The sequence below is a fragment of the Cucurbita pepo genome, chromosome 10, assembly GCF_057944985.1.
Source record: "Cucurbita pepo subsp. pepo isolate OVF chromosome 10, ASM5794498v1, whole genome shotgun sequence".
Taxonomy (NCBI): domain Eukaryota; kingdom Viridiplantae; phylum Streptophyta; class Magnoliopsida; order Cucurbitales; family Cucurbitaceae; genus Cucurbita; species Cucurbita pepo.
Genome location: NC_141807.1, coordinates 17,992,495 through 18,060,364, shown reverse-complemented (window position 1 = coordinate 18,060,364; position 67,870 = coordinate 17,992,495). Strand labels below are relative to the sequence as shown.

Below are 67,870 nucleotides of genomic sequence, written 5' to 3'. Positions count from 1 at the left end.
AGTGTTGTTGCAGAGCTACAATCCAAAACTCATCATTTTTGGCATCCTTACGATTTTTTTGCTTGAAACAAAGGTAAGATTATTAAAAAAAAATTAATAGAATAATGAGTTTTCACATCTTGTTCGAGACCACCAATAATTTAGTCCTTAAAATGAGATAAGACATACTTCTGTTCTTTTGACATTGATGAACAACCTTTTTCGTTCTTTTCATCTAAGTTCACTTCTTCCCTACTTGAGACAGTTTCTTTCAATTTCTCACTTGCATGTAAAACTAACAAGATTTTTCTAAATCATCACTATAAATAGACTCATTATAAATATTATTACAAGATTCATCAAATACACCGTCATTCGTCGATAAAGTTCTCTTATTCAAAACTCTGTAAACTTTACATGAATAACCAAGAAAAATACCAATATCCGTGTTAGAATCAAAATTTTCCAATTTTTCTTCACTGTTAAAAAAAAAAAATAAAAAAATAAATAAATAAATATCCAATATTTGGGATTTGATTATGCCAAATTCACAAGGAGTTTTATCTAAGGAGTGTTTAATTAAAACTCTATTTGAAAGCGGTATTAACGGATTCCGTCCAAAAAATATTTAGGTAAATCATACTCATTTAACGTTGATATAACAAATTCGTATAAAATACGATTTTTCTTTTCAGCCACACCATTTTTTTGAGTCACAAGTCATGATAAACACCATTATGATCACAAATTTTTTCAAACACTACCCTATCAAATTCTCCTCCATAGTAACTCCTACTAATTAAAAAAACCTTTTTCATTTTCAACTCTTCTTACAAAACTAGCAAATCTTTTTAAGACATCATTATTATGTTTTATTATCAAAACCGAAGTAAATCTCGAAAAATCATAGTAATTCCTCTCTAACTAACTATTTTAGAAGGCCAAATAAATTCATATGTAATAGTTAAAAGACGTAGAAATCACATTTTCAGATTTGAAGGAGGAATTGGTTTGTTAAGCATTTAACAATCCTCACCAATTTTATGTTTTTCAAATTTAAATTTATAAAGACCCTAAGGAATTTTGCTGAGATATTTGAAATAAGTGCATACTAGTATGTCCTAATCTTCTATGTCATAGTCACTAATGCAAAGTCACATTTATGATTGTTATCTATTTCCAACAAACAAAACTTCTATTTTCAGTTATGCAATTATTTTTATCAAATATAACTCTAAAGTCTTTATCAAATTGAACAATGCTCCGTAAGTCATGATTTAAACCATCAACTAAAAGTACATTTTCAATAAGAGTACAAATGCCATTACCTACAATACTCTCACCAATTATTTTACCCTTTATCATCAACGGTTACTAAGCCACCATCCTTCTTGAAAAATTCACAAACTTTGATTGATTTCCAGCCATGTGTATTGAGCGACCACTATGCAACAAGTACGACTTTCTTTAGAGGCTTTCAAACAAACCTAAAAAAAATATTCAAAATTGACTTTTTGATACCATACATGTTTTTGTCCTAAACTATTATTTTCACAAATTTAGGGATCCATTTCATGTTTGCATTCATACTAAAGACATTGTCTTTGTATAGGTAACAAGAATAATTTTTAATGTAATTAAAGTATTTCCGGACTTCAATAATAATTCAACTAAACAATTTCATAAATATATTCGCAGGGGACAAAAACTACAAAAAGAATGAACCATAACATATTCAATTCCAATTTTAAATTTAATTTTGAATTACAAACTTAAAATTGCTAAAATCATTTTTTGTTTTTTTCTTTTTGTTTTTTTGTTGAAACAGCTCCAAGATGAGAGGACCAGACTTTAAGCCACAAAAAGAATGAAAGAGTTAATTCCCATTGTTCTGTTCTTTATCCCATAATATATATATATATATTATATGAAGAAAGAAGAAATACAAACACAAAAGACAACAACCCATGTTTTTTTTTTTTTTTTTTTTTTTTATTAAATATGGATTCTAAAACTTTCTACCCTCCTCTTCTTCCTTTTCTTGTTTTTTCCCTTCTTGTCGTTTCATCCATTTGTCGTCCCGACAAAAACATCCATCCCAATAACCATACAGCGGTGTTCTGGTCGGAGAATCAGTTGAAGAAATTGAAGCTTATTCAAGCTGATCTTAACCAAATCAACAAGTTCCCTGTCAAAACCATTCAGGTCTGTAACTCTTGTTTAATCTCCTCTGTGTTGGAGCTTGACGGTTATGCTTTTATTTGGTTGCAGAGTCCGGATGGTGACTTTATAGATTGTGTTGAAACTCATCTGCAGCTAGCTTTTGATCATCCATTGCTCAAAGGAAAGAAGCCATTGGTAAGTTCAAGGGATCAGTGGCTAAATTTTCGAAATGGGTTTTGTTTTTAATTGTGGAAATGTTGTTTCAGGATCTGCCGGAGAGACCGTCTAACCAGAGCCATTCCGGTGGGGTGGAGACAGAAATGTTCCAATTATGGAGCATGTCTGGAGAATTCTGCCCAGAGGGGACAGTTCCGATTAGAAGAACGACGGAAAAGGATATGTTGAGAGCGAGTTCAGTTCAGAGATTTGGAAGAAAAGTAAGAAGAGACTCTCTCGGCAAAGGCCATGAGGTTAGTCTTTAACCAAATTCAACTCAGCTAGCTAGTCGATATCGTTCTCTTTCGGCTTTTCCTTTTCCGGGAAGAAGTTTAACACTCTTATAAAAAGGGTGTTTCGTTCTTCTCTCAACCAATGTGGGGATCTCACAATCCACCCTCTCGGGGCCTGTTCTCTTTTGGCTTTTCCCTTTCGGGTGCAAGTCTATTAGTGAGAGGCTTAAACACCTTGATAAAGAGTGTTTCGTTTTCATCCCAACGAATGAGGGATCTCACAATCCACACTCTTGCAATCATTTCCTTCTCCAATCAAAGTGGGGCCTCCCAATCTAGCCCCTTCGGGGCCCCGCGTCCTACCGCCTTTGTCCACCCACTTTGGCTCTCAATCTCCTTGCTGGCACATCGCCCGGTGTCTGGCTCTGATACCAAACAGCCCAAGCCCACTGCTAGCCGATATTATCCTCTTTGGGCTTTAACCTTTCGGGCTTCTCTCAAGATTTTAAAAAAGTCTCAGCTTGTAACAGGTTTCCACAATCTTGTAAAAGGTGTTTCGTTCTACCCGTAAAGGTGTTTCGTTCTTCTCCCTAACCGATGTTCTCCTTCCTAGCAGATGTGGGATCTCACGTCTTTTTTCTCCAAAATCTGTGTCATCCCTTATGAATGTTAAGATTTTGGAGAAACCAAGATTGAAATGAATGTAAATTTTGTTGGTGCCAGTATGCAGTGGGGTTGGTAAGTGGAGGACAGTACTACGGAGCCCAGGCAAGCATGAACGTATGGAAGCCGCGGGTCAGCTATCGGAATGAGTTCAGCCTCTCACAAATGTGGCTCGTCTCCGGTTCATTCCCACGTGATCTCAATACCATTGAAGCTGGGTGGCAGGCAACTTTTTAAACCGAATCAATCTTCTAGTCCATACAAATTTCAATTATATGCCTAACTTTTCTCTACAGGTTGACCCAGAGCTGTATGGAGACAACAATCCAAGATTGTTCACTTATTGGACAGTAAGAATATTAAAACATAAAAATTAGCAACAAAATCAGATTGAAAATGAAATGACCGTAACTTTTTGGATGAACAGGCCGACGCATATCAAGCAACAGGCTGCTACAATTTACTCTGTCCAGGCTTCGTTCAAACCAACCGTAGAATCGCCATTGGAGCTGCAATTGCTCCAACTTCCTCCTACAATGGCGCCCAATTCGATATTAGTTTACTGGTTCGGAAGGTAACCCATTTCAATTTCATGCCTTTTCTTGAAGATTGTGAGTCCAATTTTAATTGGGGGTTGTTGTCTGTGGTTGTTCAAAGGATCCGAAGAATGGGAATTGGTGGTTGGAATTCGGGTCGGGTGAGATGGTCGGGTACTGGCCGGCGTTTTTGTTCACTCACCTTCAAAGCCACGCAACGACGATACAGTTTGGCGGAGAGGTGGTGAATTCGAGGGCGTGGGGATTTCACACGGCGACAGAAATGGGGAGCGGGCATTTCGCAGGCGAAGGATTCCAAAAAGCTTCTTATTTTCGAAATCTGAAGGTTATGAATTGGGATAATAGTTTGATTCCATTGTCCAATTTGAAGGTTGTGGCAGATCATCCAAATTGCTATAATATTCAACCTCGGATTAATAGAGTTTGGGGAAATTATTTTTACTACGGAGGGCCGGGAAGAAATGTGAAGTGCCCTTAATTAATTTAATTTTCTTGAGGGGTCAATTTGGGGTTTTTATTTTTATTTTTATTTTTATTTTTATTTTTGGTCCTTTCAAATTTAGATCACTAAAATGTGAGAAGAAGTGAGACCATTGTATTGTAAATTTTTTATGAAAGAAATACAGATTGGACTATGGCTCTCGTATTTATTAAAACTCAACATTTAACTTGTGGAGACGTCTTCCAAATGAGCACAATAAAAGTGTGAAAATAGGTTGATGGGGGAGAGAGTGAAAATAAGCTGAAGATGGGAGAGAGTGTGAAGACCTTAATAGCTAACAAGTTCGAGATAAAATCCCATTTAAATACAGAATAAAAGAGAAAATTGTTAGGATCACAAACAACCCACACACCCATCTAGATGAACAAAAAGAAATAGGAGAGAGAGAATGGGAGGAGAACTCTGGCTAATGGATTTAAATTTTTTAGTATGTACAATAAAGAAGACTACATTTTCAAAGACGGAGAAGAGTACATTTTCAAAGCTAGGATATATACATGCTTCAGTTTATTATATGTGTTTTACCACATTTAACCATCTATTATATATATATATATATAGCTATTACCATATATTGGTGTACCGGATATAGTTTTACTATGTATAACCGTTGACTAGGCTATAAATAAGTAGCAGGCTCCATAACCTGAAGACTTTAAATTTTAATAGCACGGTGTTATCACAAAATATTGGCACACTATCAGATTTGAATCCAAAATCACAAAGAGTTTGTTTCATCCAAAGAATTTGAGAACAACCACTAGCAACTGTAATATATTTTGCTTGGCAATTTCCACGGGTAATTTTACGATCAGGTAAACTTGTAGTGAAATCTGTATCAGAATATCTTACCAATTTAAATTCAACTCGGATACTACCATCCTAAATTAATAGTCTCAAGCAAATATTTAAATATTATTTTAATTGCAGGTAAATGAGATTCCTTGGGATAAGATTGAAACCTAGCACAAAAACATACACTAAACATAATATCGGTCTACTAGCGGTCAAGTAAAGGAAAGATTCAATCATACCTCTATAAGATTTAATGTCCACCCATTTACCTTTTTCATCCTTGTCAAGCTCAGTGGATGTGCTCATTGGAGTTTTTGAATCTTACCTTCATTGAACTTGAACCTTTTTAGTAAATCCTTAATGTATTTCTCTTGATTTATGAAGATACCATTTTGAGTTGTTTGATTTGAAGTCCAAGAAAGAAACTAAGATCCCCGTCGTACTCATCTCAAACTTTCTCCATATAAAGAAGGATTAGTAGAGCCAAATATAATATCATCTACGTGTATTTGCACTAATAGCATATCATTTTCTTTAATTTTAATAGAAAGACTATGTCCAGTTTACCAATTTTTAATCATTCCCAATTAGAATATTAGTAAGTCTATCATACCAAGTCGGAGCTTGTTTTAAGCCATCAAGAGTCTTTTAAAACTTACATACATCAGGTGGAAAATCAAAAATTTCAAATCCGGGAGGTTGTTCTACGTAAACTTCCTCCGTAATATAACCATTTAAGAATGCACTTCTCAAATCCATTTGAAACAATATAAAATTTTCGTAAGAATTAAAAGCAAGTAACATTCTAATAGCTTCTAATCTAGTAACCGGTGCAAAAGTTTCTTCATAGTCTATAACTTCTTCGTGACATTAACCTTGAGCTACAAACCCTAGCTTTATTTCTAATGATATTCTCATTTTCATCAATTTTATTTCTAAAAATGGTTCCAATAATGAAAATACTAGAGCGGTCTAGGGACTAATTCCCAAATTATGCTCATTTCAAATTGATTTAGTGTTGTTGCAGAGCTACAATCCAAAACTCATCATTTTTGGCATCCTTACGATTTTTTTGCTTGAAACAAAGGTAAGATTATTAAAAAAAAATTAATAGAATAATGAGTTTTCACATCTTGTTCGAGACCACCAATAATTTAGTCCTTAAAATGAGATAAGACATACTTCTGTTCTTTTGACATTGATGAACAACCTTTTTCGTTCTTTTCATCTAAGTTCACTTCTTCCCTACTTGAGACAGTTTCTTTCAATTTCTCACTTGCATGTAAAACTAACAAGATTTTTCTAAATCATCACTATAAATAGACTCATTATAAATATTATTACAAGATTCATCAAATACACCGTCATTCGTCGATAAAGTTCTCTTATTCAAAACTCTGTAAACTTTACATGAATAACCAAGAAAAATACCAATATCCGTGTTAGAATCAAAATTTTCCAATTTTTCTTCACTGTTAAAAAAAAAAAATAAAAAAATAAATAAATAAATATCCAATATTTGGGATTTGATTATGCCAAATTCACAAGGAGTTTTATCTAAGGAGTGTTTAATTAAAACTCTATTTGAAAGCGGTATTAACGGATTCCGTCCAAAAAATATTTAGGTAAATCATACTCATTTAACGTTGATATAACAAATTCGTATAAAATACGATTTTTCTTTTCAGCCACACCATTTTTTTGAGTCACAAGTCATGATAAACACCATTATGATCACAAATTTTTTCAAACACTACCCTATCAAATTCTCCTCCATAGTAACTCCTACTAATTAAAAAAACCTTTTTCATTTTCAACTCTTCTTACAAAACTAGCAAATCTTTTTAAGACATCATTATTATGTTTTATTATCAAAACCGAAGTAAATCTCGAAAAATCATAGTAATTCCTCTCTAACTAACTATTTTAGAAGGCCAAATAAATTCATATGTAATAGTTAAAAGACGTAGAAATCACATTTTCAGATTTGAAGGAGGAATTGGTTTGTTAAGCATTTAACAATCCTCACCAATTTTATGTTTTTCAAATTTAAATTTATAAAGACCCTAAGGAATTTTGCTGAGATATTTGAAATAAGTGCATACTAGTATGTCCTAATCTTCTATGTCATAGTCACTAATGCAAAGTCACATTTATGATTGTTATCTATTTCCAACAAACAAAACTTCTATTTTCAGTTATGCAATTATTTTTATCAAATATAACTCTAAAGTCTTTATCAAATTGAACAATGCTCCGTAAGTCATGATTTAAACCATCAACTAAAAGTACATTTTCAATAAGAGTACAAATGCCATTACCTACAATACTCTCACCAATTATTTTACCCTTTATCATCAACGGTTACTAAGCCACCATCCTTCTTGAAAAATTCACAAACTTTGATTGATTTCCAGCCATGTGTATTGAGCGACCACTATGCAACAAGTACGACTTTCTTTAGAGGCTTTCAAACAAACCTAAAAAAAATATTCAAAATTGACTTTTTGATACCATACATGTTTTTGTCCTAAACTATTATTTTCACAAATTTAGGGATCCATTTCATGTTTGCATTCATACTAAAGACATTGTCTTTGTATAGGTAACAAGAATAATTTTTAATGTAATTAAAGTATTTCCGGACTTCAATAATAATTCAACTAAACAATTTCATAAATATATTCGCAGGGGACAAAAACTACAAAAAGAATGAACCATAACATATTCAATTCCAATTTTAAATTTAATTTTGAATTACAAACTTAAAATTGCTAAAATCATTTTTTGTTTTTTTTTTTTGTTTTTTTTGTTGAAACAGCTCCAAGATGAGAGGACCAGACTTTAAGCCACAAAAAGAATGAAAGAGTTAATTCCCATTGTTCTGTTCTTTATCCCATAATATATATATATATATTATATGAAGAAAGAAGAAATACAAACACAAAAGACAACAACCCATGTTTTTTTTTTTTTTTTTTTTTTATTAAATATGGATTCTAAAACTTTCTACCCTCCTCTTCTTCCTTTTCTTGTTTTTTCCCTTCTTGTCGTTTCATCCATTTGTCGTCCCGACAAAAACATCCATCCCAATAACCATACAGCGGTGTTCTGGTCGGAGAATCAGTTGAAGAAATTGAAGCTTATTCAAGCTGATCTTAACCAAATCAACAAGTTCCCTGTCAAAACCATTCAGGTCTGTAACTCTTGTTTAATCTCCTCTGTGTTGGAGCTTGACGGTTATGCTTTTATTTGGTTGCAGAGTCCGGATGGTGACTTTATAGATTGTGTTGAAACTCATCTGCAGCTAGCTTTTGATCATCCATTGCTCAAAGGAAAGAAGCCATTGGTAAGTTCAAGGGATCAGTGGCTAAATTTTCGAAATGGGTTTTGTTTTTAATTGTGGAAATGTTGTTTCAGGATCTGCCGGAGAGACCGTCTAACCAGAGCCATTCCGGTGGGGTGGAGACAGAAATGTTCCAATTATGGAGCATGTCTGGAGAATTCTGCCCAGAGGGGACAGTTCCGATTAGAAGAACGACGGAAAAGGATATGTTGAGAGCGAGTTCAGTTCAGAGATTTGGAAGAAAAGTAAGAAGAGACTCTCTCGGCAAAGGCCATGAGGTTAGTCTTTAACCAAATTCAACTCAGCTAGCTAGTCGATATCGTTCTCTTTCGGCTTTTCCTTTTCCGGGAAGAAGTTTAACACTCTTATAAAAAGGGTGTTTCGTTCTTCTCTCAACCAATGTGGGGATCTCACAATCCACCCTCTCGGGGCCTGTTCTCTTTTGGCTTTTCCCTTTCGGGTGCAAGTCTATTAGTGAGAGGCTTAAACACCTTGATAAAGAGTGTTTCGTTTTCATCCCAACGAATGAGGGATCTCACAATCCACACTCTTGCAATCATTTCCTTCTCCAATCAAAGTGGGGCCTCCCAATCTAGCCCCTTCGGGGCCCCGCGTCCTACCGCCTTTGTCCACCCACTTTGGCTCTCAATCTCCTTGCTGGCACATCGCCCGGTGTCTGGCTCTGATACCAAACAGCCCAAGCCCACTGCTAGCCGATATTATCCTCTTTGGGCTTTAACCTTTCGGGCTTCTCTCAAGATTTTAAAAAAGTCTCAGCTTGTAACAGGTTTCCACAATCTTGTAAAAGGTGTTTCGTTCTACCCGTAAAGGTGTTTCGTTCTTCTCCCTAACCGATGTTCTCCTTCCTAGCAGATGTGGGATCTCACGTCTTTTTTCTCCAAAATCTGTGTCATCCCTTATGAATGTTAAGATTTTGGAGAAACCAAGATTGAAATGAATGTAAATTTTGTTGGTGCCAGTATGCAGTGGGGTTGGTAAGTGGAGGACAGTACTACGGAGCCCAGGCAAGCATGAACGTATGGAAGCCGCGGGTCAGCTATCGGAATGAGTTCAGCCTCTCACAAATGTGGCTCGTCTCCGGTTCATTCCCACGTGATCTCAATACCATTGAAGCTGGGTGGCAGGCAACTTTTTAAACCGAATCAATCTTCTAGTCCATACAAATTTCAATTATATGCCTAACTTTTCTCTACAGGTTGACCCACAGCTGTATGGAGACAACAATCCAAGATTGTTCACTTATTGGACAGTAAGAATATTAAAACATAAAAATTAGCAACAAAATCAGATTGAAAATGAAATGACCGTAACTTTTTGGATGAACAGGCCGACGCATATCAAGCAACAGGCTGCTACAATTTACTCTGTCCAGGCTTCGTTCAAACCAACCGTAGAATCGCCATTGGAGCTGCAATTGCTCCAACTTCCTCCTACAATGGCGCCCAATTCGATATTAGTTTACTGGTTCGGAAGGTAACCCATTTCAATTTCATGCCTTTTCTTGAAGATTGTGAGTCCAATTTTAATTGGGGGTTGTTGTCTGTGGTTGTTCAAAGGATCCGAAGAATGGGAATTGGTGGTTGGAATTCGGGTCGGGTGAGATGGTCGGGTACTGGCCGGCGTTTTTGTTCACTCACCTTCAAAGCCACGCAACGACGATACAGTTTGGCGGAGAGGTGGTGAATTCGAGGGCGTGGGGATTTCACACGGCGACAGAAATGGGGAGCGGGCATTTCGCAGGCGAAGGATTCCAAAAAGCTTCTTATTTTCGAAATCTGAAGGTTATGAATTGGGATAATAGTTTGATTCCATTGTCCAATTTGAAGGTTGTGGCAGATCATCCAAATTGCTATAATATTCAACCTCGGATTAATAGAGTTTGGGGAAATTATTTTTACTACGGAGGGCCGGGAAGAAATGTGAAGTGCCCTTAATTAATTTAATTTTCTTGAGGGGTCAATTTGGGGTTTTTATTTTTATTTTTATTTTTATTTTTATTTTTGGTCCTTTCAAATTTAGATCACTAAAATGTGAGAAGAAGTGAGACCATTGTATTGTAAATTTTTTATGAAAGAAATACAGATTGGACTATGGCTCTCGTATTTATTAAAACTCAACATTTAACTTGTGGAGACGTCTTCCAAATGAGCACAATAAAAGTGTGAAAATAGGTTGATGGGGGAGAGAGTGAAAATAAGCTGAAGATGGGAGAGAGTGTGAAGACCTTAATAGCTAACAAGTTCGAGATAAAATCCCATTTAAATACAGAATAAAAGAGAAAATTGTTAGGATCACAAACAACCCACACACCCATCTAGATGAACAAAAAGAAATAGGAGAGAGAGAATGGGAGGAGAACTCTGGCTAATGGATTTAAATTTTTTAGTATGTACAATAAAGAAGACTACATTTTCAAAGACGGAGAAGAGTACATTTTCAAAGCTAGGATATATACATGCTTCAGTTTATTATATGTGTTTTACCACATTTAACCATCTATTATATATATATATATATAGCTATTACCATATATTGGTGTACCGGATATAGTTTTACTGTGTATAACCGTTGACTAGGCTATAAATAAGTAGCAGGCTCCATAACCTGAAGACTTTAAATTTTAATAGCACGGTGTTATCACAAAATATTGGCACACTATCAGATTTGAATCCAAAATCACAAAGAGTTTGTTTCATCCAAAGAATTTGAGAACAACCACTAGCAACTGTAATATATTTTGCTTGGCAATTTCCACGGGTAATTTTACGATCAGGTAAACTTGTAGTGAAATCTGTATCAGAATATCTTACCAATTTAAATTCAACTCGGATACTACCATCCTAAATTAATAGTCTCAAGCAAATATTTAAATATTATTTTAATTGCAGGTAAATGAGATTCCTTGGGATAAGATTGAAACCTAGCACAAAAACATACACTAAACATAATATCGGTCTACTAGCGGTCAAGTAAAGGAAAGATTCAATCATACCTCTATAAGATTTAATGTCCACCCATTTACCTTTTTCATCCTTGTCAAGCTCAGTGGATGTGCTCATTGGAGTTTTTGAATCTTACCTTCATTGAACTTGAACCTTTTTAGTAAATCCTTAATGTATTTCTCTTGATTTATGAAGATACCATTTTGAGTTGTTTGATTTGAAGTCCAAGAAAGAAACTAAGATCCCCGTCGTACTCATCTCAAACTTTCTCCATATAAAGAAGGATTAGTAGAGCCAAATATAATATCATCTACGTGTATTTGCACTAATAGCATATCATTTTCTTTAATTTTAATAGAAAGACTATGTCCAGTTTACCAATTTTTAATCATTCCCAATTAGAATATTAGTAAGTCTATCATACCAAGTCGGAGCTTGTTTTAAGCCATCAAGAGTCTTTTAAAACTTACATACATCAGGTGGAAAATCAAAAATTTCAAATCCGGGAGGTTGTTCTACGTAAACTTCCTCCGTAATATAACCATTTAAGAATGCACTTCTCAAATCCATTTGAAACAATATAAAATTTTCGTAAGAATTAAAAGCAAGTAACATTCTAATAGCTTCTAATCTAGTAACCGGTGCAAAAGTTTCTTCATAGTCTATAACTTCTTCGTGACATTAACCTTGAGCTACAAACCCTAGCTTTATTTCTAATGATATTCTCATTTTCATCAATTTTATTTCTAAAAATGGTTCCAATAATGAAAATACTAGAGCGGTCTAGGGACTAATTCCCAAATTATGCTCATTTCAAATTGATTTAGTGTTGTTGCAGAGCTACAATCCAAAACTCATCATTTTTGGCATCCTTACGATTTTTTTGCTTGAAACAAAGGTAAGATTATTAAAAAAAAATTAATAGAATAATGAGTTTTCACATCTTGTTCGAGACCACCAATAATTTAGTCCTTAAAATGAGATAAGACATACTTCTGTTCTTTTGACATTGATGAACAACCTTTTTCGTTCTTTTCATCTAAGTTCACTTCTTCCCTACTTGAGACAGTTTCTTTCAATTTCTCACTTGCATGTAAAACTAACAAGATTTTTCTAAATCATCACTATAAATAGACTCATTATAAATATTATTACAAGATTCATCAAATACACCGTCATTCGTCGATAAAGTTCTCTTATTCAAAACTCTGTAAACTTTACATGAATAACCAAGAAAAATACCAATATCCGTGTTAGAATCAAAATTTTCCAATTTTTCTTCACTGTTAAAAAAAAAAAATAAAAAAATAAATAAATAAATATCCAATATTTGGGATTTGATTATGCCAAATTCACAAGGAGTTTTATCTAAGGAGTGTTTAATTAAAACTCTATTTGAAAGCGGTATTAACGGATTCCGTCCAAAAAATATTTAGGTAAATCATACTCATTTAACGTTGATATAACAAATTCGTATAAAATACGATTTTTCTTTTCAGCCACACCATTTTTTTGAGTCACAAGTCATGATAAACACCATTATGATCACAAATTTTTTCAAACACTACCCTATCAAATTCTCCTCCATAGTAACTCCTACTAATTAAAAAAACCTTTTTCATTTTCAACTCTTCTTACAAAACTAGCAAATCTTTTTAAGACATCATTATTATGTTTTATTATCAAAACCGAAGTAAATCTCGAAAAATCATAGTAATTCCTCTCTAACTAACTATTTTAGAAGGCCAAATAAATTCATATGTAATAGTTAAAAGACGTAGAAATCACATTTTTAGATTTGAAGGAGGAATTGGTTTGTTAAGCATTTAACAATCCTCACCAATTTTATGTTTTTCAAATTTAAATTTATAAAGACCCTAAGGAATTTTGCTGAGATATTTGAAATAAGTGCATACTAGTATGTCCTAATCTTCTATGTCATAGTCACTAATGCAAAGTCACATTTATGATTGTTATCTATTTCCAACAAACAAAACTTCTATTTTCAGTTATGCAATTATTTTTATCAAATATAACTCTAAAGTCTTTATCAAATTGAACAATGCTCCGTAAGTCATGATTTAAACCATCAACTAAAAGTACATTTTCAATAAGAGTACAAATGCCATTACCTACAATACTCTCACCAATTATTTTACCCTTTATCATCAACGGTTACTAAGCCACCATCCTTCTTGAAAAATTCACAAACTTTGATTGATTTCCAGCCATGTGTATTGAGCGACCACTATGCAACAAGTACGACTTTCTTTAGAGGCTTTCAAACAAACCTAAAAAAAATATTCAAAATTGACTTTTTGATACCATACATGTTTTTGTCCTAAACTATTATTTTCACAAATTTAGGGATCCATTTCATGTTTGCATTCATACTAAAGACATTGTCTTTGTATAGGTAACAAGAATAATTTTTAATGTAATTAAAGTATTTCCGGACTTCAATAATAATTCAACTAAACAATTTCATAAATATATTCGCAGGGGACAAAAACTACAAAAAGAATGAACCATAACATATTCAATTCCAATTTTAAATTTAATTTTGAATTACAAACTTAAAATTGCTAAAATCATTTTTTGTTTTTTTCTTTTTGTTTTTTTGTTGAAACAGCTCCAAGATGAGAGGACCAGACTTTAAGCCACAAAAAGAATGAAAGAGTTAATTCCCATTGTTCTGTTCTTTATCCCATAATATATATATATATATTATATGAAGAAAGAAGAAATACAAACACAAAAGACAACAACCCATGTTTTTTTTTTTTTTTTTTTTTTTTATTAAATATGGATTCTAAAACTTTCTACCCTCCTCTTCTTCCTTTTCTTGTTTTTTCCCTTCTTGTCGTTTCATCCATTTGTCGTCCCGACAAAAACATCCATCCCAATAACCATACAGCGGTGTTCTGGTCGGAGAATCAGTTGAAGAAATTGAAGCTTATTCAAGCTGATCTTAACCAAATCAACAAGTTCCCTGTCAAAACCATTCAGGTCTGTAACTCTTGTTTAATCTCCTCTGTGTTGGAGCTTGACGGTTATGCTTTTATTTGGTTGCAGAGTCCGGATGGTGACTTTATAGATTGTGTTGAAACTCATCTGCAGCTAGCTTTTGATCATCCATTGCTCAAAGGAAAGAAGCCATTGGTAAGTTCAAGGGATCAGTGGCTAAATTTTCGAAATGGGTTTTGTTTTTAATTGTGGAAATGTTGTTTCAGGATCTGCCGGAGAGACCGTCTAACCAGAGCCATTCCGGTGGGGTGGAGACAGAAATGTTCCAATTATGGAGCATGTCTGGAGAATTCTGCCCAGAGGGGACAGTTCCGATTAGAAGAACGACGGAAAAGGATATGTTGAGAGCGAGTTCAGTTCAGAGATTTGGAAGAAAAGTAAGAAGAGACTCTCTCGGCAAAGGCCATGAGGTTAGTCTTTAACCAAATTCAACTCAGCTAGCTAGTCGATATCGTTCTCTTTCGGCTTTTCCTTTTCCGGGAAGAAGTTTAACACTCTTATAAAAAGGGTGTTTCGTTCTTCTCTCAACCAATGTGGGGATCTCACAATCCACCCTCTCGGGGCCTGTTCTCTTTTGGCTTTTCCCTTTCGGGTGCAAGTCTATTAGTGAGAGGCTTAAACACCTTGATAAAGAGTGTTTCGTTTTCATCCCAACGAATGAGGGATCTCACAATCCACACTCTTGCAATCATTTCCTTCTCCAATCAAAGTGGGGCCTCCCAATCTAGCCCCTTCGGGGCCCCGCGTCCTACCGCCTTTGTCCACCCACTTTGGCTCTCAATCTCCTTGCTGGCACATCGCCCGGTGTCTGGCTCTGATACCAAACAGCCCAAGCCCACTGCTAGCCGATATTATCCTCTTTGGGCTTTAACCTTTCGGGCTTCTCTCAAGATTTTAAAAAAGTCTCAGCTTGTAACAGGTTTCCACAATCTTGTAAAAGGTGTTTCGTTCTACCCGTAAAGGTGTTTCGTTCTTCTCCCTAACTGATGTTCTCCTTCCTAGCAGATGTGGGATCTCACGTCTTTTTTCTCCAAAATCTGTGTCATCCCTTATGAATGTTAAGATTTTGGAGAAACCAAGATTGAAATGAATGTAAATTTTGTTGGTGCCAGTATGCAGTGGGGTTGGTAAGTGGAGGACAGTACTACGGAGCCCAGGCAAGCATGAACGTATGGAAGCCGCGGGTCAGCTATCGGAATGAGTTCAGCCTCTCACAAATGTGGCTCGTCTCCGGTTCATTCCCACGTGATCTCAATACCATTGAAGCTGGGTGGCAGGCAACTTTTTAAACCGAATCAATCTTCTAGTCCATACAAATTTCAATTATATGCCTAACTTTTCTCTACAGGTTGACCAAGAGCTGTATGGAGACAACAATCCAAGATTGTTCACTTATTGGACAGTAAGAATATTAAAACATAAAAATTAGCAACAAAATCAGATTGAAAATGAAATGACCGTAACTTTTTGGATGAACAGGCCGACGCATATCAAGCAACAGGCTGCTACAATTTACTCTGTCCAGGCTTCGTTCAAACCAACCGTAGAATCGCCATTGGAGCTGCAATTGCTCCAACTTCCTCCTACAATGGCGCCCAATTCGATATTAGTTTACTGGTTCGGAAGGTAACCCATTTCAATTTCATGCCTTTTCTTGAAGATTGTGAGTCCAATTTTAATTGGGGGTTGTTGTCTGTGGTTGTTCAAAGGATCCGAAGAATGGGAATTGGTGGTTGGAATTCGGGTCGGGTGAGATGGTCGGGTACTGGCCGGCGTTTTTGTTCACTCACCTTCAAAGCCACGCAACGACGATACAGTTTGGCGGAGAGGTGGTGAATTCGAGGGCGTGGGGATTTCACACGGCGACAGAAATGGGGAGCGGGCATTTCGCAGGCGAAGGATTCCAAAAAGCTTCTTATTTTCGAAATCTGAAGGTTATGAATTGGGATAATAGTTTGATTCCATTGTCCAATTTGAAGGTTGTGGCAGATCATCCAAATTGCTATAATATTCAACCTCGGATTAATAGAGTTTGGGGAAATTATTTTTACTACGGAGGGCCGGGAAGAAATGTGAAGTGCCCTTAATTAATTTAATTTTCTTGAGGGGTCAATTTGGGGTTTTTATTTTTATTTTTATTTTTATTTTTATTTTTGGTCCTTTCAAATTTAGATCACTAAAATGTGAGAAGAAGTGAGACCATTGTATTGTAAATTTTTTATGAAAGAAATACAGATTGGACTATGGCTCTCGTATTTATTAAAACTCAACATTTAACTTGTGGAGACGTCTTCCAAATGAGCACAATAAAAGTGTGAAAATAGGTTGATGGGGGAGAGAGTGAAAATAAGCTGAAGATGGGAGAGAGTGTGAAGACCTTAATAGCTAACAAGTTCGAGATAAAATCCCATTTAAATACAGAATAAAAGAGAAAATTGTTAGGATCACAAACAACCCACGCACCCATCTAGATGAACACAAAGAAATAGGAGAGAGAGAATGGGAGGAGAACTCTGGCTAATGGATTTAAATTTTTTAGTATGTACAATAAAGAAGACTACATTTTCAAAGACGGAGAAGAGTACATTTTCAAAGCTAGGATATATACATGCTTCAGTTTATTATATGTGTTTTACCACATTTAACCATCTATTATATATATATATATATAGCTATTACCATATATTGGTGTACCGGATATAGTTTTACTATGTATAACCGTTGACTAGGCTATAAATAAGTAGCAGGCTCCATAACCTGAAGACTTTAAATTTTAATAGCACGGTGTTATCACAAAATATTGGCACACTATCAGATTTGAATCCAAAATCACAAAGAGTTTGTTTCATCCAAAGAATTTGAGAACAACCACTAGCAACTGTAATATATTTTGCTTGGCAATTTCCACGGGTAATTTTACGATCAGGTAAACTTGTAGTGAAATCTGTATCAGAATATCTTACCAATTTAAATTCAACTCGGATACTACCATCCTAAATTAATAGTCTCAAGCAAATATTTAAATATTATTTTAATTGCAGGTAAATGAGATTCCTTGGGATAAGATTGAAACCTAGCACAAAAACATACACTAAACATAATATCGGTCTACTAGCGGTCAAGTAAAGGAAAGATTCAATCATACCTCTATAAGATTTAATGTCCACCCATTTACCTTTTTCATCCTTGTCAAGCTCAGTGGATGTGCTCATTGGAGTTTTTGAATCTTACCTTCATTGAACTTGAACCTTTTTAGTAAATCCTTAATGTATTTCTCTTGATTTATGAAGATACCATTTTGAGTTGTTTGATTTGAAGTCCAAGAAAGAAACTAAGATCCCCGTCGTACTCATCTCAAACTTTCTCCATATAAAGAAGGATTAGTAGAGCCAAATATAATATCATCTACGTGTATTTGCACTAATAGCATATCATTTTCTTTAATTTTAATAGAAAGACTATGTCCAGTTTACCAATTTTTAATCATTCCCAATTAGAATATTAGTAAGTCTATCATACCAAGTCGGAGCTTGTTTTAAGCCATCAAGAGTCTTTTAAAACTTACATACATCAGGTGGAAAATCAAAAATTTCAAATCCGGGAGGTTGTTCTACGTAAACTTCCTCCGTAATATAACCATTTAAGAATGCACCTCTCACATCCATTTGAAACAATATAAAATTTTCGTAAGAATTAAAAGCAAGTAACATTCTAATAGCTTCTAATCTAGTAATCGGTGCAAAAGTTTCTTCATAGTCTATAACTTCTTCGTGACATTAACCTTGAGCTACAAACCCTAGCTTTATTTCTAATGATATTCTCATTTTCATCAATTTTATTTCTAAAAATGGTTCCAATAATGAAAATACTAGAGCGGTCTAGGGACTAATTCCCAAATTATGCTCATTTCAAATTGATTTAGTGTTGTTGCAGAGCTACAATCCAAAACTCATCATTTTTGGCATCCTTACGATTTTTTTGCTTGAAACAAAGGTAAGATTATTAAAAAAAAAATTAATAGAATAATGAGTTTTCACATCTTGTTCGAGACCACCAATAATTTAGTCCTTAAAATGAGATAAGACATACTTCTGTTCTTTTGACATTGATGAACAACCTTTTTCGTTCTTTTCATCTAAGTTCACTTCTTCCCTACTTGAGACAGTTTCTTTCAATTTCTCACTTGCATGTAAAACTAACAAGTTTTTTCTAAATCATCACTATAAATAGACTCATTATAAATATTATTACAAGATTCATCAAATACACCGTCATTCGTCGATAAAGTTCTCTTATTCAAAACTCTGTAAACTTTACATGAATAACCAAGAAAAATACCAATATCCGTGTTAGAATCAAAATTTTCCAATTTTTCTTCACTGTTAAAAAAAAAAAATAAAAAAAAAAATAAATAAATATCCAATATTTGGGATTTGATTATGCCAAATTCACAAGGAGTTTTATCTAAGGAGTGTTTAATTAAAACTCTATTTGAAAGCGGTATTAACGGATTCCGTCCAAAAAATATTTAGGTAAATCATACTCATTTAACGTTGATATAACAAATTCGTATAAAATACGATTTTTCTTTTCAGCCACACCATTTTTTTGAGTCACAAGTCATGATAAACACCATTATGATCACAAATTTTTTCAAACACTACCCTATCAAATTCTCCTCCATAGTAACTCCTACTAATTAAAAAAACCTTTTTCATTTTCAACTCTTCTTACAAAACTAGCAAATCTTTTTAAGACATCATTATTATGTTTTATTATCAAAACCGAAGTAAATCTCGAAAAATCATAGTAATTCCTCTCTAACTAACTATTTTAGAAGGCCAAATAAATTCATATGTAATAGTTAAAAGACGTAGAAATCACATTTTTAGATTTGAAGGAGGAATTGGTTTGTTAAGCATTTAACAATCCTCACCAATTTTATGTTTTTCAAATTTAAATTTATAAAGACCCTAAGGAATTTTGCTGAGATATTTGAAATAAGTGCATACTAGTATGTCCTAATCTTCTATGTCATAGTCACTAATGCAAAGTCACATTTATGATTGTTATCTATTTCCAACAAACAAAACTTCTATTTTCAGTTATGCAATTATTTTTATCAAATATAACTCTAAAGTCTTTATCAAATTGAACAATGCTCCGTAAGTCATGATTTAAACCATCAACTAAAAGTACATTTTCAATAAGAGTACAAATGCCATTACCTACAATACTCTCACCAATTATTTTACCCTTTATCATCAACGGTTACTAAGCCACCATCCTTCTTGAAAAATTCACAAACTTTGATTGATTTCCAGCCATGTGTATTGAGCGACCACTATGCAACAAGTACGACTTTCTTTAGAGGCTTTCAAACAAACCTAAAAAAAATATTCAAAATTGACTTTTTGATACCATACATGTTTTTGTCCTAAACTATTATTTTCACAAATTTAGGGATCCATTTCATGTTTGCATTCATACTAAAGACATTGTCTTTGTATAGGTAACAAGAATAATTTTTAATGTAATTAAAGTATTTCCGGACTTCAATAATAATTCAACTAAACAATTTCATAAATATATTCGCAGGGGACAAAAACTACAAAAAGAATGAACCATAACATATTCAATTCCAATTTTAAATTTAATTTTGAATTACAAACTTAAAATTGCTAAAATCATTTTTTGTTTTTTTCTTTTTGTTTTTTTGTTGAAACAGCTCCAAGATGAGAGGACCAGACTTTAAGCCACAAAAAGAATGAAAGAGTTAATTCCCATTGTTCTGTTCTTTATCCCATAATATATATATATATATTATATGAAGAAAGAAGAAATACAAACACAAAAGACAACAACCCATGTTTTTTTTTTTTTTTTTTTTTTATTAAATATGGATTCTAAAACTTTCTACCCTCCTCTTCTTCCTTTTCTTGTTTTTTCCCTTCTTGTCGTTTCATCCATTTGTCGTCCCGACAAAAACATCCATCCCAATAACCATACAGCGGTGTTCTGGTCGGAGAATCAGTTGAAGAAATTGAAGCTTATTCAAGCTGATCTTAACCAAATCAACAAGTTCCCTGTCAAAACCATTCAGGTCTGTAACTCTTGTTTAATCTCCTCTGTGTTGGAGCTTGACGGTTATGCTTTTATTTGGTTGCAGAGTCCGGATGGTGACTTTATAGATTGTGTTGAAACTCATCTGCAGCTAGCTTTTGATCATCCATTGCTCAAAGGAAAGAAGCCATTGGTAAGTTCAAGGGATCAGTGGCTAAATTTTCGAAATGGGTTTTGTTTTTAATTGTGGAAATGTTGTTTCAGGATCCTGCCGGAGAGACCGTCTAACCAGAGCCATTCCGGTGGGGTGGAGACAGAAATGTTCCAATTATGGAGCATGTCTGGAGAATTCTGCCCAGAGGGGACAGTTCCGATTAGAAGAACGACGGAAAAGGATATGTTGAGAGCGAGTTCAGTTCAGAGATTTGGAAGAAAAGTAAGAAGAGACTCTCTCGGCAAAGGCCATGAGGTTAGTCTTTAACCAAATTCAACTCAGCTAGCTAGTCGATATCGTTCTCTTTCGGCTTTTCCTTTTCCGGGAAGAAGTTTAACACTCTTATAAAAAGGGTGTTTCGTTCTTCTCTCAACCAATGTGGGGATCTCACAATCCACCCTCTCGGGGCCTGTTCTCTTTTGGCTTTTCCCTTTCGGGTGCAAGTCTATTAGTGAGAGGCTTAAACACCTTGATAAAGAGTGTTTCGTTTTCATCCCAACGAATGAGGGATCTCACAATCCACACTCTTGCAATCATTTCCTTCTCCAATCAAAGTGGGGCCTCCCAATCTAGCCCCTTCGGGGCCCCGCGTCCTACCGCCTTTGTCCACCCACTTTGGCTCTCAATCTCCTTGCTGGCACATCGCCCGGTGTCTGGCTCTGATACCAAACAGCCCAAGCCCACTGCTAGCCGATATTATCCTCTTTGGGCTTTAACCTTTCGGGCTTCTCTCAAGATTTTAAAAAAGTCTCAGCTTGTAACAGGTTTCCACAATCTTGTAAAAGGTGTTTCGTTCTACCCGTAAAGGTGTTTCGTTCTTCTCCCTAACCGATGTTCTCCTTCCTAGCAGATGTGGGATCTCACGTCTTTTTTCTCCAAAATCTGTGTCATCCCTTATGAATGTTAAGATTTTGGAGAAACCAAGATTGAAATGAATGTAAATTTTGTTGGTGCCAGTATGCAGTGGGGTTGGTAAGTGGAGGACAGTACTACGGAGCCCAGGCAAGCATGAACGTATGGAAGCCGCGGGTCAGCTATCGGAATGAGTTCAGCCTCTCACAAATGTGGCTCGTCTCCGGTTCATTCCCACGTGATCTCAATACCATTGAAGCTGGGTGGCAGGCAACTTTTTAAACCGAATCAATCTTCTAGTCCATACAAATTTCAATTATATGCCTAACTTTTCTCTACAGGTTGACCCAGAGCTGTATGGAGACAACAATCCAAGATTGTTCACTTATTGGACAGTAAGAATATTAAAACATAAAAATTAGCAACAAAATCAGATTGAAAATGAAATGACCGTAACTTTTTGGATGAACAGGCCGACGCATATCAAGCAACAGGCTGCTACAATTTACTCTGTCCAGGCTTCGTTCAAACCAACCGTAGAATCGCCATTGGAGCTGCAATTGCTCCAACTTCCTCCTACAATGGCGCCCAATTCGATATTAGTTTACTGGTTCGGAAGGTAACCCATTTCAATTTCATGCCTTTTCTTGAAGATTGTGAGTCCAATTTTAATTGGGGGTTGTTGTCTGTGGTTGTTCAAAGGATCCGAAGAATGGGAATTGGTGGTTGGAATTCGGGTCGGGTGAGATGGTCGGGTACTGGCCGGCGTTTTTGTTCACTCACCTTCAAAGCCACGCAACGACGATACAGTTTGGCGGAGAGGTGGTGAATTCGAGGGCGTGGGGATTTCACACGGCGACAGAAATGGGGAGCGGGCATTTCGCAGGCGAAGGATTCCAAAAAGCTTCTTATTTTCGAAATCTGAAGGTTATGAATTGGGATAATAGTTTGATTCCATTGTCCAATTTGAAGGTTGTGGCAGATCATCCAAATTGCTATAATATTCAACCTCGGATTAATAGAGTTTGGGGAAATTATTTTTACTACGGAGGGCCGGGAAGAAATGTGAAGTGCCCTTAATTAATTTAATTTTCTTGAGGGGTCAATTTGGGGTTTTTATTTTTATTTTTATTTTTATTTTTGGTCCTTTCAAATTTAGATCACTAAAATGTGAGAAGAAGTGAGACCATTGTATTGTAAATTTTTTATGAAAGAAATACAGATTGGACTATGGCTCTCGTATTTATTAAAACTCAACATTTAACTTGTGGAGACGTCTTCCAAATGAGCACAATAAAAGTGTGAAAATAGGTTGATGGGGGAGAGAGTGAAAATAAGCTGAAGATGGGAGAGAGTGTGAAGACCTTAATAGCTAACAAGTTCGAGATAAAATCCCATTTAAATACAGAATAAAAGAGAAAATTGTTAGGATCACAAACAACCCACACACCCATCTAGATGAACAAAAAGAAATAGGAGAGAGAGAATGGGAGGAGAACTCTGGCTAATGGATTTAAATTTTTTAGTATGTACAATAAAGAAGACTACATTTTCAAAGACGGAGAAGAGTACATTTTCAAAGCTAGGATATATACATGCTTCAGTTTATTATATGTGTTTTACCACATTTAACCATCTATTATATATATATATATATAGCTATTACCATATATTGGTGTACCGGATATAGTTTTACTATGTATAACCGTTGACTAGGCTATAAATAAGTAGCAGGCTCCATAACCTGAAGACTTTAAATTTTAATAGCACGGTGTTATCACAAAATATTGGCACACTATCAGATTTGAATCCAAAATCACAAAGAGTTTGTTTCATCCAAAGAATTTGAGAACAACCACTAGCAACTGTAATATATTTTGCTTGGCAATTTCCACGGGTAATTTTACGATCAGGTAAACTTGTAGTGAAATCTGTATCAGAATATCTTACCAATTTAAATTCAACTCGGATACTACCATCCTAAATTAATAGTCTCAAGCAAATATTTAAATATTATTTTAATTGCAGGTAAATGAGATTCCTTGGGATAAGATTGAAACCTAGCACAAAAACATACACTAAACATAATATCGGTCTACTAGCGGTCAAGTAAAGGAAAGATTCAATCATACCTCTATAAGATTTAATGTCCACCCATTTACCTTTTTCATCCTTGTCAAGCTCAGTGGATGTGCTCATTGGAGTTTTTGAATCTTACCTTCATTGAACTTGAACCTTTTTAGTAAATCCTTAATGTATTTCTCTTGATTTATGAAGATACCATTTTGAGTTGTTTGATTTGAAGTCCAAGAAAGAAACTAAGATCCCCGTCGTACTCATCTCAAACTTTCTCCATATAAAGAAGGATTAGTAGAGCCAAATATAATATCATCTACGTGTATTTGCACTAATAGCATATCATTTTCTTTAATTTTAATAGAAAGACTATGTCCAGTTTACCAATTTTTAATCATTCCCAATTAGAATATTAGTAAGTCTATCATACCAAGTCGGAGCTTGTTTTAAGCCATCAAGAGTCTTTTAAAACTTACATACATCAGGTGGAAAATCAAAAATTTCAAATCCGGGAGGTTGTTCTACGTAAACTTCCTCCGTAATATAACCATTTAAGAATGCACCTCTCACATCCATTTGAAACAATATAAAATTTTCGTAAGAATTAAAAGCAAGTAACATTCTAATAGCTTCTAATCTAGTAATCGGTGCAAAAGTTTCTTCATAGTCTATAACTTCTTCGTGACATTAACCTTGAGCTACAAACCCTAGCTTTATTTCTAATGATATTCTCATTTTCATCAATTTTATTTCTAAAAATGGTTCCAATAATGAAAATACTAGAGCGGTCTAGGGACTAATTCCCAAATTATGCTCATTTCAAATTGATTTAGTGTTGTTGCAGAGCTACAATCCAAAACTCATCATTTTTGGCATCCTTACGATTTTTTTGCTTGAAACAAAGGTAAGATTATTAAAAAAAAAATTAATAGAATAATGAGTTTTCACATCTTGTTCGAGACCACCAATAATTTAGTCCTTAAAATGAGATAAGACATACTTCTGTTCTTTTGACATTGATGAACAACCTTTTTCGTTCTTTTCATCTAAGTTCACTTCTTCCCTACTTGAGACAGTTTCTTTCAATTTCTCACTTGCATGTAAAACTAACAAGTTTTTTCTAAATCATCACTATAAATAGACTCATTATAAATATTATTACAAGATTCATCAAATACACCGTCATTCGTCGATAAAGTTCTCTTATTCAAAACTCTGTAAACTTTACATGAATAACCAAGAAAAATACCAATATCCGTGTTAGAATCAAAATTTTCCAATTTTTCTTCACTGTTAAAAAAAAAAAATAAAAAAAAAAATAAATAAATATCCAATATTTGGGATTTGATTATGCCAAATTCACAAGGAGTTTTATCTAAGGAGTGTTTAATTAAAACTCTATTTGAAAGCGGTATTAACGGATTCCGTCCAAAAAATATTTAGGTAAATCATACTCATTTAACGTTGATATAACAAATTCGTATAAAATACGATTTTTCTTTTCAGCCACACCATTTTTTTGAGTCACAAGTCATGATAAACACCATTATGATCACAAATTTTTTCAAACACTACCCTATCAAATTCTCCTCCATAGTAACTCCTACTAATTAAAAAAACCTTTTTCATTTTCAACTCTTCTTACAAAACTAGCAAATCTTTTTAAGACATCATTATTATGTTTTATTATCAAAACCGAAGTAAATCTCGAAAAATCATAGTAATTCCTCTCTAACTAACTATTTTAGAAGGCCAAATAAATTCATATGTAATAGTTAAAAGACGTAGAAATCACATTTTTAGATTTGAAGGAGGAATTGGTTTGTTAAGCATTTAACAATCCTCACCAATTTTATGTTTTTCAAATTTAAATTTATAAAGACCCTAAGGAATTTTGCTGAGATATTTGAAATAAGTGCATACTAGTATGTCCTAATCTTCTATGTCATAGTCACTAATGCAAAGTCACATTTATGATTGTTATCTATTTCCAACAAACAAAACTTCTATTTTCAGTTATGCAATTATTTTTATCAAATATAACTCTAAAGTCTTTATCAAATTGAACAATGCTCCGTAAGTCATGATTTAAACCATCAACTAAAAGTACATTTTCAATAAGAGTACAAATGCCATTACCTACAATACTCTCACCAATTATTTTACCCTTTATCATCAACGGTTACTAAGCCACCATCCTTCTTGAAAAATTCACAAACTTTGATTGATTTCCAGCCATGTGTATTGAGCGACCACTATGCAACAAGTACGACTTTCTTTAGAGGCTTTCAAACAAACCTAAAAAAAATATTCAAAATTGACTTTTTGATACCATACATGTTTTTGTCCTAAACTATTATTTTCACAAATTTAGGGATCCATTTCATGTTTGCATTCATACTAAAGACATTGTCTTTGTATAGGTAACAAGAATAATTTTTAATGTAATTAAAGTATTTCCGGACTTCAATAATAATTCAACTAAACAATTTCATAAATATATTCGCAGGGGACAAAAACTACAAAAAGAATGAACCATAACATATTCAATTCCAATTTTAAATTTAATTTTGAATTACAAACTTAAAATTGCTAAAATCATTTTTTGTTTTTTTTTTTTGTTTTTTTTGTTGAAACAGCTCCAAGATGAGAGGACCAGACTTTAAGCCACAAAAAGAATGAAAGAGTTAATTCCCATTGTTCTGTTCTTTATCCCATAATATATATATATATATATTATATGAAGAAAGAAGAAATACAAACACAAAAGACAACAACCCATGTTTTTTTTTTTTTTTTTTTTTTTATTAAATATGGATTCTAAAACTTTCTACCCTCCTCTTCTTCCTTTTCTTGTTTTTTCCCTTCTTGTCGTTTCATCCATTTGTCGTCCCGACAAAAACATCCATCCCAATAACCATACAGCGGTGTTCTGGTCGGAGAATCAGTTGAAGAAATTGAAGCTTATTCAAGCTGATCTTAACCAAATCAACAAGTTCCCTGTCAAAACCATTCAGGTCTGTAACTCTTGTTTAATCTCCTCTGTGTTGGAGCTTGACGGTTATGCTTTTATTTGGTTGCAGAGTCCGGATGGTGACTTTATAGATTGTGTTGAAACTCATCTGCAGCTAGCTTTTGATCATCCATTGCTCAAAGGAAAGAAGCCATTGGTAAGTTCAAGGGATCAGTGGCTAAATTTTCGAAATGGGTTTTGTTTTTAATTGTGGAAATGTTGTTTCAGGATCCTGCCGGAGAGACCGTCTAACCAGAGCCATTCCGGTGGGGTGGAGACAGAAATGTTCCAATTATGGAGCATGTCTGGAGAATTCTGCCCAGAGGGGACAGTTCCGATTAGAAGAACGACGGAAAAGGATATGTTGAGAGCGAGTTCAGTTCAGAGATTTGGAAGAAAAGTAAGAAGAGACTCTCTCGGCAAAGGCCATGAGGTTAGTCTTTAACCAAATTCAACTCAGCTAGCTAGTCGATATCGTTCTCTTTCGGCTTTTCCTTTTCCGGGAAGAAGTTTAACACTCTTATAAAAAGGGTGTTTCGTTCTTCTCTCAACCAATGTGGGGATCTCACAATCCACCCTCTCGGGGCCTGTTCTCTTTTGGCTTTTCCCTTTCGGGTGCAAGTCTATTAGTGAGAGGCTTAAACACCTTGATAAAGAGTGTTTCGTTTTCATCCCAACGAATGAGGGATCTCACAATCCACACTCTTGCAATCATTTCCTTCTCCAATCAAAGTGGGGCCTCCCAATCTAGCCCCTTCGGGGCCCCGCGTCCTACCGCCTTTGTCCACCCACTTTGGCTCTCAATCTCCTTGCTGGCACATCGCCAGGTGTCTGGCTCTGATACCAAACAGCCCAAGCCCACTGCTAGCCGATATTATCCTCTTTGGGCTTTAACCTTTCGGGCTTCTCTCAAGATTTTAAAAAAGTCTCAGCTTGTAACAGGTTTCCACAATCTTGTAAAAGGTGTTTCGTTCTACCCGTAAAGGTGTTTCGTTCTTCTCCCTAACCGATGTTCTCCTTCCTAGCAGATGTGGGATCTCACGTCTTTTTTCTCCAAAATCTGTGTCATCCCTTATGAATGTTAAGATTTTGGAGAAACCAAGATTGAAATGAATGTAAATTTTGTTGGTGCCAGTATGCAGTGGGGTTGGTAAGTGGAGGACAGTACTACGGAGCCCAGGCAAGCATGAACGTATGGAAGCCGCGGGTCAGCTATCGGAATGAGTTCAGCCTCTCACAAATGTGGCTCGTCTCCGGTTCATTCCCACGTGATCTCAATACCATTGAAGCTGGGTGGCAGGCAACTTTTTAAACCGAATCAATCTTCTAGTCCATACAAATTTCAATTATATGCCTAACTTTTCTCTACAGGTTGACCCAGAGCTGTATGGAGACAACAATCCAAGATTGTTCACTTATTGGACAGTAAGAATATTAAAACATAAAAATTAGCAACAAAATCAGATTGAAAATGAAATGACCGTAACTTTTTGGATGAACAGGCCGACGCATATCAAGCAACAGGCTGCTACAATTTACTCTGTCCAGGCTTCGTTCAAACCAACCGTAGAATCGCCATTGGAGCTGCAATTGCTCCAACTTCCTCCTACAATGGCGCCCAATTCGATATTAGTTTACTGGTTCGGAAGGTAACCCATTTCAATTTCATGCCTTTTCTTGAAGATTGTGAGTCCAATTTTAATTGGGGGTTGTTGTCTGTGGTTGTTCAAAGGATCCGAAGAATGGGAATTGGTGGTTGGAATTCGGGTCGGGTGAGATGGTCGGGTACTGGCCGGCGTTTTTGTTCACTCACCTTCAAAGCCACGCAACGACGATACAGTTTGGCGGAGAGGTGGTGAATTCGAGGGCGTGGGGATTTCACACGGCGACAGAAATGGGGAGCGGGCATTTCGCAGGCGAAGGATTCCAAAAAGCTTCTTATTTTCGAAATCTGAAGGTTATGAATTGGGATAATAGTTTGATTCCATTGTCCAATTTGAAGGTTGTGGCAGATCATCCAAATTGCTATAATATTCAACCTCGGATTAATAGAGTTTGGGGAAATTATTTTTACTACGGAGGGCCGGGAAGAAATGTGAAGTGCCCTTAATTAATTTAATTTTCTTGAGGGGTCAATTTGGGGTTTTTATTTTTATTTTTATTTTTATTTTTATTTTTGGTCCTTTCAAATTTAGATCACTAAAATGTGAGAAGAAGTGAGACCATTGTATTGTAAATTTTTTATGAAAGAAATACAGATTGGACTATGGCTCTCGTATTTATTAAAACTCAACATTTAACTTGTGGAGACGTCTTCCAAATGAGCACAATAAAAGTGTGAAAATAGGTTGATGGGGGAGAGAGTGAAAATAAGCTGAAGATGGGAGAGAGTGTGAAGACCTTAATAGCTAACAAGTTCGAGATAAAATCCCATTTAAATACAGAATAAAAGAGAAAATTGTTAGGATCACAAACAACCCACACACCCATCTAGATGAACACAAAGAAATAGGAGAGAGAGAATGGGAGGAGAACTCTGGCTAATGGATTTAAATTTTTTAGTATGTACAATAAAGAAGACTACATTTTCAAAGACGGAGAAGAGTACATTTTCAAAGCTAGGATATATACATGCTTCAGTTTATTATATGTGTTTTACCACATTTAACCATCTATTATATATATATATATATAGCTATTACCATATATTGGTGTACCGGATATAGTTTTACTATGTATAACCGTTGACTAGGCTATAAATAAGTAGCAGGCTCCATAACCTGAAGACTTTAAATTTTAATAGCACGGTGTTATCACAAAATATTGGCACACTATCAGATTTGAATCCAAAATCACAAAGAGTTTGTTTCATCCAAAGAATTTGAGAACAACCACTAGCAACTGTAATATATTTTGCTTGGCAATTTCCACGGGTAATTTTACGATCAGGTAAACTTGTAGTGAAATCTGTATCAGAATATCTTACCAATTTAAATTCAACTCGGATACTACCATCCTAAATTAATAGTCTCAAGCAAATATTTAAATATTATTTTAATTGCAGGTAAATGAGATTCCTTGGGATAAGATTGAAACCTAGCACAAAAACATACACTAAACATAATATCGGTCTACTAGCGGTCAAGTAAAGGAAAGATTCAATCATACCTCTATAAGATTTAATGTCCACCCATTTACCTTTTTCATCCTTGTCAAGCTCAGTGGATGTGCTCATTGGAGTTTTTGAATCTTACCTTCATTGAACTTGAACCTTTTTAGTAAATCCTTAATGTATTTCTCTTGATTTATGAAGATACCATTTTGAGTTGTTTGATTTGAAGTCCAAGAAAGAAACTAAGATCCCCGTCGTACTCATCTCAAACTTTCTCCATATAAAGAAGGATTAGTAGAGCCAAATATAATATCATCTACGTGTATTTGCACTAATAGCATATCATTTTCTTTAATTTTAATAGAAAGACTATGTCCAGTTTACCAATTTTTAATCATTCCCAATTAGAATATTAGTAAGTCTATCATACCAAGTCGGAGCTTGTTTTAAGCCATCAAGAGTCTTTTAAAACTTACATACATCAGGTGGAAAATCAAAAATTTCAAATCCGGGAGGTTGTTCTACGTAAACTTCCTCCGTAATATAACCATTTAAGAATGCACCTCTCACATCCATTTGAAACAATATAAAATTTTCGTAAGAATTAAAAGCAAGTAACATTCTAATAGCTTCTAATCTAGTAATCGGTGCAAAAGTTTCTTCATAGTCTATAACTTCTTCGTGACATTAACCTTGAGCTACAAACCCTAGCTTTATTTCTAATGATATTCTCATTTTCATCAATTTTATTTCTAAAAATGGTTCCAATAATGAAAATACTAGAGCGGTCTAGGGACTAATTCCCAAATTATGCTCATTTCAAATTGATTTAGTGTTGTTGCAGAGCTACAATCCAAAACTCATCATTTTTGGCATCCTTACGATTTTTTTGCTTGAAACAAAGGTAAGATTATTAAAAAAAAATTAATAGAATAATGAGTTTTCACATCTTGTTCGAGACCACCAATAATTTAGTCCTTAAAATGAGATAAGACATACTTCTGTTCTTTTGACATTGATGAACAACCTTTTTCGTTCTTTTCATCTAAGTTCACTTCTTCCCTACTTGAGACAGTTTCTTTCAATTTCTCACTTGCATGTAAAACTAACAAGTTTTTTCTAAATCATCACTATAAATAGACTCATTATAAATATTATTACAAGATTCATCAAATACACCGTCATTCGTCGATAAAGTTCTCTTATTCAAAACTCTGTAAACTTTACATGAATAACCAAGAAAAATACCAATATCCGTGTTAGAATCAAAATTTTCCAATTTTTCTTCACTGTTAAAAAAAAAAAATAAATAAATAAATAAATAAATATCCAATATTTGGGATTTGATTATGCCAAATTCACAAGGAGTTTTATCTAAGGAGTGTTTAATTAAAACTCTATTTGAAAGCGGTATTAACGGATTCCGTCCAAAAAATATTTAGGTAAATCATACTCATTTAACGTTGATATAACAAATTCGTATAAAATACGATTTTTCTTTTCAGCCACACCATTTTTTTGAGTCACAAGTCATGATAAACACCATTATGATCACAAATTTTTTCAAACACTACCCTATCAAATTCTCCTCCATAGTAACTCCTACTAATTAAAAAAACCTTTTTCATTTTCAACTCTTCTTACAAAACTAGCAAATCTTTTTAAGACATCATTATTATGTTTTATTATCAAAACCGAAGTAAATCTCGAAAAATCATAGTAATTCCTCTCTAACTAACTATTTTAGAAGGCCAAATAAATTCATATGTAATAGTTAAAAGACGTAGAAATCACATTTTTAGATTTGAAGGAGGAATTGGTTTGTTAAGCATTTAACAATCCTCACCAATTTTATGTTTTTCAAATTTAAATTTATAAAGACCCTAAGGAATTTTGCTGAGATATTTGAAATAAGTGCATACTAGTATGTCCTAATCTTCTATGTCATAGTCACTAATGCAAAGTCACATTTATGATTGTTATCTATTTCCAACAAACAAAACTTCTATTTTCAGTTATGCAATTATTTTTATCAAATATAACTCTAAAGTCTTTATCAAATTGAACAATGCTCCGTAAGTCATGATTTAAACCATCAACTAAAAGTACATTTTCAATAAGAGTACAAATGCCATTACCTACAATACTCTCACCAATTATTTTACCCTTTATCATCAACGGTTACTAAGCCACCATCCTTCTTGAAAAATTCACAAACTTTGATTGATTTCCAGCCATGTGTATTGAGCGACCACTATGCAACAAGTACGACTTTCTTTAGAGGCTTTCAAACAAACCTAAAAAAAATATTCAAAATTGACTTTTTGATACCATACATGTTTTTGTCCTAAACTATTATTTTCACAAATTTAGGGATCCATTTCATGTTTGCATTCATACTAAAGACATTGTCTTTGTATAGGTAACAAGAATAATTTTTAATGTAATTAAAGTATTTCCGGACTTCAATAATAATTCAACTAAACAATTTCATAAATATATTCGCAGGGGACAAAAACTACAAATAGAATGAACCATAACATATTCAATTCCAATTTTAAATTTAATTTTGAATTACAAACTTAAAATTGCTAAAATCATTTTTTGTTTTTTTTTTTTGTTTTTTTTGTTGAAACAGCTCCAAGATGAGAGGACCAGACTTTAAGCCACAAAAAGAATGAAAGAGTTAATTCCCATTGTTCTGTTCTTTATCCCATAATATATATATATATATATTATATGAAGAAAGAAGAAATACAAACACAAAAGACAACAACCCATGTTTTTTTTTTTTTTTTTTTTTTTATTAAATATGGATTCTAAAACTTTCTACCCTCCTCTTCTTCCTTTTCTTGTTTTTTCCCTTCTTGTCGTTTCATCCATTTGTCGTCCCGACAAAAACATCCATCCCAATAACCATACAGCGGTGTTCTGGTCGGAGAATCAGTTGAAGAAATTGAAGCTTATTCAAGCTGATCTTAACCAAATCAACAAGTTCCCTGTCAAAACCATTCAGGTCTGTAACTCTTGTTTAATCTCCTCTGTGTTGGAGCTTGACGGTTATGCTTTTATTTGGTTGCAGAGTCCGGATGGTGACTTTATAGATTGTGTTGAAACTCATCTGCAGCTAGCTTTTGATCATCCATTGCTCAAAGGAAAGAAGCCATTGGTAAGTTCAAGGGATCAGTGGCTAAATTTTCGAAATGGGTTTTGTTTTTAATTGTGGAAATGTTGTTTCAGGATCCTGCCGGAGAGACCGTCTAACCAGAGCCATTCCGGTGGGGTGGAGACAGAAATGTTCCAATTATGGAGCATGTCTGGAGAATTCTGCCCAGAGGGGACAGTTCCGATTAGAAGAACGACGGAAAAGGATATGTTGAGAGCGAGTTCAGTTCAGAGATTTGGAAGAAAAGTAAGAAGAGACTCTCTCGGCAAAGGCCATGAGGTTAGTCTTTAACCAAATTCAACTCAGCTAGCTAGTCGATATCGTTCTCTTTCGGCTTTTCCTTTTCCGGGAAGAAGTTTAACACTCTTATAAAAAGGGTGTTTCGTTCTTCTCTCAACCAATGTGGGGATCTCACAATCCACCCTCTCGGGGCCTGTTCTCTTTTGGCTTTTCCCTTTCGGGTGCAAGTCTATTAGTGAGAGGCTTAAACACCTTGATAAAGAGTGTTTCGTTTTCATCCCAACGAATGAGGGATCTCACAATCCACACTCTTGCAATCATTTCCTTCTCCAATCAAAGTGGGGCCTCCCAATCTAGCCCCTTCGGGGCCCCGCGTCCTACCGCCTTTGTCCACCCACTTTGGCTCTCAATCTCCTTGCTGGCACATCGCCAGGTGTCTGGCTCTGATACCAAACAGCCCAAGCCCACTGCTAGCCGATATTATCCTCTTTGGGCTTTAACCTTTCGGGCTTCTCTCAAGATTTTAAAAAAGTCTCAGCTTGTAACAGGTTTCCACAATCTTGTAAAAGGTGTTTCGTTCTACCCGTAAAGGTGTTTCGTTCTTCTCCCTAACCGATGTTCTCCTTCCTAGCAGATGTGGGATCTCACGTCTTTTTTCTCCAAAATCTGTGTCATCCCTTATGAATGTTAAGATTTTGGAGAAACCAAGATTGAAATGAATGTAAATTTTGTTGGTGCCAGTATGCAGTGGGGTTGGTAAGTGGAGGACAGTACTACGGAGCCCAGGCAAGCATGAACGTATGGAAGCCGCGGGTCAGCTATCGGAATGAGTTCAGCCTCTCACAAATGTGGCTCGTCTCCGGTTCATTCCCACGTGATCTCAATACCATTGAAGCTGGGTGGCAGGCAACTTTTTAAACCGAATCAATCTTCTAGTCCATACAAATTTCAATTATATGCCTAACTTTTCTCTACAGGTTGACCCAGAGCTGTATGGAGACAACAATCCAAGATTGTTCACTTATTGGACAGTAAGAATATTAAAACATAAAAATTAGCAACAAAATCAGATTGAAAATGAAATGACCGTAACTTTTTGGATGAACAGGCCGACGCATATCAAGCAACAGGCTGCTACAATTTACTCTGTCCAGGCTTCGTTCAAACCAACCGTAGAATCGCCATTGGAGCTGCAATTGCTCCAACTTCCTCCTACAATGGCGCCCAATTCGATATTAGTTTACTGGTTCGGAAGGTAACCCATTTCAATTTCATGCCTTTTCTTGAAGATTGTGAGTCCAATTTTAATTGGGGGTTGTTGTCTGTGGTTGTTCAAAGGATCCGAAGAATGGGAATTGGTGGTTGGAATTCGGGTCGGGTGAGATGGTCGGGTACTGGCCGGCGTTTTTGTTCACTCACCTTCAAAGCCACGCAACGACGATACAGTTTGGCGGAGAGGTGGTGAATTCGAGGGCGTGGGGATTTCACACGGCGACAGAAATGGGGAGCGGGCATTTCGCAGGCGAAGGATTCCAAAAAGCTTCTTATTTTCGAAATCTGAAGGTTATGAATTGGGATAATAGTTTGATTCCATTGTCCAATTTGAAGGTTGTGGCAGATCATCCAAATTGCTATAATATTCAACCTCGGATTAATAGAGTTTGGGGAAATTATTTTTACTACGGAGGGCCGGGAAGAAATGTGAAGTGCCCTTAATTAATTTAATTTTCTTGAGGGGTCAATTTGGGGTTTTTATTTTTATTTTTATTTTTATTTTTATTTTTGGTCCTTTCAAATTTAGATCACTAAAATGTGAGAAGAAGTGAGACCATTGTATTGTAAATTTTTTATGAAAGAAATACAGATTGGACTATGGCTCTCGTATTTATTAAAACTCAACATTTAACTTGTGGAGACGTCTTCCAAATGAGCACAATAAAAGTGTGAAAATAGGTTGATGGGGGAGAGAGTGAAAATAAGCTGAAGATGGGAGAGAGTGTGAAGACCTTAATAGCTAACAAGTTCGAGATAAAATCCCATTTAAATACAGAATAAAAGAGAAAATTGTTAGGATCACAAACAACCCACACACCCATCTAGATGAACACAAAGAAATAGGAGAGAGAGAATGGGAGGAGAACTCTGGCTAATGGATTTAAATTTTTTAGTATGTACAATAAAGAAGACTACATTTTCAAAGACGGAGAAGAGTACATTTTCAAAGCTAGGATATATACATGCTTCAGTTTATTATATGTGTTTTACCACATTTAACCATCTATTATATATATATATATATAGCTATTACCATATATTGGTGTACCGGATATAGTTTTACTATGTATAACCGTTGACTAGGCTATAAATAAGTAGCAGGCTCCATAACCTGAAGACTTTAAATTTTAATAGCACGGTGTTATCACAAAATATTGGCACACTATCAGATTTGAATCCAAAATCACAAAGAGTTTGTTTCATCCAAAGAATTTGAGAACAACCACTAGCAACTGTAATATATTTTGCTTGGCAATTTCCACGGGTAATTTTACGATCAGGTAAACTTGTAGTGAAATCTGTATCAGAATATCTTACCAATTTAAATTCAACTCGGATACTACCATCCTAAATTAATAGTCTCAAGCAAATATTTAAATATTATTTTAATTGCAGGTAAATGAGATTCCTTGGGATAAGATTGAAACCTAGCACAAAAACATACACTAAACATAATATCGGTCTACTAGCGGTCAAGTAAAGGAAAGATTCAATCATACCTCTATAAGATTTAATGTCCACCCATTTACCTTTTTCATCCTTGTCAAGCTCAGTGGATGTGCTCATTGGAGTTTTTGAATCTTACCTTCATTGAACTTGAACCTTTTTAGTAAATCCTTAATGTATTTCTCTTGATTTATGAAGATACCATTTTGAGTTGTTTGATTTGAAGTCCAAGAAAGAAACTAAGATCCCCGTCGTACTCATCTCAAACTTTCTCCATATAAAGAAGGATTAGTAGAGCCAAATATAATATCATCTACGTGTATTTGCACTAATAGCATATCATTTTCTTTAATTTTAATAGAAAGACTATGTCCAGTTTACCAATTTTTAATCATTCCCAATTAGAATATTAGTAAGTCTATCATACCAAGTCGGAGCTTGTTTTAAGCCATCAAGAGTCTTTTAAAACTTACATACATCAGGTGGAAAATCAAAAATTTCAAATCCGGGAGGTTGTTCTACGTAAACTTCCTCCGTAATATAACCATTTAAGAATGCACCTCTCACATCCATTTGAAACAATATAAAATTTTCGTAAGAATTAAAAGCAAGTAACATTCTAATAGCTTCTAATCTAGTAATCGGTGCAAAAGTTTCTTCATAGTCTATAACTTCTTCGTGACATTAACCTTGAGCTACAAACCCTAGCTTTATTTCTAATGATATTCTCATTTTCATCAATTTTATTTCTAAAAATGGTTCCAATAATGAAAATACTAGAGCGGTCTAGGGACTAATTCCCAAATTATGCTCATTTCAAATTGATTTAGTGTTGTTGCAGAGCTACAATCCAAAACTCATCATTTTTGGCATCCTTACGATTTTTTTGCTTGAAACAAAGGTAAGATTATTAAAAAAAAATTAATAGAATAATGAGTTTTCACATCTTGTTCGAGACCACCAATAATTTAGTCCTTAAAATGAGATAAGACATACTTCTGTTCTTTTGACATTGATGAACAACCTTTTTCGTTCTTTTCATCTAAGTTCACTTCTTCCCTACTTGAGACAGTTTCTTTCAATTTCTCACTTGCATGTAAAACTAACAAGTTTTTTCTAAATCATCACTATAAATAGACTCATTATAAATATTATTACAAGATTCATCAAATACACCGTCATTCGTCGATAAAGTTCTCTTATTCAAAACTCTGTAAACTTTACATGAATAACCAAGAAAAATACCAATATCCGTGTTAGAATCAAAATTTTCCAATTTTTCTTCACTGTTAAAAAAAAAAAAAAATAAATAAATAAATAAATATCCAATATTTGGGATTTGATTATGCCAAATTCACAAGGAGTTTTATCTAAGGAGTGTTTAATTAAAACTCTATTTGAAAGCGGTATTAACGGATTCCGTCCAAAAAATATTTAGGTAAATCATACTCATTTAACGTTGATATAACAAATTCGTATAAAATACGATTTTTCTTTTCAGCCACACCATTTTTTTGAGTCACAAGTCATGATAAACACCATTATGATCACAAATTTTTTCAAACACTACCCTATCAAATTCTCCTCCATAGTAACTCCTACTAATTAAAAAAACCTTTTTCATTTTCAACTCTTCTTACAAAACTAGCAAATCTTTTTAAGACATCATTATTATGTTTTATTATCAAAACCGAAGTAAATCTCGAAAAATCATAGTAATTCCTCTCTAACTAACTATTTTAGAAGGCCAAATAAATTCATATGTAATAGTTAAAAGACGTAGAAATCACATTTTTAGATTTGAAGGAGGAATTGGTTTGTTAAGCATTTAACAATCCTCACCAATTTTATGTTTTTCAAATTTAAATTTATAAAGACCCTAAGGAATTTTGCTGAGATATTTGAAATAAGTGCATACTAGTATGTCCTAATCTTCTATGTCATAGTCACTAATGCAAAGTCACATTTATGATTGTTATCTATTTCCAACAAACAAAACTTCTATTTTCAGTTATGCAATTATTTTTATCAAATATAACTCTAAAGTCTTTATCAAATTGAACAATGCTCCGTAAGTCATGATTTAAACCATCAACTAAAAGTACATTTTCAATAAGAGTACAAATGCCATTACCTACAATACTCTCACCAATTATTTTACCCTTTATCATCAACGGTTACTAAGCCACCATCCTTCTTGAAAAATTCACAAACTTTGATTGATTTCCAGCCATGTGTATTGAGCGACCACTATGCAACAAGTACGACTTTCTTTAGAGGCTTTCAAACAAACCTAAAAAAAATATTCAAAATTGACTTTTTGATACCATACATGTTTTTGTCCTAAACTATTATTTTCACAAATTTAGGGATCCATTTCATGTTTGCATTCATACTAAAGACATTGTCTTTGTATAGGTAACAAGAATAATTTTTAATGTAATTAAAGTATTTCCGGACTTCAATAATAATTCAACTAAACAATTTCATAAATATATTCGCAGGGGACAAAAACTACAAAAAGAATGAACCATAACATATTCAATTCCAATTTTAAATTTAATTTTGAATTACAAACTTAAAATTGCTAAAATCATTTTTTGTTTTTTTCTTTTTGTTTTTTTGTTGAAACAGCTCCAAGATGAGAGGACCAGACTTTAAGCCACAAAAAGAATGAAAGAGTTAATTCCCATTGTTCTGTTCTTTATCCCATAATATATATATATATATTATATGAAGAAAGAAGAAATACAAACACAAAAGACAACAACCCATGTTTTTTTTTTTTTTTTTTTTTTTTTATTAAATATGGATTCTAAAACTTTCTACCCTCCTCTTCTTCCTTTTCTTGTTTTTTCCCTTCTTGTCGTTTCATCCATTTGTCGTCCCGACAAAAACATCCATCCCAATAACCATACAGCGGTGTTCTGGTCGGAGAATCAGTTGAACAAACTGAAGCTTATTCAAGCTGACCTTAACCGAATCAGCAAGTTCCCTATCAAAACCATTCAGGTCTGTAACTCTTGTTTAATCTCCTCTGTTTTGGAGCTTGATGGTTATGCTTTTATGTGGGTGCAGAGTCCCGATGGTGACTTTATAGATTGTGTTGAAACTCATCGGCAGCTAGCTTTTGATCATCCATTGCTCAAAGGAAAGAAGCCATTGGTAAGTTCAAGGAATGTGAGGCTAAATTTTCAAAATGGGTTTTGTTTTTAATTGTGGAAATGTTGTTTCAGGATCCGCCGGAGAGACCATATAACCAGAGCCATTCTGGTGAGGTGGAGACTCTCTCGGCAAAGGTCATGAGGTTAGTCTTTAACCAAATTGAACTCAGCTAGCTAGTCGATATTGTTCTCTTTCGGCTTTTCTTTTTGGGGAAGAAGTTTAACACTCTTATAAAAAGGGTGTTTCGTTCTTCTCTCAACCAATGTGGAGATCTCACAATCCACCCTCTCGGGCCTGTTCTCTTTTTGTTTTTCCCTTTCGGGTGCAATTCTATTAGTGAGAGACTTCCACACCTTGATTAAGAGTGTTTCGTTTTCATCCCAACGAATGTGGTATCTCACAATCCATACTCTTGCAATAATTTCCTTCTCCAATCAAAGTGGGACCTCCCAATCTACTTCCTTCGGGGCCTCGCGTCCTTATTGACACACCGCCTTTGTCCACCCACTTTGACTCCCAATCTCCTTGCTGGCACATTGCCCGGTGTCTGGCTTTGATACCAAACAGCCCAATCCCACTGCTAACCGATATTATCCTCTTTGGACTTTAACCTTTCGAGTTTCTCTCAAGATTTTTAAAAAGTCTCAGCTTGTAAGAGGTTTCCACAATCTTGTAAGAGGTGTTTCGTTCTTCTCCCTAACCGATGTTCTCCTTCCTAGCAGATGTGGGATCTCACGTCTTTTTCTCCAATCTCTGCCATTCCTTATAAATGTTAAGATTTTGGAGAAACCAAGATTGAAATGAATGTAAATTTTGTTGGTGCCAGTATGCAGTGGGGTTGGTAAGTGGAGGACAGTACTACGGAGCCCAGGCAAGCATGAACGTATGATAGCTGCGGGTCAGCTATCGGTATGAGTTCAGCCTCTCACAAATGTGGCTCGTCTCTGGTTCATTCCCACATGATTTCAACACCATTGAAGCTGGGTGACAGGCAACTTTCTAAACCGAATCAATCTTCTAGTCCATACAAATTTCAATTATATGTCTAACTTTTCTCTACCGGTTAACCCAGAGTTGAATGGAGACAACAATCCAAGATTGCTTACTTATTGGACAGTAAGAATATTAAAACATAAAAATTAGCAACAAAATCAGTTTGAAAATTTAATGACGGTAACTTTTTGGATGAATAGTCCGACGCATATCAAGCAACAGGCTGCTACAATTTACTCTGTCAAGGCTTCGTTCAAACCAACCGTAGAATCGCCATTGGAGCTGCAATTGCTCCAACTTCCTCCTACAATGGTGCCCAATTCGATATCAGTTTAATGGTTCGGAAGTTAACCAATTTCAATTTCATGCCTTTTCTTGAAGATTGTGAGTCCAATTTTAATTGGGGGTTGTTGTCTGTGGTTGTTCAAAGGATATGAAGAATGGGAATTGGTGGTTGGAATTCGGGTCAGGTGTGATGGTCGGGTACTGGCCGGCATTTTTGTTCACTCACCTTCAAAGCTACGCAACGACGATACAGTTTGGCGGAGAGGTGGTGAATTCGAGGGCGTGGGGATTTGACACGGCGACAGAAATGGGGAGTGGGCATTTCGCAGGCAAAGGATTCCAAAAAGCTTCTTATTTTCGAAATCTGAAGGTTATGAATTGGGATAATAGTTTGATTCCATTGTCCAATTTGAAGGTTGTGGCAGATCATCCGAATTGCTATAATATTCAACCTCGGATTAATAGAGTTTGGGAAAATTATTTTTACTACGGAGGGCCGGGAAGAAATGTGAAGTGCCCTTAATTAATTTAATTTTCTTGAGGGGTCAATTTTGGGTTTTCAGCCCGTTTGACACCGTTCCGACCCTCCCAGACTTGGTTTCGGCCCTGTTTAAGGTAAAATGGAACATTTTAAGGTTGTATTTCACAAATTCTAGTTGGGAATTTATTATTATTTGTGAAATACTAACGAAAGTGACTAATGAACCAATAGGAACCAACCACCAACGGTAGCGTAGAACGTCGACGAGGAGCTAGGAGCTTACAATATATTCTAGGGAGTACTTCGGCTAAGGCCTACAAAATAAGTGGCTTACCCGTCGTAGGTTACACGTTAATTGTTGTATGTTGGCACGTGCCCGTGGATATATACGTGTCATTAAATTGTATGTTAGCTTAATGTGCTTAAGTACGAAATCATGTGAACGTGAATGTATGTTATGTATGCTGCTTAGTTGATGTGATATGTTATGCATGTGACGGTGTGTGGCCCTTGTACTTTTATGGCTTGTTTGTATGAGTATATGAATGTAACTGTATGAATTGTATGACATGAAATATGGTAAATTACATGAAACATAACCCCGCTAGGAATATGTATGATATGTAACGAAATGAGAATGAGAATGACATGTAAGCATGAAAACGTGACACGGGGTTATGTTCATTAATGATAACTGTAGGACTAGTTGGACCTCATGCATATTGTGTGTTCATGCATTTGGGGGATACCCCTATCCCATCACGAGGGTACGGACGCGTACATCCAATGGCAGGACAATGATCGTTATGCCCTGCATAGCGCTGCCATGACGGTTCTAGTTTTAACGAGTCTCGGTATAAGGTCTCCCAAAGCATGCCCATCGGCTTGGGACAGTGGCCCAGCGGTGTGCGAACTAGCTGGTGAGTCCATACTCGCATGTATGGGCTGTGTGTAGAGTATATTCGTCCACGATTACCTGTTAGGATTACACCGTAGGGAAAACGAAACGAAACAAAACGATAGGTCCCATCATTTCATTGCATGTGTTTGTCGCATAACCCCGATAGGGGGTCACTTACTGAGTATTCTAGAAATACTTAAGTCTCGTGCTACTTTACTTTTGCAGATAAGGGCAAGGCACCCATGTGACAACGACGACGGCATCGTACACCCCAGGACCGTGACACATGCATAGGGTAGTTGTTTGTTTTTTCCATTTCGTAGTCTAGGCTGAATTTGGTTGCATCATTAGTATAGGTTAGTATAGGATGAAATGTCTTTGCATAATAAACCATAAGGTAGAATAAAACATTCATTTTGGGTTTTGTTACTTTTCCTTTATTTCAATAATGTTTTATCTTTTTCCCCTTGTAATCATTTTTCTCTGAGGTAATAAAAGGCGCGTGCAAGTCGCATTTATGAATAGGGTTCATTTAATATTATTCCGCATTTCAATGTTTAGTAATGATCTTATATTAAATAGGTAAAATATTAGGGTCGTTACAGTTGGTATTAGAGCTTTAGGTTATAGATCTTGTAGACTAGCCTACAGAGTAGGCTTGGCATGTTCCACGGTCCAATTACCGATGCCCCGTCGTTGCCAGGTACACCTTATGTAGAATGAGGAATGTATGACATGTGTGATATATTTAATGTGGTTGGTTTTAAATGATGCATGACATGATACTATATGAAAAGATGTTGATGTTATCTGGTGTTGATGTGATCTGATGTAATGCATGTCTTTACATTATGTTATTTATGTATATATATATATATATATATATATATATATATATATATATATATATATATATATGAATTATATGGTAGGATATAGGGAATGTTGTAAATCATAAACTTAGCTAGAATCCTTTTCTTGGTTTCTAGAACCATGCCGCACAGAGGACGTAAAAGAGGTAGGAGAGGAGAGGACGACCTCCCATTAGGAGAGGAGGAAGAAGAGACGTCGATAGAAGTTCTTCCCAAAAGGGATCGACTACCGGCCCATATGCGTTTGTACCACCTCTTGAATACGCACCTCCCCCACAAACCGTACCACCCCCTGGATATACACCTTCCCCACAAGCTGTACCCCCTCCTAAATACGCACCGCCCCCTCAAGTTGCACCACAGGCCGGGTTAGACCCCGCCACAAGGTTAGTGTTGGAATCCCTCCAAAAAACAATGCAAACTATGCTAGACACACAACAGGCCACGTTGTTGGCTACGCAACAAGTCGCGGCAATGGCCACGCAACCGGCCAACGCGATGGCCACGCAACCAGCCAACGCAGCGGCCCCGCAATCGGGGGATGCGGTAGCTATCCAACCAGTGAACAACCCGCACCCGGATAGGGGCGCGAGTTGGTTAAAGGATTTTAGGCGGTATAACTCCCGTCCTTTTGTCGGTTCAAAGAAAGATCCCACAGGGGCTCAGATATGGATCGCAAACATGGAATTGACCTTTGAATCAATGAGATGCCCTGATGAATTTAAGGTAGCATGTGCGACATATGTTTTACAAAAAGATGCAGAAGTGTGGTGGTCGGATAATAAACAGAGCATCAACCCGGGCGAGGGAATTACAACGTGGGAGACCTTGAAGGAAGCCTTTCTAAAATACTATTATCCAAAGGAAACCCGTATAAAGAAACAGCAAGAGTTTAACCACTTAACCCAAGGTGATCGCACGGTGGATCAGTACGATCAGGACTTCATGAGATTGAGAAGGTTTGCACTGTCTTTAGCTGACACTAAAGAGAAACAGACAGAAAAAATTTATGTTAGGATTGAATCCGAAAACCTGCCGCATGTTAGAGGCCTTTAACCCAAAAACCTATGAAGAGGCCCTAAGGACGGTCAAGGCCCTAGAGGAACCCCTAGAGGAAAAGAAAATGGAGCCAACTGTCCTCACAAGGCGGAAACGCCCTGTCGAGGTCGATACCACAGAATTCCAACCATCGTCCCAGAGACCTCGATATTAGAGTAGGCCACCTGCTCCACCCCCAATAGGCCGATACCTAGCAATGGAGAAGCCCTTGTGCCGTAACTGTGGAAAACAACATGTTGGGAGATGTTTGGCGGGCTCAGATATGTGTTATATCTGTGGTCATGCAGGTCATATGGCCAGAACTTGCCCTACAAAGAGCCCGGGAAATCCAAGGGAACCCCTTAGAGGACCGGTGATCCGAGAGCCCACCTTACATACCCGTCCACAGACTAGGGCATATGTAATGACCAGTAAAGAGGCGGGAACATCTGGCACCGTGGTAACAGGTACACTTTCTATACTAGGACACTTTGTGTTGACATTGTTTGATTCTGGTTCTACCCATTCCTTTCTTGCTTTACCATTTGTTAAACAAGTAGGGTTCGTAGTAGAACCCTTAAGGGCATGCATTGTTGGTCGGTACCCAAGCAGGGGTAGACTTAGTTACAAAAAATAGAGTAAAGGACGGACAAGTGGTAATAGCTGGACAAACCATCCACGTAGACTTAAAGTAGTGAATATGACGAATTTTGACGTCATACTAGGAATGGACTGGTTAGCAGAAAACTTTGCTAGCATAGACTGCCATAAGAAGGAGATGATATTCACACCTCCCAATGGACTTACCTTTAAGTTTAAAGGAACCTCCACAGGTACCACCCCAAAAATAATATCGATGATGAAAGCGAGACGCCTGATACAACAAGGGGGGTGAGTATTTCTAGCCTGTGCAGTAAATACAAAAGGAAAGGAAAAACCCATATATACAGTACCCGTAGTAAACGAATTTATGGATGTCTTCCCGGAGGACCTCCCGGGAATTCCTCCATCGCGAGAGGTAGACTTTGGAATAGATCTGGAACCAGGAACGGGACCCATCTCTTGTTAGGATCGATACTAGTTGTTAGCTCTGATACCAATTGTTAGGATCGCACAACAACGTACACGCTCGATCTAGATGAACACAAAGAATTGGATAGTGAAATTGCAAGAAGAACTCTGGCTAAAAGGATTTTTCTTTTTATTGATGACTTCAGGTATGTACAACAAGAGAGAGTACAGAGAATAGAAAAGTACATTTTCAAAGCTCTACCGGACTAGATATATATATGGTTTAGTTTACTATATATAGCTTTACCAGATTTATCCATCTACTATATATAGCTATTTACCATATATAGCTTTACCGGATATAGCTTTACCATATATAGCTTTACTATATATAGTTTTACCAAATATAGCTTTACCGGATATAACCATTGACCAAGCTATAAATAAGCATCAGGCTCCATAGCCTAACATCTCTAAGGCCCCGTACCGCATGACACCAGCAGAACTAAAAGCGCTTAAAACACAACTACAAGACCTGCTAGATAAGGGCTTCATTCAACCTAGCGTGTCCCCTTGGGGTGCGCCAGTATTGTTTGTTAAAAAGAAAGACGGCTCAATGCGTTTATGCATTGATTATAGGGAATTAAACAAGAGGACGATAAAGAATAAATACTCGTTACCCCGTATCGACGACCTATTTGACCAACTACGTGGGGTGACCGTGTTTTCTAAAATAGATCTTCGATCACGATACCATCAAATTAAGATTAAAAATGAAGACATACCGAAAACAGCCTTTCAAACCAGATATGGCCACTACGAGATTGTGGTGATGTCTTTTGGTCTCACTAATGCCCCAGCAATATTTATGGAACTAATGAACCGAGTATTTAAGGAGTGCTTAAACTCGTTTGTGATCGTGTTCATAGACGATATCTTGATATACTCGAAAACGGACCTAGAACACCAAGAGCACCTTCGCAAAGCCTTAACTATCCTAAGGGAGAACAAGTTGTATGCCAAATTCACCAAGTGTGAATTTTGGCTACGACAGGTTTCGTTTCTGAGGCACGTAGTGTCTAAAGACAGAATCTTCGTAGATCCCAATAAGATAGAAGCGGTCACAAAATGGAAACGCCCAACAACGGTCACCGAGATATGAAGTTTCTTGGGATTGGTGGGCTACTATCGAAGGTTTGTCCAGGACTTCGCTAGAATAGCCACGCCTCTCACCCAATTGACAAAAAAAGGTGTACCTTTTGTTTGGGACGATACTTGTGAGGCCAGCTTTCAAGAACTAAAACAAAGACTAGTATCCGCCCCAGTGCTCACAGTTCCAGAAAGTTCTGTGGGATATGTGATTTACAGTGACGCGTTCAAAAAGGGATTAAGTTGTGTACTGATGCAACATGGCAAGGTGGTTGCATATGCGTCACGCCAACTAAAAGATTACGAGAAAAACTATCCTACACATGATTTGGAGCTGGCAGCAGTAGTGTTCGCGTTAAAAATTTGGCGACACTACCTGTATGGCGAAAAGACCCAGATCTACACGGACCACAAAAGCCTAAAATATTTGTTCACATAAAAAGAATTGAACATGAGGCAACGTACATGATTAGAGCAAGTAAAAGATTACGACATAGACATCCAGTACCACCATGGAAAAGCAAACGTAGTCGCTGATGCACTGAGTCGAAAAGCAGTACACTCGTCGGCCCTCATCACCAGGGAGCCACGAGTGCGAACTGATTTCGAACGGGCTGATATAGTGGTAGTAACCAAAGAAGTTGTAGCCCAAATAGCCCGACTGACAGTGCGCCCTACGCTCAGACAAAGGATCATAGACTCATAACGTGGGGATCCAAGCCTAAGTAAAATCCTAGACCAATTGGAAGTAGGCCCAGTGGACAGATTCTCTAAGTCAACAGATGACGGATTATTATGTCAAGGGCATTTATGTGTCCCACCCATGAGCGAAATAAAGAATGAAATCCTAACTGAGGCACACAATTCAACCTTCTCGATACATCCAGGTGGAACAAAGATGTATCAAGACTTGAAACAACACTTCTGGTGGCGAAGTATGAAAAAGGATATCGCGGAGTACGTGAGTAAGTGTCTGGTGTGCCAACAAGTAAAAGCCCCTAGGCAGAAAACCGCCGGGCTACTACAATCTCTAAGTATACTGGAATCGAAATGGGAAAACATTGCCATGGATTTCATAGTAGGCCTACCTAAAACATTAAAGGGCTATACGGTAATCTGGGTGGTTGTGGACCGTCTGACGAAGTCGGCTCACTTTTTACCTGGTAAGGCAACATATACAGTAGACAATTGGGCTCAACTGTATGTTAAAGAAATTGTGAGGTTGCATGGAGTACCGGTGTCAATTGTGTCGGATCGGGACTCGCGTTTTACGTCGGCCTTTTGGCGCGGACTCCAAAAAGCGATGGGTACTCGCCTTGACTTTAGCACCGCCTTCCACCCACAAACGGATGGCCAAACAGAACGATTAAACCAAATTCTGGAATACATGCTTCGAGCATGCACAATGGATTTCACAGGGAGTTGGGACACCAAACTGCACTTAATGGAATTCTCTTACAATAACAGCTTCCAAGCAACCATCGGGATGGCACCCTTTGAAGCGTTGTATGGAAAACGATGTAGAATCCCCATTGTACTGGGACGAAGTAGGAGAACGAGAACTGGTAGGACCCGAGCTGGTCCGCGTCACCAACGAGGCAATACAAAAAATTAGAGTAAGAATGCGTACCGCAAGGAGTAGGCAAAAGAGCTACGCCGACGTTAGGCGTAGGAATTTAGAGTTCGAAGAGGGGGACCGAGTGTTCCTAAAAGTAGCTCCCATGAAAGGTATTCTAAGATTCGGTAGCTTACAAACTAGCGTTACCACCTTCACTTTCAAGCGTACACGATGTATTTCTTGTGTTCATGTTAAGGAAATATATTGCAGACTCGACGCACGTAATAGACTACAAACCTCTCAAAATTGAGGAAAATTTAAGTTACCAGGAGAAACCGATTAAAATTCTAGCCCGAGAGGTGAAAGCCCTACGTAATAGGAGTATAGGTTTCGTTAAGGTATTGTGGCGTAACCACCAAGTCGAGGAAATTACTTGGGAACGAGAGGAGAAAATAAAGAAAAAATATCCCGAGTTGATCCACGAGTTCGAGACTTTCGAGGACGAAAGTTCTTTTTAGGGGTAGGGTAACGTAACGAAACCAAACAAAAAAAATAATAATAAATAAATAAATGAGGGTCGTCGGCAGAGCCAAAAACTCCAGCGAACGCTGGAGTTTTCGCTCGCACACGACCCACAAAGGGCGGCCGAGGGCTGGGATGCCACAAATCGCGTCCCCGACCTTCAGCCACCCTGAAAGAACCTGCAAAGAAACGAAAATAGTGAAGAAAAAGGAGAAGGAACAGAAAATCGACGGAACTCAGGCGAAGCTGAACCATACGAATCGACGTCAAAACCCCCCATTTTACACCACAAAAGTAATCCCAGAACCCTTTACACACATCAGGAGTAGGTTTTAAACGAATCCCGTACGCTGAACACCGTCGACAAGGAAGACGAAACGGCGGACTTCTGAGCTTCTCCAGATCCAGGAGTGTGAGGTCTTTACCAACGAAATCTTTACAAAAAACAGGGTTAGGGTGAAGAATAAACTCGGGAATGGAGGAAAAAAAGAGGGAAAAAGGACGTCGGAACGACATTGTCGAGGAGAGAGAGAGGTCGCCGGAAAATCACGCAGGCTGTCGGGCGAAGAGGACGAAGTCCAACCCGTGAGCCAGATCCGGCTACCCAAACCGAACCCCGTTCCTTTGGTCGGCCCAGAACCGATGTTTCCCGTGGCCCAAACACCCCAGCCCTTCACCCGCAACCGGCCCATCACCGCGCACGGCCAGTCACCCGCGAACGGCCCGTCACCCGCGTTCGGCCTGAGACCTGCGAGCGATCCGTTAACCCGCGCCTTGACCCGAGACTCCTGCACACATGTCGCTCTATGATTGTGCCATGTGGCACGTCTGCAGCGCGTCTCCTATTGGCTCTGGCAGCTTAATCGGCTCGACGGCGGCTCCTCGGCTCCGGCGGCTTATTCGGCTTGGGAAACCTGTTTCCAGCCCGTTTGACACCATTCCGACCCTCCTGGACCTAGTTTCGGCCCTGTTTAAGGTAAACTGAAACATTTTAAGGTCGTATTTCACAAATTCCAGTTGGGAATTTATTATTATTTGTGAAATACTAACGAAAGTGACTAATGAACCAATAGGAACCAACCACCAACGAAAGCGTAGAACGTCCACGATGAGCTAGGAGCTTACGTTATATTCTAGGGAGTATTTCGGCTAAGGCCTACCAAGTAAGTGGCTCACCCGTCGTAGGTTACACGTTAATTGCTATATGTTGGCACGTGCCCGTGGATATGCACGTGTCATTAAATTGTGTGTTAGCTTAATGTGCTTCAGTACGAAATCATGTGAACGTGAATGTATGTTATGTATGCTGCTTAGTTGATGTGATATGTTATGCATGTGACGGTGTGTGGCCCTTGTGTGATTATGGCTTGTTTATATGAGTATTTGAATGTAACTGTATGGATTGTATGACATGAAATACGGTAAATTGCATGAAACATAACCCCGCTAGGAATATGTATGATATGTAACGAAATGAGAATGAGAATGACATGTAAGCATGAAAACGTGACACGGGGTTATGTTAATTAATGATAACTGTAGGACTAGTTGGACCTCATGCATATTGTGTGTTCATGCATTTGGGGGGATACACCTATCCCATCACGAGGGTACGGACGCGTACATCCAATGGTAGGACAACGATCGTTATGCCTTGCATAGCGCTGCCGTGACGGTTCTAGTTTTAACGAGTCCCGGTATAAGGGCTCTCAGAGCATGCCCACCAGCTAGGGACAGTGGCCCAGCGGTGTGCGAACTAGCTGGTGAGCCCATACTCGCACGTATGGGTTACGTGTAGAGTATATGGTACACTACCACGATTATCTGTTAGGATTACACTGTAGGGAAAACGAAACGATAGGTCCCATCATTTCATTGCATGTGTTTGTCGCATAACCTCGATAGGGGGTCACTTACTGAGTATTCTAGAAATACTCAAGCCTCGTGCTACTTTACTTTTGCAGATAAGGGCAAGGCACCCATGTGATAACGACGGCGCCTTCGTACACCCCGGGACCGTGGCACATGCATAGGGTAGTTGTTTGTTTTTTCCATTTCGTAGTCTAGGCTGAATTTGGTTGCATCATTAGTATAGGTTAGTATAGGATGAAATGTATTTGCATAATAAACCGTAGGGTAGAATAAAACATTCATTTTGGGTTTTGTTACTTTTCCTTTCTTTCAATAATGTTTTCTCTTTTTTCCCTTGTAATCATTTTTCTCTGAGGTAATAAAAGGCGTGTGCAAGTCCTTACAGTATAAGGTTCTAGATTTTTTGCCACGTGCAACAACCATGACACCCTTCACAATCTTCCACGAACTCTTTCCAAACTCTTTCCCACATGATCTCAACACCATTGAAGCAGGGTGGCAGGCAACTTTCTAAACCGAATCAATCTTCTAGTCCATACAAATTTCAATTTATATGCCTAACTTTTCTCTACAAGTTGACCGAGAGCTGTATGGAGACAACAATCCAAGATTGTTCACTTATTGGACAGTAATAATATTAAAACATAAAAATTAGCAACAAAATCAGATTGAAAATGAAATGACCGTAACTTTTTGGATGAACAGTCCGACGCATATCAAGCAACAGGCTGCTACAATTTACTCTGTCCAGGCTTCGTTCAAACCAACCGTAGAATCGCCATTGGAGCTGCAATTGCTCCAACTTCCTCCTACAATGGCGCCCAATTCGATATTAGTTTACTGGTTCGGAAGGTAACCCATTTCAATTTCATGCCTTTTCTTGAAGATTGTGAGTCCAATTTTAATTGAAGGTTGTTGTCTGTGGTTGTTCAAAGGATCCGAAGAATGGGAATTGGTGGTTGGAATTCGGGTCGGGTGAGATGGTCGGGTACTGGCCGGCGTTTTTGTTCACTCACCTTCAAAGCCACGCAACGACGATACAGTTTGGCGGAGAGGTGGTGAATTCGAGGGCGTGGGGATTTCACACGGCGACAGAAATGGGGAGCGGGCATTTCGCAGGCGAAGGATTCCAAAAAGCTTCTTATTTTCGAAATCTGAAGGTTATGAATTGGGATAATAGTTTGATTCCATTGTCCAATTTGAAGGTTGTGGCAGATCATCCAAATTGCTATAATATTCAACCTCGGATTAATAGAGTTTGGGGAAATTATTTTTACTACGGAGGGCCGGGAAGAAATGTGAAGTGCCCTTAATTAATTTAATTTTCTTGAGGGGTCAATTTGGGGTTTTTATTTTTATTTTTGGTCCTTTCAAATTTAGATCACTAAAATATGAGAACAAGTGGAACCATTGTAAATTTTTTTATGAAAGAAATACATATTGGACTATGGCTCTCGTATTTATTAAAAATCAACACTTAACTTGTGGAGACGTCTTCCAAACAACACAATAAAAGTGTGAAAATACCTTCATGGGAGAGAGAGTGAGAATAAGCTAAAGATGGGAGAGAGTGAAAAGACTTTAATAGCTAACAAGTTCGAGATAAAATCCTATTTAAGTAGAGAATAAAAGAGGAAATTGCTAGGATCACACAACAACGCACACACTCGATCTAGATGAACACAAAGAAATAGGAGAGAGAGAATGCAAGAAGAACTCTAACTAAAGGATTTAAATTTTTGAGTATGTATGAGAGAGAGAAGAGTACATTTTCAAAGCTAGGATATATATATGGTTCAGTTTATATATGTAGTTTTACCAGTTTTAACCATCTATTATATATATATATATATATATATATATAGATATAGCTATTTACCATATATTGCTTTACCGGATATAGTTTTACTATGTTGCTATAAATAAATAGCAGGCTCCATAACCTAACAATTCTCCCACTTGGAGACGGATCCTAGTCAACCAAGAATTTCATTCTTAAACAATCATCAACCTCTTCAGTGCATTATACCAATTAAGGCTTTGCATGGCCTTAATTTTCCAACATCAACACATTTTGTCAACATGTCTGCCGGATTCTTTGCACCCTCTATCTTCTCCAAACACATATCACCTTCTTCCACTAACCTGCGAGTGAAATGGTATCACCTTCTAAGGTTGTTTTGTCCTTGAATGATAGACTGAATTTTTCACCAACTGTATCGCACTCTAACTATCTGTATAAAGAATCTTCTTGCAGTGCTTCCTACCTAATTCTTCTAGATAGTGTGTCATCCATATCATCTTCTTTCCAGTTTCAGCTATTGCCACGTACTCAACCTCAGTAGATGAAAGAGCGACGCATTTTTGAAGGTTGGACATCCAACTCACTAATGTTCCATCTATAGTGTAGGTATATCTAGATGTGCTCTTGCTAGAGTCTACATCTCCACTCCGATTAGCATCCACAAGATCTTGCATAACTACTTTGTCATTACCATAACAAAGTGAAGTATTGGATATGCCTCTGAGATATCTCAGAAGCCACTTCACAGCTTCCCAATGTTCTTTCCCTAGATTTGTCATGTACTTGCTAACAATTCCCACTACATGTGTTATATCAAGTCTAGTGCAGACCATAGCATACATCAAACTCCCAACTGCAGAAGCGTAAGGAACTGAATGTGCTCACGTTCCTTAACTGTCTTGGGAGATTGGCACTTTGACAATTTAATACGATTTGTCAAGGGCGTAGTCATGGGTTTCACATCATTCATCTTGAATTTGGACAACACCTTCTCAACGTACTGCTCTTGGGATAGATTTAATGTGCCAGCAGATCTATCTTGAGAAATCCTCATCCTAAGAATCTGCTTCGCTTCACCCAAATCCTTCCTCTCAAATACTGAAGGCAAGCTTGCCTTCAAGTGGTTCATCTCCCTCATACTTGATCCAGCAATCAGTATATCATCCACATACCGGAGTAGAAATACATAAGAATCAGTGTATTTCTTGAGGTAACAACACAGATCCTTTTCACTCCTGTGGAAACCACTCTTGCACATGAAGGAGTCAAACTTCTTGTACCATTGTCTCGGTGCTTGTATCAGTCCATACAAGCTCTTATTGAGCTCACACCATGTGCTCCTTCCCTGGAGCTGCAAATCCTTCTGGTTGTTGCATATAGATCTCCTCATCTAAATCTCCATGTAAAAACATCGTTGTTACATCCATTTTCTCAAGGTGAAAATTCATCGATGCAACAATACTCAGCAGAATTCGGATAGTAGTTAATTTCACAACAGTCTTTTCATTGTGAATATCCTTTAACTTCTAACCGAGCCCTAACCTCCTTCTGCCATCTGGTTCAACCTTGATTTTGAACACCCATTTGTTCAACAGAGCTCTCTTTCCTGTAGATAACTCAGTCAGCACTCACGTATTATTCTTTTCAAGTGAGCTCATCTCATCATCCATGGATTGCTTCCACTTGGTTGAATCTTCCACTTGTAGGGCCTCATCAAAGGACTCTGGTTCTCCTTCGTCAGTCAGCAACAGATAATGTAATGAGGGTGAGTATCTATATGATGCTCTGATAGTTCTGGATGATCTCCTCAACACCTGCTCAGGTGTCACTTGCTCCACGTCTAGTTCTTCAGCAATAGAATCAGGAGTTTCTTGAGCTTTTGCTGTTACATCACTGGGTGAGTTTTCCTGCAACTCAAGCTCAACACCCACTTGCTTCGTAGTCTTAGAGTTTATCTTCTCTTTGTCCTTGTACAGGACATTTTCATCAAAGGTCACATCGCAATGTCTTAGAAATTTCCTATTCTTGCCATCCCAAAACTTGTACCCGAACATGTTAGAGTCATAGCCAATGAAGTAGCATTTCACAGTCTTAGCACCAAGCTTGTCTCTCTTCTCTGGATCAACGTGAACATACGCAGTACAACCAAAAGTTCTCAAGTGAGAGTACTTAAGTTCTTTTCCTGTCCATACTTCTTCTGGCAATTTGAACTTCAAGGGTACGGACGACCCTCTATTAATCAAATATGCTGCTGTGTTCACAGCATCAGCCCAAAATGTCTTTAGTAGTCCAGAATGAATCCTCATGCTTCTTGCTCGCTCATTCAATGTATATATGACAAAGCATGATGTATTTATAACTAAAGTCAATCTCCAACGTAATTCCATATCTTTGTAGGAAGGCATAGTCCCAAGAATGATTAGTATGGAGTAGATCTCAAAAGTCCTAGGAATTGGGCCACTAATCATGTTGTATGGCGCAAAGAACGTAAAGAAAAGAATTAAGGCATTGAAGTAAGGACAAAAATCTTAAACAAGTCATTTCAATGCCTTAACTAATATTGTTAGGATCGCACAGGAACACACACTTGATCGAGATAAACACAAAGAATATGAGGGAGAAAAATCAAGTAGAAATATTGGCTAAACGTTTATATTGATGACTTCAAGCATTTATAGAGAGAATACAAAGAATGCAAAAAGTATATATTTAGAGCACGTTCAGTTTATTATACAGCTTTACTAGATAAAACAATCTATTCCATATAATTATCTACCCTATATTATTTTACCATATATCGCATCTACTCTACATATTCTTTATATGACAATTTACCACTTACCATATACCGTTTTATTATATATATATATATATATATATATATATATATATATATCCATTCATTAATCTATAAATAAACAACTATCTCTATAACCCAAAAATAATTTTAGGGACTTGAAGGCCTTTGGAAAAACATGGACCAAAATGTTGTAGTTCCAATTTTTAAGAAATTTTCTGAATTTTTAATTTTTTATCCCGAAGGAATTTCAAGGTGTTCAAGAACTGGAAAATTACCTAACAAAGGATAAAAAAAATTTAGAAAAAGTTTAGAAAAATAAAAATAAAATATTTGAAAAATCGTATAATACCCTTGAACTTCGGGATAATTAAATATCACGGATCAGAAAATCTAATCTAAAGTAGTGACCGTGATGAGAAAATCCTTTGTATCTTCAATTTCAACTATTGGATCTTCACTAAATTTGAGTATGTTCATGAGTATCAAGACAGATAGCCCAGTTAGCATCCGAATAAGCCACTCGCGCACTAGGAACAATGGATGAACGAAAGGTAATGTCAAAGTAGAGTATTTCGCCAAAGTAGAGTATTCCCTTGACATAGCGAAGAATACGCTTGAAACCAAGAAAGTGATCTACAGTAGGGGCATGCAAAAATTGACAGAATGGACAATATCGATTCGTGTAATTGTCAAGTACTGAAGGGCACCAACAAGATATCAATAGAAAGTAAGATCAAAGAAAGGAGATCCATCAACAATCAAGTGTTGAGAAACAACCATCGGGTGTGGACTGGTTTTCTATGGAGAAACTGAGCACGAGTAAAAATATCTCGAGCATGTTTTAATTGACTAACATATACATGGATGAACATTATTTGTCAATATATGAATTAAAACATGTTGGTAGAGCACATATGATCCACACAACATAAACATTGAAATCAATTTTGATTTTATTTAGCATTAACAAAATTAAAGTCAAGCAAACTTACATCTAAACATATAGAAAAAGCTTTGGTGAGTCTTTAATTTACTTACTTCAACTCCTCCCATACTTATCTTTTTCATAAAGTTTTGTTCACTATTATTCGAACACAAGACCAAGATTTCTGGAAACCTCTTTAAAAGAAATCTCTAAGTGATTTTTCATACATGTGGTCTAAAACTAAAACTAAGTTAACACCTTTCCTTAAAAACTTCTTTACATAATGAGGTAGTCCAAATGAGGTTAACTAGTCAACCTTTTATTTTAGATTGAAATATTAAATCAACCACACTACTAATCTTCAAATCCACTAAGTCATTCATAATTTTCTAGAAGGTCATTATAACCTTTTCAAAATCATAGGTTTTACTTCTATCAAATCTTCTATGCAAAGATCCAAACGTCAAATTTATTTAACAAATGAACTTTTGCTTCTTTTATAATTATTTTGCTTTTGATAGTTTATGGGAACACTTTGTTTAAGATTTTGTTTTTTAGAAAAGAATTTAAAATATTAATTTCACATATTTCATATTAGGCAAAAACTCCCATTTTACTTTATCTTATGAGTCTTATTTTAAAGGTCTCTATTTTCTTCTCTACACCTACTTTTCCTTTTATAAATTTATTCATATGTTATAACTTTTTAACCCTATAATGAAGATCTACAAATCCACATTGAGATGGGTAAATGACCTCTATTTCAATTAAGACTTTGATCTATTTATCTTTGTCGTCATCTATTGTCACGACCTGATTTTTACAAGTTGCAAGTGGCTTGAAAACAAAAAAGACCAAGTAAAATAGGAAGTAAATTTTTTCACTTAAATAAACATAATTCATTTTGTTCGGGTAGTTATTTAAGAAAGAAAAAAAAAAGAATTTTTTTTTTTTCAAATCGCACCAAATCGCGATCCATCGGAGATCATGCCAAGGAAAACCACTACCAACCTCCCCTATTAAATCCCTCGCTTCACCCCTTCAACACATAGAACACACTTGTAGACAGTGATCGAGATAGTGGAACCAAAAAGTCTAAACATTGAGATTTGTATTCTCGAAACTCACGTTGGTGTGTTACATAGAGGGCAGTGTAGGACAATCACATAATGTGGAAATCGAGATGGTAAGACCTTGTTCTATTACTCTGTCCAAAAACGATCTTTTGAAGAAGAGGGTATTCAATACTTTTAGCTAAGAGTTGAGAGTATTCTTTTTGCTAAATCAAGTTTGTAAATGTATCATATTATTGTGTCATGGGTTCATATAGGTTAAATTGGATGTTGAAGTACAATCACAGACCAACTTTAAGAATATTTAGAGACTCCGACCAAGGCAAAACAAGTAAGTGACTCTATTGTTGGTTGGTTGAAAGAATTGTGTGATGTATGATGACACATGCCTCGTGCATGTATCATAACTAGGAATGTTATGTTACGCTATGTACGTTATGTGTTGACCTATGATGCTATGTTATGTATGTTATGTAGTGTCCTAGTATCTGATTCTATGTATGTTATGAAATGCTATGTATATTTTGCTATGACATGTTATAGATATATACTATAGTGATGACGATGTATGATGAAAGCCATGGCTAGTATTATGCATACACGACTCATATGCATATTTTGATGAATTTATGTGTTTTATGTGCATCGAGATACTTCCAGAAACTAGACTCATATGCATATTTTGATGAATTTTGATTTTGATGAAATGCTATGTCGAAATCTTAAGAATCGAGGACTCGAATGTCAACGATGAGGTAAGAAGTCATCTTAGATTTTTCTTTAGAAATACTTGTAGTAATTGCTTGGAATTCAATATGAATGTAGAAGAAATGACCCAAGGACCATGAGTTAGGCCCTAAACCAAACGTTTTGCTTAGGAATCAAGTAACGTTAAAATAATCTATTAAATGAACTTCGTGTCTATGAAATTTTATACTAGGCATAATATAATATGTTCAAGTGATATATGAAATTTTTGGTCATTGGATAAGGATAAATAGCTAAACTAAGTAACGATGCAAAATAACCATGATGACCCTATGGTAAACTACCTCCGGTTCATGACCCAAATGATCTCTAAATGTGAAAAAACTTCATAAAAGCTTATTTTATAGTCTTTAAAGATCATGTAAAATTTTAAATTCATTGGAGAACGTTTATACTCTATACCATGAACTAAAAGTTTAAATGACTTAAATGCTCCTAGAGATCTTTAAGATATTTCAAGACTCAACCCCTCCCAATAACTTAAGGATTTAAGGAAGACCTATTTATAAAAACATAAAGGTTTACCCAAGTTTCATTGCGTTTGGAAGAGTTTAAGAACCTAAACCAAGAAATGTGGTAAAAGACCAAAATGCCTTTAATAAGGACCTTCAAAAGTTTTCAAGACTATAAGGATTTCTTAAGGTTATAAGAGACTTAACTACGATGACCTAGTGAAGGACTATACCAGATCTCACGAAGGTTATAAAACATGTTAAGGGTGTTAGGCTATGGAGTCTGATACTTATTTATAGCTTGGTCAACGGTTATATCCCGTAAAGCTATATTTGGTAAAGCTATATATAGTAAAGCTATATCCGGTAAAGCTATATATGGTAAATAGCTATATATAGTAGATGGCTAAATCTGGTAAAGCTATATATAGTAAACTAAACCATATATATATCTGGTCCGGTAGAGCTTTGAAAATGTACTTTTCTATTCTCTGTACTCTCCTGTTGTACATACCTGAAGTCATCAATAAAAAGAAAAATCCTTTCAGCCAAAGTTCTCCTTGCAATTTTCACTATCCCATTCTTTGTGTTCATCTAGATCGAGCATGTGCGTTATTGTGCGATCCTAACAATTGGTATCAGAGCTAACAACTGGTATCGATCCTAACAATTGTATCAGAGCTAACAACTGGTATCGATCCTAACAACTGGTATCAGAGCCAGGCGGAAGTCAGAGCCAGGCGGTGTCAGAGCCAGGCGGAAGTTAGAGCAAGGCGGAAGTCAAAGCCAGGCGGTGTAAGAGCCAGGCGGTATCAGAGCCAGGCGGAAGTCACCACGATCTGTGAAGATGGAAAGTTCAAAGATTGGAATTGAGAAGTTCGATGGATCCGATTTCGGTTTCTGGAAAATGCAGATTGAAGATTATCTGTACCAGAAAGATCTTCACGAATCTCTGTTGGGGGTGAAGCCGGATACCATGACCACGGAACAGTGGAAGCTCAAGGATCAACAAGACTTGGGGATGATCCGGTTGACGCTATCCAGAAACGTGGCGTTCAATATTATCAAGGAGAAGACAACGTCAGGTCTGTTGAAGACGCTGTCAAATATGTACGAAAAACCGTCGGTTATGAACAAGGTGTATTTGATGCGGAGATTGTTATGAGTCCTTGTGAGAACTGCGTTATGAGCAAACATAAACGAGTTAGCTTCACAAAGACTGTTAGAGAATTGAAGAAAAGTACCGGAAGCATCGCTGAAACTCCAGAGGGGGTTGTGTCGGCCGGAAGCGTCGCTGAAACACCAGAGGGGGTTTGTGTGGGCCAGAAGCGTCGCTGAAACTCCAGAGGGGGTTTGTGTGGGCCGGAAGCGTCGCTGAAACTCCAGCGGGGTTGTGTCGGCCGGAAGCGTTGCTGAAACTCCAGAGGGGGTTGTGTCGGCCGGAAGCGTCGCTGAAACTCCAGCGGGGTTGTGTCGGCCGGAAGCGTCGCTGAAACTCCAGAGGGGGTTGTGTCGGCCGGAAGCGTCGGTGAAACTCCAGAGGGGGTTGTGTCGGCCGGAAGCGTCGCTGAAACTTCAAAGGAGGTTGTGTCGGCCGGAATCGTCGCTGAAACTCCAGAGGGGGTTGCGTTGGCTGGAAGCGTCGGCTGGAAGCGTCGCTGAAACTCCAGAGGAGGTTGCATGGGCCGGAAGACTCTTGCTGAAACACCTGAGGTGAAGCAAGTGGGAGTTGATGTTGAGTTGCTCAAAGATTCACAGAGTGATGTTGTAGCAGATACTCAAGAAACTTCTGAGACTCTTGCTGAGAAACCAGAGGTGAAGCAAGTGGGAGTTGAGGTTGAGTTGCTCAAAGATTCATAGAGTGATGTTGTAGCGGATACTCATGAAACTCCTGAGACTCTTGTTGAGAAACCAGAGGTGAAGCAAGTGGGAGTTGAGGTTGAGTTGCTCAAAGATTCACAAAGTGATGTTGTAGCTGATACTCATGAAACTCCTGAGACTCTTGCTGAGAAACCAGAGGTGAAGCAAGTGGGAGTTGAGGTTGAGTTGCTCAAAGATTCACAGAGTGATGTTGTAGCGGATACTCATGAAACTCCTGAGACTCTTGCTGAGAAACCAGAGGTGAAGCAAGTGGGAGTCGAGGTTGAGTTGCTCAAAGATTCACAGAGTGATGTTGTAGCGGATACTCAAGAAACTCCTAAGACTCTTGCTGAGAAACCAGAGGTGAAGCAAGTGGGAGTTGAGGTTGAGTTGCTCAAAGATTCATAGAGTGATGTTGTAGCGGATACTCATGAAACTCCTGAGACTCTTGTTGAGAAACCAGAGGTGAAGCAAGTGGGAGTTAAGGTTGAGTTGCTCAAAGATTCACAGAGTGATGTTGTAGCGGATACTCATGAAACTCCTGAGACTCTTGCTGAGAAACCAGAGGTGAAGCAAGTGAGAGTTGAGGTTGAGTTGCTCAAAGATTCACAGAGTGATGTTGTAGCGGATACTCATGAAACTCCTGAGACTCTTGCTGAGAAACCAGAGGTGAAGCAAGTGGGAGTCGAGGTTGAGTTGCTCAAAGATTCACAGAGTGATGTTGTAGCGGATACTCAAGAAACTCCTGAAACTCTTGCTGAGAAACCAGAGGTGAAGCAAGTGGGAGTTGAGGTTGAGTTGCTAAAAGATTCATATAGTGATGTTGTAGCAGATACTCAAGAAACTCCTGAGACTCATGCTGTTGGCGAGGAACCCGGTCTATCATTCAAAATACAGAAGGCGATGCCATTTCACTCCGATGTTAGTTGAAGATGGTGATGTGTTTTGAGAAGATAGAGGGTGCAAAGAATCCAGCAAACATGTTGACAAAATGTGTTGATGTTGGAATATTGAGGTTGTGCAAAACCTCAATTGGTATGGTGCAGTGAAGATGCTCATGGTCGTTTGAGAGTGAAAAATTCTTTTAGCCAGAGTTCTCCTTGCAATTTTCACTATCCCATTCTTTGTGTTCATCTAGATCGAGCGTGTGCGTTGTTGTCCAATCCTAACAATTGGTATCAGAGCTAACAACTGGTATCGATCCTAACAATTGTATCAGAGCTAACAACTGGTATCGATCCTAACAAAGGGTACAAGTTAGAATTATGGGAAAAGACAAAGTTACCCCGAATAACCCCAAATCAAAATTCAAGATCCTTCTAGAATCTTTAAGAGATAGGTTAAAACCTTATAATACTATGCATGTTATTATGAAATGTTCATGATATACACAAATGGACTAGAATGCTCCTATCAAATAACATCAAGAATTATGCACTCAATTGAATCCTTTTAAGACTTTAAAGGTTATTAAGTACCATGAAAGAGGTGTGTTATAAGTTTATGTTATTCTTGGGGTTCATCCTTGATTTTTAAGCAATCAAGATGCTATCTGAGGATGAGGTTTAAGATAACCCATGATTTTTAAGTAATTAGAAGGTTACCCTTACTCAAGAAAAACTCAAAAGTTAGTACTTGATTTTTAAGCAATCAGGTTGCTATTTCATGACAAAGACGGAAATTTTTTTTGCGAAGTAAAACAAATATAATTTTTTGCGAAGCTTTAAGATAACCCATGTTTTAGCTCTCGATTCTTTCATCAAAGATACTCAACAAGATCCTCTAAAGCTAAATGAATTCTCAATTTGAAGGAAAATGGACCATAGATATGATTTCGACACTTTCCCACAAATTCTACCCGAAACGATATAGTCTATCAAGGTTTAGTATTTGAAATGTTGTGAAATTTTAATCCAGCAAGTTACTTTATTTCTTGAAATAGGATTGAAGTGTCCTTGTATTGGGATCCATACGATAGTGTTAAGAATGAGAAATAGAAATAGAATTGGGATCGAAGGTGTGTTCTCAAAATAAAATATACTATCAATCAAATCATAAAGGAAAGAATATTAAAATATAATATATAAGATATATTCCATAAACAATAAATTCTCTAAATATTATATCTCAACACTCCCCTCAAGTTGGAGAGTACATGTTATTCACATCCAACATGTCTTTACGAGTGTAGGTCAATAACACCCAAGTTGTCTTTAGGAGTGTAGGTCAATAGCACCCAAGTTGTCTTGGAGAAGAGAGTGTAGGTCAATAACACTTTTGTCTTCTAGTAGTGAAAATAGAGAGTGTAGGTCAATAACACTCAACTTGTCTTTGAGAAGAAAGTGTAGGTCAATAACACTTTTTGTCTTCCCAGTAGTGAAAATATCTGTTAAGTTAACTCTAAATAATATTTACTATGGACACCTTGGTTTGCTTTTTAGACTTTCAAGAAATTATTGAATTTCCAAGGAAGATGCAAAACCAAAAAATAGAGTCTTTGATTGGTTTTCATTTTTAGACTTTGGAGAACTTATTGAATTTACAAGAAAGATGCAAAACCAAAAAATAGACCCGTTTGCATTTGTAGACTTCTCAAGAAATTATTGAATTTCCTAAAAAGATGCAAAACTCATAAATAGACTGCCTTTGATTAGTTTGCATTTTTAGACTTCTCAAGAAATTATTGAATTTTCTAGAAAGATGCAAAACTCGATATAGATCGCCTTTGATATATCTTGAAGATCTACTTTCTTGATTTATGCATAAATGATTTACTATAGGATTGTAATTTGTTCCATTTAATTTGATTGGAACATGTGAATATCCTGGTTGATCAGAGTGATGAGTATAATAAGCATGTATTAAATAAACATCCCAAATTTTGAAGTTGGATAATAACACCAAGATCGGTGCTTTGGATCACCAAGATCGGTGCTCTAAACATCCAAAGTTTAGAGCACTAACTAAATAAACATCCGTGTCGTACAGGGATTGGCGGTAGGTTTCGAGTTGGACCGCGGGTCGTCGGGTTGCTTCACTGAGCGCGGGTCGGGTTTTCCGGTCAATCGTCGGACGCGTGTCAGTAGAGGCGCCAGACACGTCTCTCCATCAGTTGCTCGACGCGTGTCCACCCTTTCCGGCAGCCGAGTGTCCGTCACTGATTGCCTGAGTTCATCCAATTTCCAGATTTTGGTCAAATTCTATATCAACCTAATTATTTTGGATTTTTCAATCTTCCAAATCGTAACTAGAATTAAATCGATTCCTTCACAAGAATTCAAGATCTCAAGTCCAGCTATCCAGATATATTTTTATTTTTATTTTTTTGATACTCACAGCGCTTAATAAATGAAGTCGAAAATCAAGAAAAATTCAGTTTTATAAACAATGTGATCACTAAATTGTACATGTGGAGACATGTGAGTGGGTGCGTCCTATGCAATGAGTATTGCATAAGATCGGACCATGAAGAAAATTACTCTCACTTTATAATGTCGTTTACTGTTGAGACTGATTTTTTTCACTCGATGACCTAGGTAACTCGACCTTAATTCTGAGCTAACTATGAACTCCTGTTTATTCAGAATTATCCTTAGATTTGCATGGGTGAGAGTGGTCCGAGCTCGCCGACTCAATAAGCCTCCCATTTCAAGGGTAAGACTGAGTGAATAGCTGGGGACATAGGGTGCAAAATAGAATTCTCTCCTACCCGCTTTTAGGGATAGTAGAGAGGTTGTTCCCTTAAGTACTGACTCTAGATCTTGAACAAGGGACCCCACCCTCTCATTGGCCCGAGAGGGATTCAGTTTGGTGGTTGGACCACAAATCAATTGTTCATTAAAGGATCAGTGGGACTTAAGGAACAAGAAGTAACTTTAGGGGTAAAACGGTAAATTCACCTAACTCTAGTTACGAACAACCTGTGAAGAATCGACTTACTAATCATGGTTATATCAAATGGACAGAAATATATCTATAGTGAGGGGAGTGCAACTACTAGGCTATAGTGGAGTGTCCTAGTAGTTAACGAATGTTGGTTAACAAAGTTAATGAGTTTAATCGGTTAATCTTGGATCGTTGGAGCCCATGATCTATAGGTCCATTACGTTCGTCTGCTAGCTCATATCGGACTAAACCATAGAACAGTGTGACAAGTGAATTCGAAGTGTTCGAATTCAAATTAGGGAATATGCGCTACATATATATGATATATTTAACCGTGTTTTTGTTTTGTTTATGAATTAAACAAAAAGAGAGAATCAAAGATATTTAAATAAGATTTAAATATTTTAATAAAATATGTGTCGAAATTGATTAAGATTGACTTTGAATTAATATTAAATATTAATTAAATAGTTTAATTAATCATTTAATATTACTTTAATTTTAAATTAATTATTCAAATTAATTGTTGAATTAAAATTTCACTTAAATGGAAAAATCCATGTTTGAGTTGGTGGAATTTTGAGGTATCAAAATTTGGTTTAACCAAACTTGCATGCTTGCCAAATAAACTCCACAAATTTGAGTGGAATTTTGATTGTCAAAATTTGGTTAACTCAAACTTACATGCTTGTCACATAATCCCAAACATTTGAGTGGAATTTTGAGTATCAAAATTTGGTGATCTCAAATTTGCATGAACATATAAATATGACTCTATAAATTGAGTGATCAAGGTACATGTAACTTCTCCCTTGAGAAAAACTCTCACAAACTCTCTCTCTTCATATATACTAAATCCCTCCTAAGTTTAATCACTCACTCGATTCCACAATCCCGTTCTAAGGCCAGAGAATAATGGAGAAGATACTAGTGGTGGTTCAAAACCGGTTCATGAGGAAAAAGGAATTTGAACTACAAAAGGTTAGTACTCAAACACCATGAGTTTTAATACTTATGAACATGCTAGTTGTTTACTATAATTGATGTTCTAAGAGTGCCTAAGATCCAAATTGTTTCCGCATATGTTGTATTAACACCATCAAGACTATGCTGCTTGGAACGCATGAAGCCTTAGGCATAGGTTAAGCAGACTGTATTATAGGGCAAGCTCTTGATGTAGTAGTAAGACTACATCGCTTGGAATGTAAGAAGCTTTGGATGTAGGTTTTCTGACTATGCCTCTTGGAACACACGAAGCCTTGGGCATAGGTTTAGCAGACCGTATCGAAGGGCAAGCCTTAAGATGCGGTAAGACTACGTCGCTTGGAACGCATGAAGTCTTGGACGTAGGTTAAGGTTGTGTCGCTTGGAACGCATGAAGCCTTGGACACAAGATTGTCAGGTGCATGTCTAGTGCCGTAAATCGTAGGGGGGTGTCTTGGAGAACGAATCAAGTACAAAACAAGAACCTAGAAAGTACCAAGAAGCAGAGAAAGATCAAGAACTAGAACATGAATCAAGATTCTAGTTCTAAGGACAAGAACCAAGAACAAAAGACCAAGAACCAAGAACCATAGTACTAAGGCCCTTAAAGTAAAACTATGGTTTTAGAATCCATGGACCAAGGTCTTCAAGATCAAGATAAGGACCCCAAGTCAAGAACAAGAAATAGAGGGCCTAAGTACTTACAACAAGAACAAAGAATGTGGTACCCTAGCATATCAAGGACACGATTAAGAGCCTACAAGTAGGCTACTTACTAAGTCTTGTACTCATTCCTTATTCTCCATTTTTTTCAGGTGATAAGGAGCTGGTCGAGGTCAGGAGCGGACTCTGGAGCAGGTGTCATAGACAAACCTCACCTGTCATACTCAACCCTTTTGTTTTAAAATGTCTTGTATTTGTTTCTTATTTCGTGTTTTAACCATTATGTCGTATTTTAAATTACTTATGTACACGCACTATTTTGACATAATGTAAATTATGTTTTAAATTTTAATGGTTTTATCAAGATGGAAAAATTTACCCGTCTTTTAGACCCATCACATTAGCCCGGTCCTTACATGAGTTCTGGGTCGAGAGGACTTAGGCCTCGGGTTACTGTAGGCATGGGTCTGGTTCGGGTTTACGAAGTGGGTTGCGGCTGGGCCGAGGATTCTTGGGCCGCTGCAGGTTTGGGCTGAAGCGCTAGACTGGGTTCTCAGGTTTCGATTCGGTAGACCCAGGTCTGATGGATCTTGTCTTCCTTACCCGACTCCCTGTGTGATTTTTCAGCACCGATTCTCTCTCCTCTGTTCGTTGTTTCTGACGTCGATTTCAATCATTTTTCTCCCTCTTCCTCTCGGTTTGTCTCTCCTCTTCTCTCCCACAAAATTTCGTGGCTGATGGACGTCGGGGAAGAAAGATCTCGTTTCCTTCAAAATTGTTATTTTCAAATTCCGTTTCTGATGGTGGCGACGACTATTCACAAAGTATACTTGCTCTGCGTAGGTGTGTATAAGGCCGGTGGTCACTTCCGTCGTGTTGGTTGGTCGGTTCAGGGGTCGGAGTTGAGGTTTCAAGGCCGTGAGTCTCTCACCGGGTTCTCGTTGGGAAACTTCGATTTCCTATTCGATTTTTTTCTTCATTTCTACGTTTACAGATGATCTGAGGTGCTCTAGGAGTCGTGGGCTGAAGGCTGAACAAGAGTGAGCTATCCAATGAGTTCACTGTTGTGGGTAGCGAAAATTCTGGCGGTCGCTAGAATTTTTGCGTTTACCAATTTACCAATTTTATGGTCGCCCCAATTTTTGGTTGGTACATTGAGAAAATCCAATTTTTCAATATTTTCCTTGGATTTGTTTTAATGTTGGATTTGTTTTAATGCATAAATGGAATTACATAATTTCAATACTATTCCATAATTCAGTACTATTCTATAATTTCAAAATTGTCACGGGAATAGTTTTAGAGGCAACAATCTCTATCCAATATCTTAACCATGTGATATCATAACCATTTTTGCATGTATATGCATTTTTCGACACAAGAATTTGGTTCATTTACTAATATTTGTAATACTCTATAATGTCAAAGGGTGTTCAGATGGTTGACCATGTTTTCTATGGAGGTGTAGCAAAGTCTTGTCGAGGTTTAGTATTTCAAATGTTGTGGAATTTTAATCAAGTTCCTTTATTTCTTGAAATAGAATTGAGGTGTCATTGTTTTGGGATTCATACCATAGCGTCAAAGTTAGTGCAACACATACACATAAATAAAGAAAATGCATAGTCTAAATTAATAGTTTCTAAATCTTACGTACATAGAATATCTCTTGTCTTACAAGTTGTTCAATTGTAATCTCGTTAAATACAAGTTCATCCTGATAGGGCCTTCGAATGTTGAATTCTCGAGTCAAATGTTGCATTGTAGGTCGGGCTTTTAGATCTGGGTGGAGACATGCAAAGACCAATGTTAATGTGAGAAGTATACTTTGTGCCACTCCAATTTGGTGTAAAGGAGATTTGTGTCGTGAGTCTAACAAATCATTGATTAATATACGTGGCGTAGATTTAGACCACAAGTAAGTAAATAATTCTCCAGGATGCTTTCCCATTATTACTTCCAATGCCACCACTCCAAAGCTGTAGACGTCACATTTTTCAGTTATGACCATAGTGTATGCTAATTCTGAATTTGAAAAGAAAAATAATCAAAATTAATTATTTAAGAAAATAAATTAAGAATTCATTCATCATTACTATAATATGTGCTCACCTGGAGCTATATATCCACAAGTTCCACCAACTGTTGTATGATAAGATGACTCACGATCAAGTAATCTCGAGATACCAAAATCAGATAAAAAAAACTTCTAGATTTGAGTCCAAAAGTATATTACTCGTTGTAACGTCACGATGAATGATTGGAGTAATGCAATAATGATGTATGTATGATAAAGCATGTGAAACTCTTTGTATGACTTTCAATCTTTTCTTCCAATCCAATTCCACCGATTCTCTATCGTTGCTCAACACCCAAAATAGGCTTCCCCTCTCCATGTATTCATAAATGAGAAACATGGAACGTTTATGGAGCCAATATCCATGAAGTTTAATGATGTTCTTGTGCCTTATCTCTTTCAACATATCAACTTCATTTTGGAAACTTTTGAAAAGAGTTGTCTCTTGGAATTCACGGGTGTGGAGTTTCTTTAGAGCTACGACCTTCCCATTTGGAAGCCTTGCTCTATAGACACTTCCATACCCACCAGTGCCAATGCAATATTTAATATCGAAGTCTTCTGTTGCTTCAATAATATCTTCGTACACAATCTTGCCATCATAATCCCATATGGAGAACACATTTCCATGCTTATTTGACTTAATCTCATGGGTGACACTTTTCCTTGTTCGACAACGAACAAGAGCTAAGCAAACGAAACAAAAGAACGAACAAGAAAATTGAAGGAAAACGAATCATCAACATTTTGAAAATTCCATGATTTTGTGAATCACAAGGATGAAGCAGGAGAATACTACCACAAAACTCTTGATTACCCAAAACAATACTACCA

The 67,870-nt window shown here is 36.7% G+C and overlaps 5 protein-coding genes and 4 pseudogenes across 5 annotated transcripts; all 9 read left to right on the top strand.

Annotated features, from left to right (window-relative positions):
- The first annotated feature begins 1,979 nt into the window (after positions 1 to 1,979).
- Positions 1,980 to 4,400, top strand: LOC147790933 (protein neprosin-like). Its single transcript, XM_087127832.1, has 7 exons — positions 1,980 to 2,184; positions 2,251 to 2,337; positions 2,409 to 2,612; positions 3,315 to 3,479; positions 3,551 to 3,604; positions 3,682 to 3,828; positions 3,912 to 4,400. The coding sequence occupies exons 1-7, from the start codon at positions 1,981 to 1,983 to the stop codon at positions 4,287 to 4,289; spliced, it is 1,239 nt and encodes a 412-aa protein (XP_086983958.1). The 5' UTR covers position 1,980; the 3' UTR covers positions 4,290 to 4,400.
- Positions 4,401 to 7,359: 2,959 nt separating this feature from the next.
- LOC147790932 (protein neprosin-like) lies at positions 7,360 to 10,520 on the top strand. Its single transcript, XM_087127874.1, has 9 exons — positions 7,360 to 7,366; positions 7,413 to 7,523; positions 8,138 to 8,304; positions 8,371 to 8,457; positions 8,529 to 8,732; positions 9,435 to 9,599; positions 9,671 to 9,724; positions 9,802 to 9,948; positions 10,032 to 10,520. Exons 1-9 carry the CDS (start codon positions 7,360 to 7,362, stop codon positions 10,407 to 10,409), a joined length of 1,320 nt encoding a protein of 439 aa, XP_086984000.1. The 3' UTR covers positions 10,410 to 10,520.
- Positions 10,521 to 14,221: 3,701 nt separating this feature from the next.
- LOC147790931 (protein neprosin-like) lies at positions 14,222 to 16,642 on the top strand. The gene is made up of 7 exons (XM_087127845.1): positions 14,222 to 14,426; positions 14,493 to 14,579; positions 14,651 to 14,854; positions 15,557 to 15,721; positions 15,793 to 15,846; positions 15,924 to 16,070; positions 16,154 to 16,642. Exons 1-7 carry the CDS (start codon positions 14,223 to 14,225, stop codon positions 16,529 to 16,531), a joined length of 1,239 nt encoding a protein of 412 aa, XP_086983971.1. The 5' UTR covers position 14,222; the 3' UTR covers positions 16,532 to 16,642.
- A 2,960-nt stretch (positions 16,643 to 19,602) lies between these two features.
- On the top strand, positions 19,603 to 22,653 carry LOC147790930 (protein neprosin-like; annotated as a pseudogene).
- A 3,065-nt stretch (positions 22,654 to 25,718) lies between these two features.
- LOC147790929 (protein neprosin-like) lies at positions 25,719 to 28,883 on the top strand (annotated as a pseudogene).
- Positions 28,884 to 31,842: 2,959 nt separating this feature from the next.
- On the top strand, positions 31,843 to 35,007 carry LOC111784145 (protein neprosin-like; annotated as a pseudogene).
- A 2,958-nt stretch (positions 35,008 to 37,965) lies between these two features.
- Positions 37,966 to 40,867, top strand: LOC111778732 (protein neprosin-like; annotated as a pseudogene).
- Positions 40,868 to 43,072: 2,205 nt separating this feature from the next.
- Positions 43,073 to 44,002, top strand: LOC147790928 (uncharacterized). The gene is made up of 2 exons (XM_087127872.1): positions 43,073 to 43,557; positions 43,945 to 44,002. The coding sequence occupies exons 1-2, from the start codon at positions 43,073 to 43,075 to the stop codon at positions 44,000 to 44,002; spliced, it is 543 nt and encodes a 180-aa protein (XP_086983998.1).
- Positions 44,003 to 48,672: 4,670 nt separating this feature from the next.
- Positions 48,673 to 51,061, top strand: LOC147790927 (protein neprosin-like). The gene is made up of 3 exons (XM_087127871.1): positions 48,673 to 48,852; positions 50,454 to 50,600; positions 50,660 to 51,061. Exons 1-3 carry the CDS (start codon positions 48,673 to 48,675, stop codon positions 51,059 to 51,061), a joined length of 729 nt encoding a protein of 242 aa, XP_086983997.1.
- Positions 51,062 to 67,870: the final 16,809 nt, after the last annotated feature.

What these genes read in the sequence shown, in the direction of transcription:
- LOC147790933 (XM_087127832.1), top strand. Translation starts at nt 1,981, where the DNA reads ATGGATTCTAAAACTTTCTACCCTCCTCTTCTTCCTTTTCTTGTTTTT. An exon ending in CTCTCGGCAAAGGCCATGAG is followed by an intron (nt 2,613 to 3,314) that starts GTTAGTCTTTAA and finishes TGTTGGTGCCAG; the next exon opens with TATGCAGTGGGGTTGGTAAG. An exon ending in GATTGTTCACTTATTGGACA is followed by an intron (nt 3,605 to 3,681) that starts GTAAGAATATTA and finishes TTGGATGAACAG; the next exon opens with GCCGACGCATATCAAGCAAC.
- LOC147790932 (XM_087127874.1), top strand. An exon ending in TCCCTGTCAAAACCATTCAG is followed by an intron (nt 8,305 to 8,370) that starts GTCTGTAACTCT and finishes ATTTGGTTGCAG; the next exon opens with AGTCCGGATGGTGACTTTAT. An exon ending in TCAAAGGAAAGAAGCCATTG is followed by an intron (nt 8,458 to 8,528) that starts GTAAGTTCAAGG and finishes ATGTTGTTTCAG; the next exon opens with GATCTGCCGGAGAGACCGTC.
- LOC147790931 (XM_087127845.1), top strand. Translation starts at nt 14,223, where the DNA reads ATGGATTCTAAAACTTTCTACCCTCCTCTTCTTCCTTTTCTTGTTTTT. An exon ending in CTCTCGGCAAAGGCCATGAG is followed by an intron (nt 14,855 to 15,556) that starts GTTAGTCTTTAA and finishes TGTTGGTGCCAG; the next exon opens with TATGCAGTGGGGTTGGTAAG. An exon ending in GATTGTTCACTTATTGGACA is followed by an intron (nt 15,847 to 15,923) that starts GTAAGAATATTA and finishes TTGGATGAACAG; the next exon opens with GCCGACGCATATCAAGCAAC.
- LOC147790928 (XM_087127872.1), top strand. Translation starts at nt 43,073, where the DNA reads ATGGCCACGCAACCGGCCAACGCGATGGCCACGCAACCAGCCAACGCA. An exon ending in GACTTCATGAGATTGAGAAG is followed by an intron (nt 43,558 to 43,944) that starts GTTTGCACTGTC and finishes GTGGTCATGCAG; the next exon opens with GTCATATGGCCAGAACTTGC.
- LOC147790927 (XM_087127871.1), top strand. Translation starts at nt 48,673, where the DNA reads ATGTCGCTCTATGATTGTGCCATGTGGCACGTCTGCAGCGCGTCTCCT. An exon ending in TAGTTTCGGCCCTGTTTAAG is followed by an intron (nt 48,853 to 50,453) that starts GTAAACTGAAAC and finishes TTGGATGAACAG; the next exon opens with TCCGACGCATATCAAGCAAC. An exon ending in TTAGTTTACTGGTTCGGAAG is followed by an intron (nt 50,601 to 50,659) that starts GTAACCCATTTC and finishes TTTTAATTGAAG; the next exon opens with GTTGTTGTCTGTGGTTGTTC.